Source organism: Coffea arabica, chromosome 11c, assembly GCF_036785885.1.
Source record: "Coffea arabica cultivar ET-39 chromosome 11c, Coffea Arabica ET-39 HiFi, whole genome shotgun sequence".
NCBI lineage: Eukaryota > Viridiplantae > Streptophyta > Magnoliopsida > Gentianales > Rubiaceae > Coffea > Coffea arabica.
The window spans coordinates 38,400,480-38,470,783 of record NC_092330.1 but is presented as its reverse complement, the minus strand read 5'-3'; the positions used below and the strand labels follow the sequence as shown (position 1 = coordinate 38,470,783).

At 35.9% G+C, this 70,304-nt stretch overlaps 7 protein-coding genes across 9 annotated transcripts; 3 read left to right on the top strand and 4 right to left on the bottom strand.

Annotated features, from left to right (window-relative positions):
• Window positions 1–3,175: 3,175 nt before the first annotated feature.
• Window positions 3,176–4,874, bottom strand: LOC113716576 (transcription factor MYB3). Its single transcript, XM_027240965.2, has 3 exons — window positions 4,652–4,874; window positions 4,218–4,347; window positions 3,176–3,898 (listed from the first exon to the last, which is right to left on the bottom strand). Exons 1-3 carry the CDS (start codon window positions 4,779–4,781, stop codon window positions 3,412–3,414), a joined length of 747 nt encoding a protein of 248 aa, XP_027096766.1. The 5' UTR covers window positions 4,782–4,874; the 3' UTR covers window positions 3,176–3,411.
• An 11,717-nt stretch (window positions 4,875–16,591) lies between these two features.
• Window positions 16,592–20,187, top strand: LOC113716843 (U-box domain-containing protein 11). Its single transcript, XM_027241342.2, has 4 exons — window positions 16,592–17,038; window positions 17,980–18,096; window positions 18,172–18,630; window positions 18,785–20,187. Exons 1-4 carry the CDS (start codon window positions 16,715–16,717, stop codon window positions 19,853–19,855), a joined length of 1,971 nt encoding a protein of 656 aa, XP_027097143.1. The 5' UTR covers window positions 16,592–16,714; the 3' UTR covers window positions 19,856–20,187.
• A 2,162-nt stretch (window positions 20,188–22,349) lies between these two features.
• LOC113716517 (uncharacterized protein At1g66480) lies at window positions 22,350–25,572 on the top strand. The gene is made up of 2 exons (XM_027240896.2): window positions 22,350–23,070; window positions 25,247–25,572. Exons 1-2 carry the CDS (start codon window positions 22,465–22,467, stop codon window positions 25,301–25,303), a joined length of 663 nt encoding a protein of 220 aa, XP_027096697.1. The 5' UTR covers window positions 22,350–22,464; the 3' UTR covers window positions 25,304–25,572.
• Window positions 25,573–26,688: 1,116 nt separating this feature from the next.
• Window positions 26,689–35,706, bottom strand: LOC113716578 (putative 1-phosphatidylinositol-3-phosphate 5-kinase FAB1C). Of its 2 annotated transcripts, none has more exons than XM_027240969.2 (11): window positions 33,930–35,706; window positions 32,752–33,522; window positions 32,466–32,619; window positions 32,045–32,389; window positions 30,647–31,369; window positions 30,222–30,553; window positions 29,958–30,081; window positions 29,657–29,821; window positions 28,044–29,534; window positions 27,581–27,847; window positions 26,689–27,206 (listed from the first exon to the last, which is right to left on the bottom strand). In XM_027240969.2, the coding sequence occupies exons 1-11, from the start codon at window positions 34,439–34,441 to the stop codon at window positions 26,952–26,954; spliced, it is 5,139 nt and encodes a 1,712-aa protein (XP_027096770.2). In that variant the 5' UTR covers window positions 34,442–35,706; the 3' UTR covers window positions 26,689–26,951. The 2 variants fall into 2 exon arrangements, with proteins under 2 accessions (XP_027096770.2, XP_071926388.1); XM_072070287.1 differs by having other exon boundaries at window positions 30,740–31,369; window positions 33,930–35,700.
• An 11,555-nt stretch (window positions 35,707–47,261) lies between these two features.
• Window positions 47,262–51,445, bottom strand: LOC113717274 (quinolinate phosphoribosyltransferase [decarboxylating] 1a). Of its 2 annotated transcripts, none has more exons than XM_027242030.2 (10): window positions 51,164–51,445; window positions 50,847–50,989; window positions 49,878–50,011; window positions 49,587–49,650; window positions 49,410–49,492; window positions 48,826–48,909; window positions 48,587–48,739; window positions 48,321–48,497; window positions 47,822–47,889; window positions 47,262–47,558 (listed from the first exon to the last, which is right to left on the bottom strand). In XM_027242030.2, exons 1-10 carry the CDS (start codon window positions 51,220–51,222, stop codon window positions 47,462–47,464), a joined length of 1,062 nt encoding a protein of 353 aa, XP_027097831.1. In that variant the 5' UTR covers window positions 51,223–51,445; the 3' UTR covers window positions 47,262–47,461. The 2 variants fall into 2 exon arrangements, with proteins under 2 accessions (XP_027097831.1, XP_071926909.1); XM_072070808.1 differs by having other exon boundaries at window positions 50,847–50,997; window positions 51,164–51,303.
• Window positions 51,446–52,749: 1,304 nt separating this feature from the next.
• On the top strand, window positions 52,750–57,716 carry LOC113717061 (putative late blight resistance protein homolog R1A-3). The gene is made up of 3 exons (XM_027241709.2): window positions 52,750–56,741; window positions 57,016–57,124; window positions 57,233–57,716. The coding sequence occupies exon 1, from the start codon at window positions 52,893–52,895 to the stop codon at window positions 56,736–56,738; it is 3,846 nt and encodes a 1,281-aa protein (XP_027097510.1). The 5' UTR covers window positions 52,750–52,892; the 3' UTR covers window positions 56,739–56,741; window positions 57,016–57,124; window positions 57,233–57,716.
• Window positions 57,717–59,203: 1,487 nt separating this feature from the next.
• On the bottom strand, window positions 59,204–63,672 carry LOC113715689 (putative late blight resistance protein homolog R1A-3). The gene is made up of 2 exons (XM_027239975.2): window positions 59,763–63,672; window positions 59,204–59,661 (listed from the first exon to the last, which is right to left on the bottom strand). The coding sequence occupies exon 1, from the start codon at window positions 63,606–63,608 to the stop codon at window positions 59,766–59,768; it is 3,843 nt and encodes a 1,280-aa protein (XP_027095776.1). The 5' UTR covers window positions 63,609–63,672; the 3' UTR covers window positions 59,204–59,661; window positions 59,763–59,765.
• Window positions 63,673–70,304: the final 6,632 nt, after the last annotated feature.

Sequence of the window (70,304 nt, the reverse complement as noted above, 5' to 3'; positions counted from 1 at the left end):
AAAAAAACTGCAATCAGGAATTAGTTCTAGTTTGGTTCCTTTACGTGTACCGATATGCGTAACGCCAACATGATTCTTAGGGCTTTGGACTGAGTTTATCATAAATAATCAATTGGTTATTTAATTATTTATTAAAAAAAATACAAGTTCTCACACTTGAAATGATCAAATAGGCTTTTGTTTCATTACTTAAGTCATCTAATGCTTCTCTTCGAAAAATAGATAACATATATACATACCTATCATTTTCTTTAGTAGATTGTTCGGCTATGATCAGAGTATTAGCAGCCAAAAGAAAAGACAACAAACGTATACATTTGCCAGGCCATCTGGAGATTGAATCTGGATAGGCCATCTGGAGATTGAATCTGGATAAGGTCCTGTTGGCATTCTTCTTTTTTTTTCTTTTTCTTTTTCTTTTTCATGAATAAATATTCAACCCATTGCATATTAATCAATCCATTTGATTGAAACTGAAGAATTAATTCTTTGAAGGGGCACTTTCTATTGATAACAAAAGTTCTCATGTTTGGTAAAGCAGTCATAACGGAAGGGTGACAAAGAAAAACCCATCTATTGAGTATATTGAACTTTTAAACTTTTTGATCGCAGAGGTTGAACAGTAATTTTATATTTTTGCTGTTTGCTCATGAATCCTGATGTTTTACCATCTTAGGTAGGAAAAATTTAGATGATACCAATGTCCCTTTAAGCTACAGTTAGAGTAGTTAAAAAGAGACGAGGTTACCTTATCGGCAACTGTTCTTCAACTGACCATGTAAGGTTTGCTTATTGGTAACTGTTCTCCAGGTGACCACATAATTTTCGGGCTGGTCGAAAACCTTAGAAAGCTAGTACTGTGTCCTGTACTAGCACCATTTTCTTCCACTTCCATGTACGGATGGCAATGGGGTGGGGGTGGGACGGGGGATCCTTCCCCCATCCCCCGTCCCATTGTCAAATAATTCCCCCCGTCCCCCACCCCATCCCCCGTCTCTTGCCCCCTATCCCCCGCCTTGCCCCCACCCCGTTTCCCCCGTGGTCTTCCGCGAGGAAAGAAACCAACTTATGAAAAGCAAAACTCTCCTCATTTGTCCAAGCATTTTTGAGAACTAACAGGAGACAGGAAGAATTCTCAAACACTAATAAAAAATACCAAGAACAGTTAAAATCCAGAAATAACAAAAGGCAAAGATCAATGGAAAACATAAAAGAGAAAATCAGTAAAATGAAGGGAAAAACAAACCCATGGTTGTTGGAACTGCTTATAAACGATATCATAGGCCATGGAAAGAATTCTTGTTTCATTAGACTCACATATTTACATTTTCATTAAGGCTTTTAGACAAACATCTTATATATATATATATATATATATATATATATATATATTTATGCGGGGGACGGGGCGGGTGTACGTTGCCCCATCCCCCGCCCCATTTCTACCCTCGCGGGGCGGGCACCCGCCCCCATTGCCATCCCTTCCATGTCGGATGCCAACAGTCTCTTGAGTTGTTGGTAATCATCAAAATTTTAAATCTTGCTCTTAACCTCTCATTATATATTTATCACTTAATTGTGACTGTCACTTTCAGGTGACTTCCTTCTGACGGAATCCTGTTTGTTGGTTTTTTCCTTCTCTTAAATTAGACTAAAGTAAATTATACAAATGTTATCGCTATAATAAAAAAAAAAGTACCATGTCAGATAATGCAAATGATCAGTCATCTATTGTTGAACATAATTCATGCAAAACTTTTCGTCTCAATTAGGGTTTATCTTCTTTTTTTTTTTCTCATCCGTTTGCCTGGATTCCTCCTGCATATGTACCATGCTTTCTATTCCTCGGTTTGGTTTCACATTCTTGACTTCTGCTTGCTGTTGAAAAGACGGGCATGAGGTTCATTTCTTGGTCGGTTCCTGGGATCTGCTTCCCGTGACTTCAGTTGTGGCGTTTACAGACTAGAAATTCATTCTTATCATATCTGGCGAACATAAATACTTGCTCCCAAATAAAAGTATATGGCCAACACGAAAGGAGCCGACTAACCACTCCTTCACCCTCCCGTAAGAATTTTTAAAAAAATTCCATTGATCCCATGCTCCTAAATTTTACCTTATGAACAAGGTTAAAATTTTATCCAAATTATGTTGGTAAATTATTATTTACCCTTTACAATTTTCCACGTTAGCACATGATCTTCTTAAGTTTCAAAGATTATATGTTACTCTCCTATAATTTTATGAAAAGTGACAAATGGACGGAAATTGGTTGACCCAAACACATTTCAAAAAAAATGCTTGCTGAAATTAATTATGATATACACTTGTGATTTTACATATATCTACATAATCTCTTCGTGATTTTAAGTAAAGTAGTTAATTTCGACCTATTTAGTACTTATCTAAGAACAATACTGACATTTTAACGAATAGGTTATAGATGTTTTTCCGTCAATTATTCACTTTACATAAATCTACATGAAGTAGTGTTACTCAATAGTCTAGTAAATGATTGAAACCACAGGACTATGTAGTAATTTAACAAAAAAAAAAATTTAATCTGCTTTAGTTGATGTGCAAAATTTAACTTCTCTTTAAATGCTTTAGAGTCACATATGATCTTCTTAGAATTCTATATATTGCCTCAAAAAAAGAGTTTTCACGAAAATGTAGAATGAACATTTGAAGGTTCACTATTTTGTTTGTGTACTTTCAACTTTCAACTTGGAATGTGTTTGTTTTTTCTAAAATTTGGTAATAAAGCATAGTGTTTCATTTTCTTTCGTTTTCCCCCGCAAGATATTAAGAAAGAGAAGATACAGAAGTGAGTAGCCATTATTGGGTGGATAGTTTCTAAATTATTATGTTTTACTATAATTTTATTAAAATTAATCATCTTGCAATCATAAATGACTCGTTCATACCGAAATCTAGTTTAAAATGTTTTCACGTTAACATGATATTAACTATCAAGAAGGGCTTAAGAAGGATACCAAACTAACTAACTGCAAATCATCATTTTGCAAAATTACGCTAGTAGAATATCATTTCTCAGAATCAATTTTGCACCCCTACCCGAAAATCCCTGGCTCACAATATGCCACTAGTTTTGCTTTGTATGTGGATGTTATTAATTATCTCATGCAATCAAATTATACTAATAACGAAAAAATAGCCAAACTCTTCTCAATTAAACTGACAAACACCAAAACATATATAGGTTTTTACATATACTCAACTAAAAGGGAGCTAAATGAGAATTGCAATTACTGCTTCTTTATTAGGAGATGCCTGTTCCCTAACACAGGGGTTCGGCTTGGTTAGTCTGGGTGGAGATGCTTGCTCCATAATCAGGAGTTCGGCCCTGTAACCAAAAAAGAAAATAGGCAACAATTACTCAGCCAACAATCATCTAAAAAGTGGCAGGGTAGGAGATAAAGGTTGTTCAGGTTGTCTAGATGTTAAATATTGTTCATCCTTGGTTTTCTCGTTAACTGCATCTTCTGATGGAAGAGAAGTCGATGCTTTTTTTTCTTCAGTAGTAGCTCCTGAAGGAAGACAAGAGTCAGATGCTATATCCACGTTCAGATCAGGCAAAATGGTACTTGAATCATCATCATCTACACAACTTCCAGCATCAGAAACTTGGTGCTGATCACTTGCAATTCCTGAAGATTTTATTTGATCATGAGGAGAGGGTTGGTAATTTTTTATGGCTGATGAAGTTTCACCTGCCGTAAAGCCATGGATTCGATGCCTGGCAAGATAATGACTCAGACGAAGGTGCTTTGGATCAATTCCCATGCTTTTTAGCTTTTTTCTCAAATGGGAATTCCAATAGTTTTTCACTTCATTGTCTGTCCGTCCTGGCAATCTCCCAGCAATCAATGACCACCTGATTTAGCAAATTCTCATCTTTCAATATCGTTGAATGATTGCATAAAACAAATATTTTGCAACAGGTCTTATGGTGTCATTTTTGGAAAAGGAGAAAATTGGTATAATGCTACTGTCGTAGAAACTACAATATGCATCTAGCTCAATAGTGTATTAGTGTCTAATTTGAGAACAATCTGTGATCCCAAAAAACTCCTTTTCTTTTGTGTAACCGAAGAAATCTTAAGTACAATTATGAGATTATACTTCAATCTTAAGTGCAATTTTGGAAGCAAAATGTAAAACAAGAAAAAAATATTGGGAAATCATATTTATACCGATTGCCTAGGAGTGCATGAAGCTTGATGATAAGGTCTTCTTCATCTTCAGCGAAGTTGCCTCTTTTAAGGTCTGGCCTTAGATAGTTTATCCATCTCAGCCTACAACTTTTGCCGCAACGAAGCAGGCCTGATCAAAAGAAAGAACAAATATTTGGGGATGAGAAACATAAATAAAAAATGGTTTTCTCATTTTACTCTTTCTGTATTTTGTCTTTTCTATGGTTAAATACAAACATTAAAAAAAACAGTCGAATTGCTAGTATCTTGTTTGCAGCGGTGCTTTCTGGAGTTCAGACAAGACTAACAAAGATGGAGGGATATTTTTTTTTAAAAAAAAAAAGACAGAAGAGATGGAGAAATTGTTCTATTTTGTTCTTCTTGTTATTTGGAGATTGTAACACAAACAGACAAAAATGAGTAATTAAAAACACCTGCAGCTTTGGGGATGTTTCGCCAATGACCTTCACCATGTTTCTTGATATAATCTGTAAGCATCTGATCCTCTTGCTGGGACCAAGCTCCTTTATTCATGTCTTCCTTATCACAGCAAGGCTTCGTCATTGAATTACTATATCTATCTGTTTGGAGAGTGATGGAGTGGATGGATGGGGAAGGGTTGAAATAGAGAGAGCCAATGGTATGATGCCGAATAGATGTTGTACGCCTTTTATGCTGGTAATGGAGGTATTTCTCTCGATATTAGGGTTGTGAAGAAGTTGACTTGGACTGGTGGTTTGGTTTTGCATGTCACAGTATGTTCAGCAAGCTGCACAGGAAATTGTGGCATAAGGCTGTTAGTTTGCTATGGATCGGTATAAGGACCATATCAACAACCCCCACCCCAAAAAAAAAAAAAAAAGAAAAAAAAACATAAACACACATTCCTCAACCAAATCATACAGGCAAAATTCCCATTTTTATTTTTGACTTCATAAAGAAAAAGTCCATAACTCCATTGTAGACCTATCTTTTACAATAGCTTATTGTAATAGCATTTATTCATTCATTTAGCCTTTTTGTGAAACTTGCAATCTCCAATTTTAAAACTTTTTCCCGAGTGAAATATCTTCTCTATCCTATTGGTACTAAACTAGCAGCACAACAAAATGCTATCCCTTTTTTTTTTTTTCTTTTTTGTTAATTTTATTGTCAGAATGGAGATTTCTTATATTTGTTTTCTTAGATATAGAAACTTAAGAAATACATTTTTTTAATGGGTTTGAAATAGTTTTATATTAGATTTGACTGTTCAAGACAAGAGCAGCTTAGAACTACAGTGATTCATCTGATGTTGGAAGATTTTTGGAGTCTCGTAGTATTAGTTTTGTTGATTTTTCAAATGTGATGCACCAATCGATATTGAGATCTTTTTGTATCTATTGTATCTGTTCTATATATGATGTATTTTTTGCCATTAGTGCACATTTACAACAACAAATTTATTTTGTTTATTTCAAAAGAAGTTGCACAAAATTTCTGTCTCCATGTCTTGCAAGCAGACGAGCAAATAGGCTAATTTTCTACCAAATTAACAGCTTACGTGCTATCTTTAAATCTCTACCAGATGGGGATTTGAGTTCAATACAAAGTAGAATTATTGTTACAGAATATCCTATTCCACAACAATCCAGTTAGACATTTAGGAGGTTAACAGTTATAATCAACATCACAACTGGCTCTAACCTGTGCAAAAGCTTGTCTCTCTTGCACACGCAATTTTTAGTGTACGGGCAACCTTATTCATGGTCGACCCTCGCCCCCACAATCCTTTTCTCTATACTATGCTTTTGCATGAACTATGAGTTTCTTTATTTTTGGTGATACTTTGGAAGACTACTGTGCCTAAGATAATCTAGTCAATTCGGTTAAGGACCACATAACCACAAAGAATGCATCCCACAATAACAACACCAAATTCCAAAATCTGCAGAAAACCACCAATTCTATTTAATCAACAAGATTTATGGGATCTGGGATATACTAGTTCAAGAACCGGGATAAGAAAAAGGTAAAAGAAAAAAAAAAGGAAATCATGGGCGTTGACTGACAGTTTAAGATAATATTCATCACACAAACGACAATTAGAGACAACTAACACAGAGTCAATGGAGTAGCTGCTTGGCTTCTTTTTTTGTTCTAATCTTGCAGCAGAGATAAGGTCTTGTATAGTCATTTTCTCTCTATTGTACCGGTTTTCTTCTTTGGCCTTAAAGATGATTGGACGATAAGCCGATAAGCTTTACAATCACTTTACAGGTTCAAATTCTTAGGCTTGAGATAGACTGAATTCCAACGTTGATAATTCAGCACCAATAACTTTTCTTTTTCTATTTTCTTCTTCTGCTGCTATTCTTCCCCAGTCAGCCGTTGATTTTTTCGTGAATTTTCTGAGGTCAAGAAAAATAAACAGATAACAGTAAAAGGGAGGACCAGTTTACTTGATTTGCAGACGATGAGGAGAACCCCATGACATAGGCCATTAGATAACTTGGATGAAAAATGAGAAATAAAATATGGCGCAGATGGAGTTATTTGGTGATAATACTCTCTGTTTAATGTGTATATGTGTAATGGTAAATCACATTTTCATGGCAAAACAAGTTGCTCTTGGTTTAGTTGGTTGAACTATTTTTCTGTTTACCTCTCTTTTCTCTGTCTCTCTCTCTCTCTCTCTCTCTCTCTTCAAAATAGGCAAACACTCTTCGAGTCAGAAAGTTAAGGAAACTTTTGGATGTACAATAATTTGAAGGAAAACGTCCAATCAATCCTATAAACCAAGAATTCAAGTTTATCTAAAGTTAATAAGTAAACAAACAACTGTGTAGGGCTACATATTTTTCTGTTGCACAGGACAGATAAAAGGAAGTAAATATTCATTCAAGAAAAGTAGACATATATACAAACTTTTGGCAACTGACGAAAATGAAAAACTGCAATGCATTCCGTCTAAGTACCATAAGTACATTAAGAAATAATCAAGATGCTCGTCTTTAATGTTAACACTTTGTACTTCAATTTGATAAATTTGCCAAGAAAAAAAGCTTTACTTGCCCCCTTCTTTATGTATATATTTTAAGAATTTTTAGGAGTGGATCTTGACAAGCTGGCTGTACTTGGTGAATCTGAATCTGAATTCTGATAACACTGAATCTGAATTCTGAATTCTGAATTCCGTTTGATAACACTGAATCTGAATTCTGAATACTGAAATAATTAATTTGCTGAATTTTAAGCACTGAAAAGAGATATATGAATGTCTGAATCTTAATGCTGAATCTATTTATACTGTTTGATAAATATTCATAACTTAATACTTAATAAGTTAAATTGTACAATTTTGCCCTTCTATCTTTTAATCCAAAAAGGAAATAGAACCTATGATTTAATTAACTTAAAATTGTTAGGTATGAAAATGACAATGATTGTGAAGAGCAATGCATACAATGACAATGTTTCTTTGTGTGGAAAAAGGGTATGGTTTCATCGTTTTGAGAATGGGAAAACGAGTTTTTAATACTCCAAAAGCACGTTCAATTACATTTCTCAATCTTGCATGTGCTTGGTTAAAGCGTTCTCCTTTTGATCTTGGACGAGAAGCATTTCGAAAATCAGACAACCAATATCTAGTATTTCGATACGGTGTCATGAAACCACGTGTGTGTGGATAAGCTACATCACATAAATAATATTTATCTGCACAAAAAATATATATATCAAAATATAAATGTTTGTGGATGAAAATTACTGCAAAAAAATACTATTGTTAAAAAAAATTTTGAATAGAGAATATCAAGTTGTTTTGTTTAATTAGATAAGGATTTTGAATAGGGAATATTAGGTTGTTTAATTAGATAAGGATTTTGAATGTAATTAACAAACAGGGATATATTTGGTAGATAATATAAAATAGTTGAAATAAATCTCTTGATTCTTATCAAATTAAACATTCAGCTACGATTCTTGTGCTGAAAAAAATACATATAAATTCAACATCACTTAATAAGTTCAGCAGATGAATTTTTATTTATCAAACACCCACAACATCTGAATGTCTGAATGAATTCAGTTTCAGCACTTTTTTATGTTATCAAACGGGCACTTCTTTATGTATATATTTTAAAAATTTTTAGGAGTGGATCTTGACAAGCTGGCTGTACTTGGTGAATCGATGGCTTGCCTCTGATGGTCCCTAAATTAGCCTATTAGGTGGCCACTCGTGTTACCATACGGATTTACTGGTAGTTGAAAGATAAGTTCATTCCTTCCGAGATGCCACATTTTAATTTGGAAATATTCTCTATCGCTTTACTCATTCTGGTTAACTATTTTATTCGACATACTTCCCAGTTTGGATCTGTTTGCCTTGCTGAACCAACTTTTTCTAATAATATAACTCTAGCCCATTTTAATTTCTCAGAGAATACAAAGACAAAAACAATAAAAATCTCTATATATCATTTGTTCAACTTTTCATCCAGATACCCTAGTCTGGATTCTCAACTAAACCCCAGTGTTAATCCATTCTCCATCATCAACCGGATTGTTGGTGGAAGAAACCAATGAATTAAAAGAAATTGTCAATGAAGATTTGATTTGATGAGTAGTTTAACTGTAAGTTGGATGTTATTTGATTAGTATGAAAATGTATACGACACGACACTTTTTTTTTTTTTTTCCGAAAATGGGATTTCCTCAATGTTTAGCTAATTAATCCATTAAGTTATAAAATTGATGTCGTTTTGAATTAGTTTTTAATATTAACTTACAGCAGGTGGCGGATTAGGTTAGGTGATTTATAAAGTGGTAGGGATTCAAAATCTCACACTTATTTTTTTTTTTAAAAAAAAAAATTAACTTGTAGCAAAAGGAAACATGTTAAAATTGTTCGGTACAGAAAGACTTGATCACTCAGGAAGTTATAGACGAAGGATAAGGTTGAGAGACAAGTAGAAGATAGTTCAAAAATCCAATTATAGAGCAGATGGGAGAGCACTTGATCGAGACTCAATTTTCGTAGAGAAAAAACTATTCCTGAACGTGAAAACTGCCATAAACAAAGCAGAATTATTCATAGACAGATAGGAAAGAGCTGCCAGGAACAGGTACATCGACATGGATGGGGAATGGAAAGCTTGACCGAAGAAGAATGGGAAGTGAAGAGTGAATATACAGTTTTAAGGCACCGGTCCCGTTGAATAGTAGCTTATTCACGTTGTTACCTTATCTTTTTTTTTTTTTTTCTTTTATGTGTTAAAAATGCTGTTAATTTCAACTCTTCTTTTTTAATTTTAATTTTTGGAAAACCCCATTTTTTTTTTCCAAGTTTAACGACAACGTGAAACAGCAATCAAACAAATTTTTCTGTCTTTTGTTTTCATCAATTTGCAAGCAAATATAGAAAAAGTCCTGCTATATAGAATCCCACAAACTCCCAGGCATCTAATTTTTGCGTTATATTTTCGTATTATAGTTGACATAAATAAATAAGGTGCCCGCTGGAACTTTTTTGCTAGAGTATTCAGTTGAAGGTTTCTCCTTTTTTTTTTTCCTTTTGCTGCGAAAGTACTTGCACATCAGGGAATGAAATATACAGTCATGCAATAAAAATACAAGCACTGCTCTTAATATATATTTTTATCGTACTAAAGGGTAGGGTAGTCATAAATTAACTGCTACCGCTAAAAATTATGCTCGAGCCCATCTTGCTATCATTGAATTCTTCCTGGATTTCATTAAAATTTCCCAAAGTTAGGTATGACTAAGAAGACCTGCTCTCGGATAAGGGAAAGGTGAAAGCCAGCAGCCTCTTAGGCTATTAGTCACTTTAAATCTTGATAGGGGTAGAAGGTCAAGAGCTCAACCTTTACCTCTCACCATATACTTGCCTTAATTATAGTTGCTACTTTCAAGTGATTTCCTCTGCCGGAATCTCGTTTGGCTCCCCTTCTTCCTAAATTAGGCTAGAGTAAAAAAGAAATGGGGAATTTAAAAAGTAAGGAGAGGCAAAGAGAGAGTTGAATTTAGAACTTCTAATTCTTGAAATTTCAATATTAACCACTAAATCAAAATCTTCCCAACACATGTTTTATTTACATACACACATACATATGTATATGTAAGACATAAAAATTAATTTTTTTACCTTAACAATGTATTTGTTAACTGAAGAGGTGATTTTTGGCGGGTAATCGGTCCAACCGAAATCAGCTCTCTTGTCCGGGTGGTAAGGTGAACTCAATTATCTCACCTCGGGTGGAATGAAGTGAGGTTACACGGTCGAAGTGGAAGGCGGAGCTTCTCCCCTGGGATCACTCCGACGATCAAGTTAGTATGAGAACGAGAATAATAAGAGTATGAGTCATACGCTTACTTGTTGGGAGTGTGTGTGGGATATTTATAGGAGAGTAGAGGACAGGACGGAAGGCTCATGCTAGTGGGACCCACTCTCTGGCATTACGGCTCTGTCTCCTGTCAGGAGGCCTGACTCTGACACTGTAGCAGCCTGGGCAGGGTGACGGAGGATCTTGCTCAGTGGCCATTAAGTGCGTCCAGTGCGCTTTTCAGATAAAGCCCATTTGGTTCTGGGTGGTGTCAGGTGGGTTGACGTCATCAGTGTGCAGCCGAGGTGGAGGTGCCGAAATCACCTATACGGTAGACTAGGGATCCGGCCGAGTTCAGGAGTTATGCCCAAGACGCGGAAGACCTCTGATGAGGGACGAGGTGGGTTCACCTCGGACATGCGGGATGGCCGAGGTGAGCATCCTCATTAACAAAACTACATGCATGAGAACTTACATTCCAAGTTTTATATGTGTCATATATCTAAAGATTCATCCCAAAAAAAAAAGAGATGTTTTAAATCACTTAAATGAAGTATCAGATATGAAAATATGAATAGATAATATCAAAAAAAATTCACAACCATATTTCTCCTTCCTGGCGGTTAGTACTCGTGAACCACATGCTTACCAAGCATTCTTGATTTAGAGATATGCATTGGTCAAAATATTACTCCCTCCGTCCCACTTTGATAGTCCTGTTTTCTTTTTTTGTCTGTCCCAAATTGCAGTCCACTTTCCAATTGAAGAATGTAGTTGTATTTTCATTTTTCTAAAATACCCTTATTCAATATAAGTTGTTGTTGCTATAAACCTACTCCATTTAATGAGAGTTGATTCTTTTTTTATCATCAATTCAAGTTCCCATAAAGTTGTACTCTATTTAATGTGAGGGTATTTTAGGAAAATAGCAATCTAAATTTACTTTTCCAACAAAGTTAACTACTTTTTCTTAAACTGTGTGAAAAAAGAAACAGGACTATCAAAGTGGGACGGAGGGAGTAGTACAAACTACAAACAAATGACATCTTTGCAGTTAAGAGATTTCGGAATTACGAGGAAGGATGAGTTGGGTGGTTCAGTAGGAGGGAGTGTAAGTAATTCGAGTCCTCCTACTTACACATAAAAAAAGTGTAAGAGAGAGAGAGAGAGAGAGAGAGAGAGAGAGAGAGATTTTGGGATTTTGGGATTTTTTTTTTTTGATAAGGAGATTTTGGAATTAAACAATGGTAAAATGATAATAGCATTAATCAATAAGTATTGGATATAATTTCGGGCCGAAAAAGCAAAAGTAGGGCTTTTTGTAGCATAAATGGATAGTCTATTGACCGTTGCATGGAGCCCCGTATGAGTTGGGCAACACCCTTTGTGGGTCAATGAATTCCAACTAAGGCCGTCTATAGAATAGAAAGAATTGAAATTTTTCTGGGCCCAACTGATTAGTTTTTCATGTCTCAAAGCCTAAGCATAGTGTGGTTGGGTAATAGATAATTTTATTTTAAAAAAAACACATTAACGCTTTTTTTTGTGTGATATATTTAGATAACAAAAGTGGTTATAAAATGTGTTGATAATGCAAGTAAATAAAATTTTACAAATAATCTCTATCCAAACAAATCCACACCATAGTCGTTTTTATTTTCATTTTCATTTTATTTTTATATCGTCTATATCTTTATCCAAATGTTCATTTTATTTTTGATTGATCCATATGACACTCGCCAAATTTAAAGAGAGAGAGAGAGAGAGAGATGTCGGTAGTTGACTCGTATTATCTATTTAAAATTGTACAATTAAGCTAACGTATTATATTAAGTGATTAAATTTGAAGTTCTTACCAACCTAATGGTAATAAAATGCTAGTATTTCTTGTCAAACAATATTCAAGAAAGTAAGCAGAATTTTAAATGAGTTGTAATTGGGTAATTGAGTACACCCATACTCACTTATGACTCGCTTATGTTGATCTATTTATTTAATAGATATAAATGAATTGACAGAATTATACTTCTTATCATTTAATTACGACCTGTTCAAATCCCTCCGTTTTGACACCTCAAGTACCAAGTACTCGTGCTTTTCTTCACCGCATGCAATCTCAATTTGGTATACGCTCCAACTCTTAAGTTATGATAAAAACTAAACATATAATTACAAATGGTAACTAAGCAATTTAAAGGAATCGCACATTCTATTGTGTCAGAGTGATGAAAGCCATAACAATCATGCCTCTAGAAGTTAGATGATAAGGTCCAAGTGCAAGTCAAATTTGTTTTCCTTGCTTTGAAACTCTCCAACTGTTTAGTTATAAGCAACTCTATTCCTACCTATAGCTCTCTATGTATATATTATGATGTTGATTTGTGCTTTTGTACTTTGTATTGATGTGAGTTTCATCTTACCATTCAAACCCTCGTGTTTTGTTTCCGCATCTTTAAGTCGGTTACGTTCCCACAAAGTCCTACTAAATACCGACCGACCTTAGAAGATTTGTTATAAGTTGTTGTTTTTTTCCTTTTTATCTAAGATTAGTGGTCAATAAATAATGAAGGACTTATTGATGCGCTAACTCAATGCCTATGTTTAGCTCATTGGGAAACATATGATCCTAGCGAATTTGTGCACATATGATCTTCTTTATTAGGTGCAAAACAAGCTGGTGATTATCCTTTTCACTTCTCCTGTTGGCGAAATTTGTTCCCATGCATCGAGCAATTTAGCATAAATCCTGCAGGATGTATGTCGTATACCGCTCAACTCTCTTTAAAGTATCCCTTGAGTTCTTTTAATACAGTAACATTTTAGCTTGGAGATATTGAACTTTGCCTATTAGTTTACTAGATCGATGTTTGCATCAGTTATTTGGTTGTATATTTCGGAAACCATTTTCTTGTTATAACAACTTGATGGGGGCATTATATTTCCAAGAATGACTACGAACTCTTGTTGAAAAAATAAAAGACAATTCTTGACGACACATTTTCTTATTGGTCATGTTCCCATTTCACTTTCCATTTGTTTGTTGAAATACTGGGAAGATCTGGCGTTGCCCAGATGTACGAAAATTTGTGATACTTTCATCACAAGAAAACAAGTTTGATAGGGAGATACCAAGTAAAAAAAAAAAAATACAGGAAGTGAGGTTTTGTTTTTTAATTTGGTTGATACAAATAATATAGGAGTAAATAAGAATTCCAGTCTTCTTGAACCATTTGTAACCTAAGAGTTGGCAACTAAACGGGGTTTTGACCAAACTGATCTTGGTCTAATGGTGAAAGTTGAGGTTCCAAAATTTTAAAGTTATGGGTTTTAATCCCCCATCCCCCCTCTCACAATAGTTCTTAAATCCCACTCCTTCCTTCTCTGTTATTTTAAAAAAAAAAAAAAAAATCAAATGTTGCTTTGATTTCTTACATGCTCTATGTGTAACCAATGATCAGTTCATATCATTAATAAGTAGTTATTTAAAAAAAAAAAAAAAGAACAAAGAAAAAGAATGCCAATCTCCTTCGAAAAAGGAAGGGTAGAAAACAAAAAAGCCTCCTGTGATAAACCTAATACACAGAAACACACCCCATGATTTTAAAATATACAACACGACCCCTCATGTTTTGAACTAAATTGTAAAGGTGACGGAATCCGTTAAACTTAACGGAAATGAACAAAATGACCAAAATGCCCTGATATAATAAAGCAAAAGACAACTCAGAAAAATCATTTGTTTTATTCTCTAAATAGAGAGAATTGAGGGTTAAGGGGTAGAATAGGTATGTTTGATAAAAATTAGGTATAAAATTTTTTTTAGGTTTCAATAAGTCATTTCTGTTAAATTTAACGGATTCCGTCACATTTACAATTTAGTTCAAAGCATGAGGTGTCGTGTTGTATATTTTGAAACTATAAAGGGCTTTTCTGTGTATTTGACTTACCACAGGGGGCCTTTTTGCTTTTCATCCGAAAAGGAAAAAAAAGAATTGCAAGACTAAAACTATCATATGACAATTGTATGTTTATTTACCAGGAAAAGGGCGAAAGGCAAAAGTATATGTCTAATTCACTGGAATTATTAACTAATCCTTGCAGATAAAGCATTAACAAGCAGGATGATTCAAGTTGAATACCACATCTTCAGCTTCAAATTGTGTTTGCATATACGCAATAGGATTAGGACTCGAGGCTCTTTGCATATTATTAAATGAGCAATTATTTGGATCTCACCCTTTGACAATAACAACAGGAAAATGTTATTTACACTCCTCCTTTTGTTATTTACACTTTTACTATAATTTTTATTTATTAGACTATATAATATAATAAATGGTAAAAATGCAAAGAACAAAATATGGAGCGCAAATAATAATATTTTCCTGACAATGTACAGTTCTTTTTGAGCAGACAAATGTTATTATGAAAAAGTAAGGATCAACTTACATCAAACACAAAGGAGGAACGCACTCTGGCAGTTTGTTTAGAACATTGATCCCACTTACATCTAAGGCCATCATCAAGAAATCCCTTTGTATCCCTTATCTTATCTTATAAATAAAAAAAAGTATATTATCTACCAAGCCGTACACATGGCGGCCATGTTAAGGAAAAACATGGACAATGATTGTCCTTAACTGCTGATGATCTCAATTTCTCCCCATTGGAACAGCATCCTGCCTGCCCAGCCAACAGGAAAAACCAACGACTTTGACGTCCTTTTAACCTTAAAAAATCCAGCAATCATTGACAAAAAGAAAGGAAAGGAAAAATGTGTCTTTACAGCCCAGGAATTCTTCAGGCCTTAACAGCTGCCAATCAAGAAATTCTTCTTCCAACTGTAATCCTTTGTTTTCTTTTCCTACATAAACCGAATTTCCAGCTTTCCTCACTCGGTTCCGAGAATCTCGGCTCTTTTTCCTCCCCTTCACCTTCCAACTTCCTTCACCTACGACTTTCATATTGCACTCTTGAGATATATATATATATATATATATATATATAAATATATATATTTCTCCATCCACTGTGGTTTGGAGAATATTTAAAACTTTCCAAATTTAGAAATTTTGCTAAAACATTTTGAAGTTCTCAACTATTGACATGTTCTCCTGCACATTTCTTGCAATCATGCCCATTGTCTAGTTTTTCTGTATAATTTCTCTATAATGTTGATTAAGTCAACTAATTTGAGCGCCCACAGTTGAGTATGGCTTACAAGTTGTAAATATAATGGATTGTGTTATAGATTCAACGGTGATAGTGTATACAGTGTCACAGTGTGTATATAAGATTTACTCTTATAATTTTTGTGTTCAATAATGTTTGGTCTTTGTAGATAAAAAGTGGACTGTTAATTTTGTGAGACTAAGCTAAATATGGAACTGTTAAATAATGAACTTGTAAGATGTCATAATATATAATCAGTTTAAAATAGTAAAAAAAAAATGTTTAAAATCATATGTGTTTGAACAATTAAACGGAAAATGCCTTTAGTCGACCTTATTGATTTCTCATAGCAATAGTCATCGATAAAAAAAACATAAAAACATTTAGTCAATTTAAAATTTCAAGGTGAAAAACTTTACATTCTAAACAATAAAAGTAAGCGTACTAGAATAAAATTATTTTATAAACATATGTAACCTAAAATATTCACAATTTCGTATAAATCACTTCCAATCTAGATGTTTTCAACAATTTTACATTTTGCAATCAATTTTCTTCATCATTACCAATAAACGCAATCAAAATTAAGACATAAAATCTATTCATATAATAAGTATCACGAAAATTGGCAACAATATTATTTATCCAAGTTAGCAAAAACGATTTTTTTTTTTTTTAAAAGGAGGAGGTTTAATTTACTCATTAATGTTTAGCAATAAAGCTCCGGGATAACCTTGTAAAATAAATAAATAAATAAATGAACAAATAAAACACCGTTTCGAATCTCCCTACATTTTTTAAATAAAAAAAAAATTTAATGCCAGAAGAATTTTATCAAATTATTAAAATAATCCGAAGCTGTCCAAAGTCTATACCAAACGTTTACAAAGATCAGCTGTCCCATTCTCTCTATCAGTTATCACACTTTGTGGTCGACAATACAGCACACACTAAGTGGTGGAGCCAATACAACTTGCATCCCAGGCCCCCACCCACCACCCCATGGCCGGCGGAGACTCCACCACCGCCGTGGCAGGCGACCGCCCTTTACAGGCACCACTTCGGCTGGTTCACGACGTTGTGAGGATCTCTCAGGCCGGCTTCTCAGGTTCTTTTCAGAAAGACTGTACTAATTTGGCGAGGAGAGTCTCGCTCTTGGCTCATTTGCTTGAAGAAATCAAGGAGTTTAAAGGCTATGATGACAATGGTCATGCGGGCTCCTCTTCTTCTTCCTCCAATTCTTCCCTTTTCGATCTCTCTTTGGCACTTGAAGCTGCTAAAAGGTTGCTTCTTGCTGCGAACACTTTTGATCCCGAGATTTCCTCAGTAAGTAGTTGCAAATCATTTCACTTTTACGTTAGTATTTGTATGAGGATTTTCTTTTTTCATTCTGAAATTCGCTTGAGCTTATAATCTTGGGTTGTTTTTATTGCATGAATTTAGTTAGTGCTTCGGAGTCTTAACAAATTGTGAAGTTTGCACATTCTTGCTTTTTGGGTCGGAGTATCGACTGCTGGCTGTTTCTTTATACTGATTGTTTTAGACTTTAACTTTATGCTGATCTGACCCCATGAAAGTTCAATGGTAGGTAGCCTAATTTCTTTGGTCATGAAAATTTGGTGGCTTAATGGGATTACATAGATTGGTATATCTTGAATTATCTGGAAAAGTCTCAGGAGATGAAATCTAATAATCTGTATGTTTGGGTGAAATCAAGATCCTTGGTTGGTTAGTTTAGGTGAGACATTGTTTGAAGTTTTTGTCCAATTCACTTCTTCGCTGAAATGCGGTATGTGTTGACATCGAGTCATAAATTAAGGTATTGGTTTTCCTGAATCCTCCATGGTTAGGATCATTTTGTTTGCTAATTTTTGAAGCTTTTCAGAGTTGAAACTTGTTAAGTTGTGTATATAATGGCACTGACGCATTACAGATTGGTTGTTCAGTTCAAATTCGAGGTGGATTTCCAGTGTTTCTATATAGAATAGATAGTGTAGGTAAAAAGTCACAAACCCCTCATGTCAATGGGGCTTCTGTTGCTCTCTTTCTTTTGACTTGCTCCAAAATTATTACTACTTCCAGGCAATAAAAGTTATGAACTTTGCACCTTTGCAACTCGTCATCACAATGTGGTAATCGTTTTACATAAGTATTGGTTATATTTGAAGTGTATTTTTCCTATGCTTGAAGTTAGTGCTGTATTTTGTTCTATTTGTGATAAAGAATTTGGGATGCCTTCCTCAACTTTAGTTTTTCCTTGATTGAAGGCTGAGTTGGCAAAGAAATTCTCTTTTCAATTCCAATGTGTGACGTGGAAATTGGAAAAAGCTCTAGCAAGCATACCATATGATCATTTTGATATTTCAGAAGAAGTTCAAGAGCAGGTTAGTTACGCTCAGTTTTCTATGCTTTTGTTCATCTCTCCTGGATTTTGTTGTAATATTTGTTTGTTCTGTCAGGTTGAATTGGTTAGGTCGCAGCTGAGAAGAGCCACTGATAGATATGGTGGGCCTTTAAATTCAAATATGTTATCACGGGCATTATCACAACCCTTGAACAGAGATGTTGATCCATTTCATCTAAGGAATAGATTAATTGGAAGCCTTCACATAGCTAATATAGGTAATATTGATCATGTGCGAGAAAAGGTTGGGTCTGTTGCAAACATTAAGGACTCAGAAAGCGATGATGGTTCAGTTCAAATTGTTCAGGAGCAGGGAAGGCGCAAGAGTCTTTCCAGATCATCTAAGATTTGTCAGCCAAAGGATTCCGAGACTAATGGCATTGATGAATCTTGCTGTTCCACCAGGAGCCCAGAAGAGAACAAGAAATCTGATTCTTCTGTAGTTCCGGATGATTTCCTGTGCCCTATATCTCTTGAGTTAATGAGGGATCCTGTTATTGTGGCTACAGGACAGGTACTGTTCAAACTTTGAGACATGCATTTGTATATATCTCTATGTCCATGTGTTGGCCAGAAAAATGGCGAGGAGAATTAATTATGTATGCTACCGTTGTTCATTTTCTGTTTGCAGTTGCTTGTTTTCTACTTATAGTTCTTTCATTTTTCAGACTTATGAGAGATCATACATCCAAAGATGGATAGATTGCGGAAACACAACTTGTCCAAAAACTCAGCAGAAGCTTGAAAATCTCAAACTTACACCAAACTATGCTTTAAGAAGCCTGATAAGTCAATGGTGTACAGAGCACAATGTAGAGCAACCAACAGCGTTAACAAATGGGAGGATCAAAAAGAGTGATGGGTCATTTCGTGATGTTAGTGGGGACATTGCAGCTATTGAAGCACTTGTCCGCAAGCTCTCAAGCAGGTCCATTGAGGAACGCAGGGCTGCTGTAGTAGAGATTCGATCACTTTCTAAAAGAAGCACAGATAATCGGATCTTGATTGCTGATGCTGGAGCTATTCCTGTCCTTGTTAGTCTGTTGGCATGTGAAGATAATCAAACTCAGGAGCATGCTGTCACTTCTATTCTCAACCTCTCCATATTTGAAAATAACAAGGGGCTTATAATGCTTGCGGGTGCTGTTCCTTCTATTGTTCAGATCCTTAGAGCTGGAAGCATGGAAGCAAGAGAGAATGCAGCAGCAACCCTCTTTAGCTTGTCCCTTGCAGATGAGAATAAAATTATAATTGGCGCATCAGGGGCAATACCGGCTTTGGTAGATTTGCTCCAAAATGGGAGCTCCAGAGGAAGGAAAGATGCTGCCACAGCATTGTTTAATCTGTGTATTTATCAAGGAAATAAAGGCAGGGCTGTTAGGGTTGGCATCATTACAGCATTGCTAAAAATGCTGTCTGACACGAGCAGTGGCATGGTTGATGAAGCTCTGACTATTCTTTCAGTTCTTGCTGGCAACCAAGAAGCTAAGGCTGCCATTGTGAAAGCTAGCACAATTCCTGTGTTGATCGATCTGATGAGGACAGGTCTGCCGCGTAACAAGGAAAATGCAGCTGCTATTCTACTTTGCTTGTGCAAAAGGGATCAAGATAATCTTGCTTGTCTAAGCAGACTTGGCGCGGTTATTCCTCTTACAGAGCTTACCAAGAATGGCACAGAGAGGGCTAAGCGGAAGGCTAATTCATTATTGGAGCACCTTCGCAGGTCTAATCATCTGTAACAAGTGCTATAGAGGTGAAGATCCTCCCAATTATTTTTTTTTTCTTTGATTCTTATATTACATAATTTTACATGTTCTCTTTTTGAAGTGTGAAAAGAGAAAGAGCTATTACAGATGAGAAGATGAAGCCATTCTCATCACTTGCATTGTATTTATCTATTGTTTGTGAGTGTATCTCTTTCTTGTATGACGAGCGTGCGAAAGAAATCTCTGGACATTTTTTTTAAAATTCATTTATTGAGACTAATCAGACTGCTGGATTTGAATTCCATTGGAAAATTACATTATCTGCAAAGAAATGTACAATAATAGTTTTTCTTTTCCCTGCATAATGTTTCCTCTCTTCTCTCTTTAATACATGCGAAAGATATCAGGAAGGCCTTCGTGTGGGAAATATAAGTACTCCCTCAATCCCATAAAGAAAGGCTTATTCTCCCCCGGTCCCATGATGAAAAAAGGAGTAATAGAAACTGTTTCATGCGAACCTTATTCATCTGATATTTTTACTAGGTGAAGCTAAGAATCCCAAAGGCCTTTAGTCTTTTGCAAGTTTCCTAGGTCGACCTTTTTCGTCTACACTGATAAATCAAGAGGACAACCCCCCCTTTAAAAAAGAAAAGTACCCCACAAAAGTACGAGAGATTCAAAGGAGTCGGTTAGCCACCCTTAGTTCTTTCTTTAATGGAGTTCCAGCTGTAGGTTTAAATAAGTATCAATCCATCGAGATTGGGCTTAAAAGGAGATAGAGTTCAGCTGTTCAGCTCCCACGTATACTTCTTTAGCTGGCAAAGGTGAACCTTTGGGTTGTTAGATCATCCTTTTCAATCAAAAATAAAATAAAATAAAATAAAGCTGTAATACCAATGGCAGAATGGTCCCATGAAACTCATCTGCCTTGTCTACTGTTTTAATGTTTTATGGTACAGTGTATTAATTATTTTTGACTAAAAACGAAGAGATCCATTTTATAAAGGCTTTGAAGCTACGTGCAAACATGTCACGGGTTTGCTTCTTTTTCATTTCGATAGTCATCCTCAAAGGCAGTAAACGTAGACTTGCGAAGTTGGCTAGTTTCCAAGTGCTCATTTCCTTTCTTTCTGCATTTTTTTTCTTTGTCTGGATGTAGTACTGGTTAGAGAAGAGTTAAATGCAAAACTACGTAAAACTTGAGCATCCATTGATTCATTAATTCTCTTCGATTAAGTATACCACTCAAGAAAGAAAAATTAGTTATTTAAAATAAGTCATTGATTACGTGCAATGAGGGATTGGCTGCGAAAAATATCCACAAGAAGAAAAAATACATTTTTTTTAATTAAAAATCATGTTTATATGCAATTGCATATAGATTTTTTTGATTCAAAGGGAGACTTTGAACCTGACAAAGAATTGCATATAGACTTTCATTTATATATCGAATAGGGAAAGAGAGAGGAGGAAAAAAAAGAAGACGTACACTGTTTGTGATCTACTTCCAAACTCTATCGTTTATAGCTAATTTTTTTTTTTTTTTTGCATGATAGGTCTCAGTAAAAAGAAAGAATTGTGTACCGTACTTGAGAAAATCAAGGTTGTACACGGAAGACTGAGAAGTTTACAAGTCGAAGAGTTGAAAATCAAATTTGGCCTTTAATTTAAGAACAAGTCTATCATGCACGTTCTTGTAGTAATTCCACATTTTACTTTTTCAAGGCAACTAGAAGAATTATAACAATATTCTTCGTGAGAGCAGTTCTTGCATGAAAAAACCATCAGATTTGGTAGTGACTCGTACTTTTCATGGAAAAAAGAGCTTCATCCTCACGAAATATGATGAGAATTTCCAAGTTTTTAAGAGTTAAGTCAAAAGGCCCCCATGATTAATGGAATCCCTCAAAAACTCTTGGATCCACACCGTGATTAACGTAGGTCATTTTCATGGAATAGTTTAGTGATATTTCATCTCTTCCCACGATTGTCACGGCCATTTTGTAACAAAGAATTTTTGGGGATTATTTTGTCCAACTTAAACATGTGAACGTGGTTGTTTCCATGCAGATACATTTTACTTCCAAAATCAATATTTCAATAGCTAAGTAAACAACTGAATAAAGAATAACATTCGAACATGTCGTGATTTTTAATGACTTTTTATGGATAAACTCATCGTAAAACATTAAAAATAAGCTTGTAAATTTTACGTTTGTAAGTCGATGCACATTATTTTTCGAACTCGAATTGAAAAACATGAAGCGCGATCAAATCATAAACGTTAATTGCTCCAAGTTATTCGTGGCTAATTTGTCAAGACTTCAAATCTGAATGACTAATGACTTGTAGCTTGGACTAATCAAATCTCAATTCTCGTGGATTTGTCAAAGGGATCTCCAAATTTCAAAATTTGCGCTCTTTCTTTGACCATAATCCCAAACGACGACGACAACAACAACTACCAATACATATAACAATAATGTCTTCATCTAACAACTGCGTACCATGAGGTCGAGGGTCCCAAACAAGATAGCAACATCCCTACTTTTATGCTTTGTGCTCATTTGAAATAAGTACAATCACGAGAGAACCCCCATACTAAAGAGAGTGAGAAAAGAGAAAACGTATACTCAAGAAAAATGGGCAACAGTTTGGGGGGCAAGAGGGTTGCAAAGGTGATGAAAATCAATGGTGAAACCATCAAGTTGAAGACACCAATCTATGCTGGTGAAGTAGTGAAAGATTATCCAGGCTTTGTTTTACTAGAATCCGAAGCTGTAAAGCATTTTGGTATTCGAGCAAAGCCCTTGGAACCCCAACAAGAGCTGAAACCAAAAGGGCTCTATTTTCTAGTGGAATTGCCCAAGTTTCCTGAAGAGAATACCAAAGGCCCGAGGAGGGTTCGTTCAGGGATTCAAATGAGTGCGAAAGATCGACTCGAAAGCCTGATGTTGGCCAGAAGATCAGTCTCGGATCTCTCACACTTGAAACCAGCCAGCATTGTGCTTGATGAACAGAGTCAGGAAAGCTCTCCCAATGGCGCAATGAGGCTAAAAATGAGGCTTCCCAAGGCTCAAGTGCAGAAAATGATGATGGAGAGCAAGGATGAAGCCGAGGCGGCAGCGAAAATCATGGAATTTTGCATGGCAAACACAGCCACTGCTGCCGGCGGAGCTGCATCTAGCAAGGTGCATCATTGGAAGAATGAACATGGAATTGTTAAACAAGGTCTAAAACCGCGTGAGGTATTTTTCTTTTCTTGCTCCCCTTGACATTGATCCAAATTTTATGCCATGTTTAATGGGTTTTCTTAACACTCTTTACGTTAATTTGCCATACAGAAACTGTGCCTGTACATTACAAAATTGAGCTAAGAAAGATTAGTTATTATTTTAGTTGTACGTAATTGTGATAAGTTGTGATAAGTTATTTGAGGTTAGCTATCATTGAAGCCCTTGAATAATGGAGAAGAAACTGATTAAAAATTTGACTGAGGAATTCATTTTCTAATAGCCATTTGAAGTTGGCTAGAGCTTTCTTGAGATCTACCCGATTCCTCAAAACCTCCACCTCCTTTCACATTCTTAAAAATATGCAATCGTTTTCACGGTAACATTAGAAAAGTCAAACGCATTAGTAGTGAAGGTTGAAGTTGTTGAGATGTTGGATGTTGGATGTTTTCTATGCATCAGATTTAATTCCAATGTCAAAATGCATTTTACTACCTTCTTTTTTTTTTTTTTTGCATTTTTGCTTGGATTAGGCCCTGCATGTAAAGTTACTATTGATATACTCTAGCTAGGAATTAAATTTGTACATTATATCTGCAGAAAGTAAGGAGATGACCAGAATTTCATGTCATTGGAATTGTAAAATACCAAGCCAACACGGACATCCAGATGTGAACCAAGTCTATATATACTAGTAGTATATAGTTGATATTTCAGAATAGGATTATCTCTTAACTCGTTTATTTCATTGACATGGTAAAGGTCAAGAAAATTGATATATAGTTTTAGTGAGTCTAAGAGGTTAAAATATTCTGTATAAGGGAAAGAAGACTAGCAATAGTAAGTTATGAATCCAGGGCATTGTTAGATGTATCAAATACCAACAAACAACTAGGCTAATTAGAACATCATTTTACAGAATAGGAACACAACCGCCATGTAATTTCGGCGCAGACTTTCTTGCTTTTACACTGATCATCGTGCATGACTTCAAACCCCTTTTGCATCTATAAGGTTTTCTGGAAGATTGTGAAATCGCAGCTGCTTCGTCCTTCAATTCTTGAAGAACAAGTAGCAAACTAATCAGTTGACATTTTCCTCATTTGGCTATTTTAATCACCCAACCTCTGAAATCTGCCCAAAAAATAATTTTACATATCTTGAAACCTAAAGAAATGAAAACCTACCCTCCTCCCCCCTCCCCCCCAAACAAAAAAATAAGTGAGTTTATGCATTTGATAACAAGTTTTTATTTGAAAAACAATGGACAAAAGAAGTAGATGGACCCCTGTGCAGTTGGGCTGAATCTATTGGTTATGTTATTTTCTTTCGGTTTTCTGTACTTTTTTCTACTTTGGAAAGGGGCATGGCGGCTTGTCCAATTTGATTCGCCGGGCGGGATTTATTGCTGATTGGGGTGTGTGGGGGTGGGGGGGTTATTGCTGATTCTTCTGCTAATCTTTCTTCAAAAAGGCAAAAGAGAAATTACGTTTCTCCCAAGTTTTATTTTAGGAACTAAAACTTAGCCCTCATCATTTTTTGTTCATGAAAGAATGCAAAAATTAGACATTTAGAAGTTCCAAAACGCCTTTGCAAGAAAAAGAAAATTGGTTTCCTAGGTTCATAAGAAGTAACAACCAAAAGAAGAGAAAAAAAAAAGAAAAAGAAGAAGAAGAAGAAGTTCCCCAAACCCCAAAACAATACAACTATTAAAACAAAGAGGAAAAAAGAGTTGGGGATGAAGTGTTAGAATCAGCATGCAGGTACACCAACCAAACCAAACAGATTGCTTGTCTGGTACCCTGCCAACAAAATTGGGCTGTATAATTTAGCAGCTTCTATTTGATAAGCGAGTATACGATCCATCTGATCTCATACAATATGGGGTTTGAATCCTTCAAGCTTCCATTATTATTACTTCAATAACCAAAACAGTATCAACTTTGGTGCACCTACGGATTCTTTATTCAAAACACCAGTCCTTATCAATCAACCCAACCACAGTCATTATCTTGTTTTTGGGTAGGTGCACTTATTATCTTGTTTATCACAATTTGCTCGGAAATTTTCCACCATTTTTCTAAAGTTCCTCGAATTATGATGCAAATCATCATGTAGAATTTACATCCGTTTTTTTAAGTCATCAATTGGAAAGCCCTACTGAAGCTATTATGTTGTTTGTAATATGCAGAAACGTGTGGGATTCTTGCCATTCACAGAAGGGGAAATCCAATTGGCAGTGTCTTAATTAGCCACCCCAAAAGCAAGCAGATATTGAAGTGCATCCGCAGCCAAATTCTGTCTAAATGTTATCTCCAAATTCCCCAGCAAAGTTCTCAGCAACCAACTACTCAGTCTAGCTAGTTTTGTATATTGTAACTGCTTAGGGGGCTGAGCATACTGGACATTATTTTTGCTTGAGGAGAATAATGAGAGAGGCAGTTTTGCGTTTTGAATTTTTCTTTCAAAACAATCTTCCAAGTTTATCCACCAGTACATAGACTCTTTGTGCTTCAATACTTTCTTCTAATCCAAATATGTCACCGAAGATGTGAGAAACTTTAGGAGAATAAGAGCGCAGAACCATGAATAAAAACTCGTTGGAGGCAGCTCCCAAAAAAAAAAAAAGGGCCATAAGAACAAGCCAGGGAATATGCATTTGAGTGAAGGATATAAGATAGATAACAAGCTGGGAAAGATCGCAAAAAATGCATGGAACAAAATAATATACGAAAGTGTCCTACTTGAGTTGAATTTTTGGCCCCCCACTGGAAAGAAAATGTAAGGCACAACATCATTGATCCAAATTCAAGAGTGGGCACAGGAGAATAACAAATAAAAACGAAATAGGTTTCCTGTGTCCACACAGGCATCTTACCAAGCATTTCACCTAACATTCTAGTGCATGGCCAAAAGGTGTACACAAAAGGATAAGTTTATTACTGACCCCTCTGAACATTTTCTATATACATGTATACATACATACATACAATATCTATATATGTGTGTGTTAAAGAAGTAAAAGTTTGAGATTTAAAAAACGAAGAACGGAAAAAGAGAATTTAAATTTGGAATCTCTAAATCTTTGGTTAAATTTTTCTGCATGGTTGTTTACACGAGTATTCGGTCAAATTTTGTACACAAATTTGGACTATTTAAAGATTAGAAATGGCATCCTGTAATTGAGTGTGAAACAACTTTGAATATTCCCAACTAAAAGCCTAGTCGAAGTTTTCAGGATACGTTTCACACTCTCAGAGCTTACAGATTACCGTCGCTATGAGGCCTCAACTTCCCACAATAAAGCAAGATTTGTGAAAGAAACTGGGAAGAGGATGGGGATATTCTTCACCTTGACGAGAATTACACCCCCTATATATGATAGAATAGCCACTGACAACCATAATCAAGAAGACTGCTCATCTTCGTTGAACAACTATACAACATCCACTTAACATCCGTTGTGTACCATTCTTTTGATTTTTCCTTCACTACGATTACCTGAACCTGCCAGCCAAAAGAGCACACGCCAGAAAAGAAATGGAATTCCTAGACCCCTAAAATTTGTAAGTTGTCATGCAGGTGATGTGCTTCTAAAATCAAAATTAAACCAGCAGAAAAGATGAGACACCCTTGGAGGAGAAAAATTGATTTTATTTGAAGGCCTATGCATGCCGCTTTCTATAAATTTACAAAAGGTAAAAAGCAGCATCAAGAAGAAATTTCTACTGATCCCTGCTTCTGTATGCACATCCTTTTGGGGAGATTTTTCCCCACAAAATTACAAAAGGAAGCAATCACCATCAAGAATCTGTATTTTCTCCATTGCTGTGCAGTTTAATGTCCTTTTGCTTAATGACAGAATTTGCTGTTATTAAGCAAATTTAAACGTTTGATCAGGCTGACCACAGATCAGGTACTGTTAGAAAGTAAGTTGTCATTGCTTTTCTGAATCTTTTCTTGTACTGCTTCGGAGAAATAATTGTCGGAGAAGCATTCCTTGGTCCACCAAGTATGCCTGAGGCCTTTACCCATGTCTCCAAGTGTTTGTCCCAAGTATATTGTCTCATGAAATCGATGATCCCTAAGACCAGTTCTTTGTTCTCATCATCAATCCCAACCAGCAAAGAATAGTCCATCACATCAACAGACTGGTAAGAAGAAGAAATTAACTTGTAATTATTTAAACCAAAAATCAACCTTGATCTTGTTAATTGAAAGCACTACCAGTCCTCAAATAAGTAAATGACTATGAAAATGCTGGCTTCTGTTTCATGCTATATTGTGGTCTTGATGGCCATTGATCTTAAAAAGAACTTAAATTTCATTTCATTGGCAGAGAAGCGCATTTTCTAGAAACAATTAATCTCTAGAACTTTCACCTGTAAATATATGCAGTCTAAATACATGCAGGATAAGCAAGGAAGCTTCGACATTTTTTTGACTTTCAACCAGAATTATTTTAAAAACTGAAAAAATGAAACACAAAGCCGGCTCAATTAGGTAAAAAGTGGAAGCAACTTACCGCTAGAAAAGATGTATCATTCCAAACAGCTCTCTCCAAACTTCTTTTTGCTTTGCTTCCAAGAAATATTGGTTTTGTACGCAGTGTTTCCAAAAGATTCATGTCTAACAACACTTTGTTTGCCCCTGTTGTATCAGCATTATAGCGAGACCGTTTAGAGCCCTTGAGATCATAGACTCGAGATATTTTTCTTCCAAAGAAAAGGTTCTCCATGATCATCAAATCCATTTTTGTCTCCTTGCCTCCTTTTAAGTGTTTGACACCAACCTACAATTCATGAAGAAGATTAAATGTAAGCTACTTTGTTTTGCATTTCTTTTTCATTACTCTTCTCTCCATGGGTATGGTGGAGGAGGGAGTGTAGTAGTAAACCTTTAGGATTTAGTGTAATAAACCCTTCAACCTAATGAGGTCGCAGAAGATAAGAGGGACAATGCATCACAACCAAGAAATGTGGCCTAACCTGGTACATCCCGAGGACTTTAGCAAGACAAGTTGGACTCCCTGAATCTTTCAGATATTTAAAATAATCTGGAGCAAATTCCTCAAAAGATTCGAGCTCTGTCTTTGTAATTTGTTTTATGATAAATCGCTCATCCAAAGACTTGGCAAAGTAAACATTACTTTTTCCACCTTGGGCACTCCATCTCCGACAGCGACTTAATGAACGTATGAAATCCACTTCACTTGGACAGCATTTCTTCCTAAGGGCATCAAACTGCTTTGCAAAGTAACAAGCGACTGAAAACTTTACCTCCCCCCAAACATTTGAAGACTTGTTCTCAAAAGAAATTCTTAAATGAGGGGAAGTCTTGTTATCAGTAAATATAGAACCAACTGCAGTAGAAGCATCTTCAGAGCCATAGCTCCCATAGTGGATATAATCGAAGTCCAGAGAACCAAAAGACTGCCAACCTGATATGTTAGAAGTTGTTGAATGATCGTTATTCAAGTCACCAGCATTCAAGCTTCCTCCAGGTTCAAGTGGCTTACCACTAACCCATTCTTCATGCTCCTTGGAACTCAGAGCATAAGATATTATACTTGTTGGTTCATCATCATAAACAGCAATAACCAGATCATTTTGGCTATTTTGAGGGATCATCATCCTTGCTCCATCAGATAAAAGAGATGTAGAAGAGGTAAAAGTGGGTGAGGCATTCTGTAAAAGGTCACACTTCTGGGCATCACATGGTAACATCTGAGAATACATCCTCTGAACATTGGCGACGGGATCCCTAATCATACTTCTGTAGTCTCCAGAAGCATGGAAAGATTTAAGCATCAACAGATGCGATGAAGATGGTGAAAGTCCTTTACTTATCCTTTCTTGAAGTCTCACAGCAGAATCGAAAGAATAAACTCTAGCTGGTGACATAACTCGTTTAAGAGGAGGGATTTCACCTTGATTTATTTGCTTAAATGGAACATCTTCTGCTCCATCAGGCTGACACATATTATGCAACTGAGCTTTCCCAGAAACCTGACCAGAACCAGTCCATGCAGAATCTATTGTCTCAGAAAGAGCAGTTGCAGCCGTAGACGCACGTTCCAGGGCTGGAGTATTTACTGCATTCTTGCTATCTTTAAGCATTTCCTCCTCTCTCCTAGGTTCATATGAAGCTGAGTCCTCAGATATAGAAAGTCTATGCAGCAACATGTTAGTCTCCTCTTGCTCAGACTTCACGGATTCCATTGGACATTCCTGAAACTTGGAAACTTCAGGCACAACTTCTTCCCAATGCTCAGAACTGCTACGCTTCACAAATGTTTCACTTTTTTGTGGAGCCCTGGAACTAGAACTCCTCGTAAGAAGACAGTTCAATGAAAAAAGCCTACGATCCCATACATGTGAACCAATAAGGAGGGAATGTCTCAAGCGATTAATTTCGAGGATATCTAATGATGCCTCTGCCAGTTCAAGTGTCTCTTTCTCTGCTATTCTAAGCATACTCTGTCAAACAAACGAGAATAAACTGAGAAAGGAAGCTCAAAAAGCACTTCAACATGTTTAATCTCCAAAAACTCGTGCAAGAATTTAGAATCAAAGACGCCATGTGAAATACTGGCACTCACATTGTAGGAATTGTTTTCTTTAATGAGCAGGTCTTTCAACTCAATCACATGGTTGTGCAACTCGCTTACACCAGAGAACTCATGACCAAAAGATAAAAGTTTCTCTTCAATGTTATGAAGAACACCAGACATCTCCGCATACAAGGCTTCTGATTTCCTCAAAAGCTGTCAGGAAAAGGAAGCAATTTCCAAAATAATCAAATTTACGACTGCAGAATCGTAGGGGGGAAATGGAAACTACATTTAGAGGCAATGCAATGAAATAACAGTAAGAGTCTTCCAATTAGATTTGATATAGCACCTCAGAAGCTTCTCGTCTTATCCAGTCCTGTCCTGAAGCATTAAAGTCAAGAATTGAAGGGGGCAAATGCACAGATAGAATTTCAATAGGTGAGTACCGGAAGAATGCAACCACACTCCCATAGCTGTTACAAAAAAACAATAATAAAGCCCAAAAAACCATGTTAGTTACCCCTTCCAAAATACAAAATAATTGCTTAAATTTTTGTTCTTTACGTGAGACATCAAAGAAATCAGAAAACAGTCTTAATTACATATCACGCACCCATAGTACCGCAGGCAGTCCCTTTGGAGAGAATGACCACAGTTTGCAACACGATTAGCAGTTGCATGATTTGAAAAACTGAGTTCCAAGAATTTCCCAAATGATAGACCCCAAGCGGCATCAGACATCACTACCCTGTGAGTTGCTGGTGGGATACCTTCTACAGGTGCACATCTGAGACATCGATGCCACATCCATATCTTCCCGTCAACTTCCCCAGGTAGCTTCACTGAGGGCAGTCTCTTAACATTTATAGTAAGATTCCCCTGCTGGTGACTATAACATATGATATGAGCCTCTGTTGGCTCCTTGCATGATTGACAACAGGTTGTCTGACAAGACAAATAACAAATTGCAACTCATATTTAGTGTCAATTAGTAAAACCAAAACAAGAACAGTAAACTGGTACCCAAGGATAGACCACCTGATCAAACAGATCATCTTGAAGATATCTCCCAAGTGGCTTATCAGAAGCACCATAGAACTTTATCCGAAGGAGTCGAGAACGTTCACATACAGTTTCATTTAATACACAGCGGCTCGAAAAAGAAACCAATATGCTCTGGTTGGTATCAGCAGCCGAATAGAACTCAATTGACTCTTCAGTTTCATCAGCTCTTTGGAGCTTTGCAACTTCAGAAACTTCAACTGCCTGGTTCTCCTCTTGAACTGAATTTGCATCTTCTTGGATATGATTTTGGGTGTCACCAGGAAATAAAGAATGTGTATGGCCAAGCCCTGTGTCAGAGGTTGAGTATACAGTGTGTGCATCAAGAGGAACATTTCTATATCTACATTCCTCTCTTGCAGAAGTAGCATCATAATCAGAATTACAATGCGCAGAAAATGATTGCTGCAAGTCAGGCTCCAAATGAAGACCATCAGATTCCAAAGCAATGTGTGGTGCACTAGCAACCTCGTGGTAATGGCTAGAAACTACAGAATTAGTGACGGTGGCAATAACATTTTCAGTACATATCCTCTCTTGTCCAGCAACAGAGGGTTTAACTCCCATTTTAGGCAAACTAGCACCCTCATCAGCTAGAAAGGAGGTTTCCAAAGACAAATGATAGGCTGCAAAAACAGCATAACGTACAACTTGTTTCAACTTCTTTAACTCTTCACGAGATGATCCCTTCAGCAGGACCTACAGGAAAGGAAAGGGAACAGGTTGTTTTTTTTAAAACTTCCCACCTTAAGCAAGTTCCAAGTGATCACAGATCAGCAAAGAAATTTGATGAATGTATTATCACATATTTATAATGTCACAATGACATAAATGCATGAGTTATCTCAAAAGATTCTTCAAACTTCTAGAACCTTAAAGCCGACTGCTGATATAGAAGCTATGCAGACTAAAAAAGGAAAAAATCTGCATGGCAACAAAAAGATCTACGATGTTATTTGCCATGTGAATCAACAGAAGGTATTGGTGGTAAGTAAAGTAAAACTGGCCAGTTAATAAAATTCATTCAAGATTGTTTTAGTTCTTAACTACTAAACCATAATGGAACATTCCAGAAACATTGTGGAAATTGGGAAAAAAAACAATAAGAACAGCCATGCACTTTGTGTCTCTAGTTCTAGAGAAGCACCATGAAATAGACAAAATTTAATTTTAGAAATCGAAACAGGTGGAGCAAGATGAGCTCATAAACCACAGAACGGCAACCAATATTGCCAAACCAAGTAATCGTACATTCTTTTTTATACCAGGGTTATCAGAACAGCAGAAGACTTCATAAGATTAGGATAGCCACATTGCAATTAACAGACTAGTATGCAAGAAAAAAATTTAAGAGAATTGAGCTGTGGAACCAACCGTGCACCCTAAACGCCATGGACAACCCCCAAAAAACATCAAAGTCTTGGATGGCTTCTTGTTAAAGTGATTGAGAGGCTCATGCTCTTCAGTGACCTTCTCTAAATGAAAGAGTTCACAGTGTCCTAATCGTGCTGTGGATATCTTATCAACAGCTGGAGTAATAACAGCACCAGTGCACCTAGCTATCCGTTCCAAAAGTGGCCTTTTGACATTTAAAACTAGAGAGATATCCTTTGCCAGTAGGTATTCTTGGGCGTACGAAGATACACTTTTTTCAACAAGTAGCACATTTGTTCGAAGAGCCTGTATCTTTGAAACTACCATCTTCAGATGATCCATTTCCTGCCAAAAATGAGGAGTGAACAAACTGACCTTCAAGCATCCAAAGTCATCAAAACTAAACCAAATGAAAAGTGACCTGTTGGCGTAAGATATCAAACGATTCAAGCTGGTTAGTAACTCCTTGGAACTCCAGTGCTCCTCCCAGTAGGAGTAATCTTGGGTTCTTGTATTGTGAATTCATGCGCTTGTGTTTAATATTCTTTGTACAAACCACTCCTTTGATAAACGTACTGCATGAAACATGAGACAACAAACGAATAAAAAAGCAGCTTATCTTCAAAAATGAGGTGCTCATAGAAGTTGAAATAATGCAGAACCTGGAAAAATAACCTTTAGGCATCTGGAAAGAAGGAAGATTTTACCTTTCGCTAGGACTACCAGATGCTACACATTTGACCTTTACATAATCAACAGGATCCATACTGCCTCCCCTACTGGTATCTGGCTTCACAAATTTTGCTACTTGCCAAGCTAGTGCTGTAACTTTGTCAAGCCAATCTTCAGAACCATTTTCTTTTCCCACCTTTATACCTTCTCCTTGGAGTAGCTGCGACACAAGAGCCCTAAAATGCCCTTGTACCACAGCTCTCAGAGGTTCCTTAGGATCCACATCTCTGCTGGAGCAAAAGGTCCCGTTGGTGTCCCCAAGGTCATCATCATCGTCATCATCATCATAGGTGAAGAAATTATTTTCGGTCTCGTCATTTTCTTCGTCTGGTGGAGGGGGAAACCAAATAAGACCATCGTTTTCAAAATCCAATGGCTTCTGTGACTTACCATACTGTTCTTGGAACATTGACAAATTATCAACACAATCATCAGCAGTCTCTGAATCCTCTGTCCCTTTCTCAGGCCCTCCTAAAACAGCCATGCTTTCTTGGTAAAAGGGACAATAATCACTTCGAGACCTGCGAGTTCCTAGCTGCTGTTTCTGTACAAAATGCCCAACTCTATTGGAGGTAATATGAATCCTAGAGGGGCTATCAGAAGGACTTGATCCAACTGATTTGAAACTGTGAAAGCCATGTCTAGTGCTAATATTACTAGTCTCTATATCTGAAGTGTCATGGCAATATTCACTTGATGGACTGAAAAAGTTACTCATGAAATCCTCTCCTTCATCTTCATCGCTTCTGCAATCATTAAAGCAATAATAATAATTGACTTAGCGATGAATCTCAATCCAAGCACTGTAATCGTGTATACAAGAGCTGGATCACAAAACTTATTCGCTTTATCGAGAGAGTAAAACTCATGTCATACGATTTTCAAAAATACGCATGATGTGAGACAGAGAATCTTGCACTAGAAGCTAAAATCTAGACTTCACTGAAAATTAGTGAAGATGGACAATAATTAAAACATATGTATAAAAATTGACAAAACCGACGCATTATGAAGAACAAGACTGAAATGGCTTAGAACCTCTAAAACTGTACTTACTATATTCACAAATTACATAAAATAGTTCAGATTGCTAAAGTACGTAATAGTATGCAAAGAACCCAACATTTTGTATCATGAACTTATATTTTCATACCTGCTAAAAGAGCGATGGACTGATACTGGAGACAAATGACCTGAAAATGATGCAACACTACTTTTGGATGTGGCATGTAGGGAATAACCATCAACTCTATCACCATCACAACTTGGAGATGGCGGTTCTGGACTTTGTCTGGGAGACTCAGCCGGATAAATCTTGTCACTGTACTTTCTTCCAGCTTTTGGCTGCGTACTAAGGTTGGAGCAATATTTGCAAGACTTGAGAGGGACCAGAGACCCCGCTCTACTTTTTGAATGTCCTGATAAAACATCATCCAGAGGGCCATAGTCCTGGACGCATCTCCCACACAAAAACCGAGCACAGGTTTGGCACTGGTACTTGAGAGAAGACTCAGTAAAATCCACCTCACACTCATAACAGAACTTGCAACCATTGCTAGCCATTTGAATTCTACCAGACAAGGACGCTGTATCGCTCGCTCTCAAGGAAATCCAAGACCGAACCTTCTCTATCAAATCTAGTAGTGAACTATCGGGTATTCCCATAGACCAGCAATGACCCCACGAAAGCAAATATCCTACCACTGTCTTCCCCTTCTCCCTAATGTAAGCCTCTCAAATGAACAAATGTTATCGGATTGTTGCTATCGAAAAAGAGAAACTGTATCCGATTAAAAAATTAAAACCACAACACCCACAATTAAAAAGGTGGGGCTCTATTTTCTGTGTGCAAGTTAGGAAACTAAACAGTATTTTTTTATCTTTTCTGGGAAATGAGCAGAATTGATATAGTGGAACAACAAAAAGGAATTAAAGTTTCCCCTGGAATCACAAAATACTTCAAAGGGGGAAAACAGATGGCTACCACTAGTTCCACCCACAATCTCAGTATATTTACAACCAACTGTATTAGTGCTTGAATGACACAACCTTATATATGATCAAAACAACTAGAGTGGACATATTATCATCAGAATCATCACGCAAAGAACCTTAAGCCCCAAAATTAAGCTCAACCAATCCCAGAATCATCAACTTTTGATTCCAAGATCAAGTCTTGCATCAGCAACAACTCAAGATCCAGAGCTCAGCACAGGAAGCCCCCAGATCAGATTTTACTGTTACTTTTCTCAATCCAACAGTTCAACCCTTCGAAAAAAGAGGACCCCACTTCAGAAACACCAATAAAAAGGCTAGAAAAGCTGTTCAAATCAACAATAGAAGTGCAATACAAGTAAATCCCAGATCAGTAAAATCCGAAAAAGGTGTGGGATTGTCTCAAATTATGCAAAACTAGCTGAACAAAGCAAGAAAAATCCAATCATGATATGATAGCACTGTGGTTAAAAGGAAGCGAAGCATCTAAAGAATGATAAGGCTGAGAATGAAAAGGAGGAAAAGGAAGAGTGCTGAGATGTATCCCTTTTTAGTAGTGGAAGAGAAGGCTGAGGAAGAGGAGAAATTAGAAGAATTAGCTTTGGTTATGGTGGCTCGCATCTCCAGAAGCAAATTCCTGAAACCCAAACCCATAGTATTCTTTTGTTGTTGTTGCCGCCTCAGCTGCTTGTTGAACAAGAACAATTGTGGGAGTACTTGAACTAGCATTTTCTTTCCCAACTTTCCCGGCAATGCTTTCACTTTCACTCCTCAACAACATTAAAATATTGCTGCAAATATAAAAAACTACTACATCTACATAGTAAGATAATACATGTATCTATCTCCTTCTCGGCTCTACCTAATGCAATACATATACATGTACTCTCTCTCTCTCTCTCTCTGCCTTCTTTTTCACTGTCCACTTTACCTTTATGCCAAGAAAATGAGGCGCAATACTTAAATAGACGCGTCTCAACCATCACACTTTAGATTGTATTATTCCAATTCTATATCTTGTCTTAATAAGTTATATTCTTCAAAAAGAACGGTCAAGATTCATTAGTTATATTGAATTTGTTTTTTGCTTTTCTTTTTCTAAGTAAGACCCTTTAGGCAATTCCTTAACGGTTTGAAAAATAAATTTGATATTTTATTGTAGCATATTTTATCGTGTACCAACTTCTAAAAAAATATCAATTTTACATAAAAATACAGTTGGTGCCCAGATAAGTTGGCTTAATTAGTAAGAGCGGATCATCCATTTTTTCTGATTAAGAAGTAAGAATCATATCCTAATCCATAATGGCGATTAAAGTTGAATCAATCTAAACTTTTATCATTCAGAAAAACATTGGTTAAGCGGTTGGTGAATATTTCTTTGGGATTTTTATTTTAATGGATTTGAAGTAGGAAATCTAGAAGCTTTTGTACAAACAAGTTTAGTAATAGTGGGCAGCATGAGGGATTGCGTAATTTTAGTGTGGAATTAATTAATGAAGGAATAAAATAGTACTAGTGTGTGTGTGTGTATATATATATATATATTACAGTTATTACTTTATTTTAGTGGGCGGGGGTTGAAGGTTCTGAAATGTGAGCTGCTATTGGTCAGAATCAGCGTCACGGAATTAAATCAGTTTGGCCGCTCATGGTCGCCTCAGCAGCAATATTTTACTCTCTGGATTTTGGAAGATTTTTGAGTTAATCAAGGCTTGAATTGAAAATGTTGACCACTCTCACATTAGCGCGTGAACAGTTGACGGGGCAACTCGAACTCTTTTGCTTAACTTTAATTTTTAAATTTTTCTTTTTACATTTTTTATGTGCGCTTTGCTTCTTGTACAGGTAAAGCACTACTAAAGTCCAAAGTCAATCCAGTAAAAAAAAAAATTCAAATTCTTAATAGGATTTTTTTAATGATATTATATTTGCACGCATAAATTATACTTAATTTATCATGTAAATATACACAATCACAATTATTGTACTTCTGTATTTAAATACCTTTTTTTTTTTAAAAACAACCTAATATTTAAGACTCCTCTCAACGAGAGTGTCTCATTAGCCAAACCGTACTTAAAATTCACCGATTGGCTTAGCTTTTGAATTTGTGGTATTAAAATCTCCACTAAATCCGATGACATAATAAGAAAATTTCTCTATTCCTATATGTTTTTTGAGAGGGGGTATATGTATTTGTGACATTCTTGATGGGGTTGGAGGTCATAAATCAAATGACCTCATTCTTAGAAATTGGAATGGGGTTAAAAAACATCTGCATCCTTACCTAAAAAAGTTAATTTAGAACTAATAGCTAGCTTGTCCGTAAGTACTGTGTATTTGCTTATGTGAATGTGTGTTGTGCGACGCATGCATACAATAATTTATGATAAGACACACTTTCAATCACATCTATTCAGCTTATGGAGAATTTATGAACCTTTCTGCTCCAAAATTAAGAACGATTTGGCGTTTAGTAATTGGATTTTTAGGTAAAAACAAATTAGATAACTGAGTCTCGAACGAGGGTTGTTCTTTAAATGTTTCATATCAGTTTTAATTAAAAGTTTACAACCCCTAAGAAGTTATGTCAATCACAAGAATAAAGTTGCAAATATTCTATTCTTGAAAAAAAAAAAAAAAAAGTTGGATGGCCAATTAGATGTAATCTCTAACAAATTTAACGTGCAGTTTGAATGGAGTATAATCGTTTGTATACGAGTAGGCAAGGCTAACCCTTGTTTGGATGACAAATTATCTCAAACAATATTTCGCTTGCATCATAAACACATTTTCTAACCTATCTTCTTATATTTTCAATTGGGTTATTTAGCTCTTGATTGAAAAGTACAAAATTTGTTCCCATCGGTTATTTCCTACTTGCAGAAATACCTATTTACTTTCTTTTAGAGTTGGATTTGGAGAGGAGAAATCTCATATATTATTAACGCCAAAGACCATGAGTTACCAAGCAAATCCATTCACTTAGTTGATTGTTCCTCTTCATCAGGTTTAGATGATAGGAACAAATTATTGATGATTTTATAAAGATATAGAAATATGGTTCTGAATATTTTGAAGACTTAAATGGAAGACAGCCGATTCTTTGTTTACTACGATGTTTAAATAATCTATCTCAATTGTGCTAAGAATTTAACAAAGGGTAGACAAACTTGTGGTTATGAACTTTATACAACCACCAAATTTTCTATACTTGGATATGATAATCAACAAAGAATTCATCAAGGGAAAGAACAAAATTTATCATAGTATATAATAAGCCATTTGATTATTGCAACATGCATTTGAACGTACATATATATGATGCCAATAGTGTTTGATTCTTGATGGTGTTTATTTTATTGAAGGAGCTGAAAAGGAAAGGAAAGGAAACATGGGGCTGAGGGAGATTTGGTAGCTTTATTTAGGCTTTGGGTTTGGTAAGAAGACAACGTCTGCGTCAAGGTATGTGGATTGTGGTGGCAAGCAGCCAAGTTGGTGCCGAAAGATAGTTTATTTCTTTGCATCTAACAGGTAGTAACAGCCCCTCATATTTAACTTTATTTTCTTGGCTTCTTGTTTAATAAACTAGCTCACTGTATAAAATAAAAATTCCAATATGTGACTAATGTTTTGTTTGACAGAAAATATTTGGAGTTTCTTATTTAGCATTATAGGTGAAGCCCACTACTCTCTTTTTTTTTCCCCCCGACAACGATAACATCTGTATAATCGTTGCCAATATTTGTATAACATAATCTATTCTTTTGCTGTGTAAGGGACGGGGAGCCTAAAGATGCAGGTAAACACATATGCAATAACACCTCTTCTAGATTTTTTACACTGCAGGTGGGGTTCGAACCCCCAACTTATAATTTAAAGAGAGGTTTAGTCCTTTTTTTTTTATGACCAATGAACCAAAGCTTAGTGAAGTCCACCACTCTAAACATCAAAAAGTTACATCAACACATCTGAATAGAGAGTGATAAGCCGCCCCTTAGGTATTTTTCTCCGTCTTCATCATCATTTATGAGTCATGTCCATGTGGGGATAGCGATTTCGCAGAATTGGGGAATCCCATTTCCTTTATTTCATAGGTGACTCTTGGTCCAATTAGAGAAATCAATGGCCCTACAAGTATGTATCTTTCAACTGCCTTCAAAAAGGTAATGCTAAAATCCTATTGAAAGCTCCCCACTATTGAGGTTCGCCTAATCCCTCTCCTTGTTTGTCTCCATTTCGCCTTTTTTTCTTAAACATTTTATGCATAATGGAAAGCAAATCCTTTGAATGTGCAAGGTTTAACCATGTCCATTGGAAGATATTCACTTTTGATGAGTGCAACATGTTACCGTATTGACTTGCTTAGTGCCTAAATAATTAACGATTTGAATTTTATGAAAGAAATGAGAAAATGTATAATAGTAATTAATCTTGTAAAAACCGTTTGCCCGTTCTAATAAAACTAATGATAATTATTAGTCTAGTATTTTTTTTTTTACGTACTTCTTACTTCTAAGAAGTTCTTGAAACTTTTCAGGGAACAAGTGATGCATATCTTCTCTTCCAATAATAATGCCCCATAAGAACTAGGAAGGATTTTACTATGCTTTGTGTTTGATATTTTGTCTAGATGATAAAGTGATAGTCTATAATTTCTCCATGATGTGACAAAGCAAGAAATCTACTATCTCAAGTATCTTGTCTCTTTTACAAATTTTCAACTAATCAGTTCATAAATTTCTCGAGTGTAGTGATTGAATTACCTATATGATCATGCAGATTCCAACGTTGCACCGAAACCTTTAGAATTTCATGTAATCTCTCTATTTAGCATTTGATTAGTGTACATAATGATGACAACTTTGGTGGCAGCTATGGGCGGAAAAGAGCAGATCTTAGCTTTGGTAAAAGCGGTCAAGTCACTTTACAAGAAAAGGTTCTTTCAACTCCAAAATTAACTTTTACACGTCTTCGTAAATCACTGTTCAATGCATAATAAACTAATACAATAATCTGTTTCATTTGGAACTTCTTCTTCATGAAAATTTTTTATCTCAATGTTCTTGTCATATGACTAAGTCCATAATTTGTCATGAACGAAAAGATTTTGTTGACGTTACTTATTACTTGCTCGTGTGTGTATGTTTGTCTAAATATTAAATGTAGATACGGGTATGCATATACTTAATTCCATTCGTATAAATAGTTTCTTTACAACCTTTTTTTGGTGAATTAGGAGTGCAGACGATCCGAGTCGAGTCGAGTTTTGATCTAATTGAGCCGAGCCTCCAGTTAATTTTATGAAGCTCGAGCTCGACAAGTTCAAAATGTCAAGTTCAAGGTTAAAAAAAACTATAACTATTTTATTTTTAAAAATAAATAAATAATAATTTTTTCTTAATAAATAATAAACTATTAAAAATATATATAATTTTACTATTAAAATAAAAAATATATATAATCGAACTCGCGAGCTGATAAAAAATATATATATATATATATATATATAACTGACCTCGCGAGCAGCTCGCAAGTCAACGAGTTTAATGTTTTTAAACCCGAATTTAAGTTCGATATTGATTAAGCTCATATACGAGCGGCTCGATTCGTTTGCAACCTACGATGAATCAAAATCCACCCGTCTCTTGGGATTAAAATGGACTGTTACTAGAGAATGATGCATAGTTGCTCCCACTCAACATGCTACATTTTTTTTTTGTTTTTTTGCATCGTGAAAAACAACATGTGGCCCGTTTCATCACTCAACATGCTACATGTGCCTAGTCCTTGCATTTTTTTTTTTTTGGGTTGTAGGAGCTTTACCCATTGGTGATATAATTGTGCTATAACAATAATGTATGCATACATGATGATCCTATAGGACAGAATTTTCTATTTTTATCCAATTTTTAGATTTCGGTATTTCCAAATTAATCAACAATAGTAGTGGATCAAGAAGTTGAAAATCTTACATCCACCAACACCCATCCAAGAATCTAAAATTTCAACCACAAACGAAACAAAGCTTATAAAAAACCATTTCCATTAAAGAAAATTTCAGCATCAATCCAGTTCCAACTAGAAAGGTAAACTTTTACCATCTGGTCTAACTTTTCCACATTGGATGAGTCAGGTGGGCTGCGTATCTTTTATTCTGTCTAGTACATTTCACCTGTATTTTCTTTTTTCCATAAGAAGTATAAATTCAATGAAGTGAAGTTTCAGCTTTCTTTTTTGTTTTTCTCTTTTTAGAAAATCAAAAAAAAAAAAATTCAAAACTCAGCTTCTGTTCCTTTTGTGATGTGCACTTTTAGGTGATAGTATTGAGAAAAAAGCCGAAGTTTGCTGCTGAAGCAATTTGGTATCGACTTATTTATAGTCTTTTAAAAATGACAAGTCATATTAGCTTTCCAGAAACCTTTCTTTGGAGCAGTAAAGCATCATTGGTCGTGGCATGACAAACGCTTTTGCATTTTGTGGATAAAAAAAAAAAAAGACGTTAATTCAAAGTTAATGGTTTTGGATCACAATAATTAAAAAATAAATGAGTTCTAAATTGCATAGTTATTGATGGATTTTTTAATCCATCCAACGAGGCAAACTCCCAGTAGCATACGACTTTTAATGAAAATTTAGAAAACTCTAATGAAGTCTGTTCCATATTATATCTGTACCTTTGAAATGAAAAAAAAGAGCTAAATAGAAAAAAAAAAAAAACACATACAACAATTGGTATGAGGTGACATATAAGTGACAAAATTAAATGCAATCTTGAAAATAATGAACCAAAATAGTCATTTTGAACAATGCACATGCCATGCATGCGACTAATAACAACATTAGAAATTTCCAAATTTCTGTTATAGATTCTAAATTGTTTTTTTTTTTTAATAAAGCTAAAGGGCTAAATTGGGCATAATGATAGATAAGGGACTAAATTGACTAAAACTCAAAAGATGAGAGACCAAAATGATAATTTTTCCAAAAGAAAATAAAAGGTGCCTGTCTACCTAATGGCAACTGAGAAATGTCAACCATCAGTCACGCATGCACCAAAACCCTACAATAAATGTAATACTAGTGAAAAATGTGAGTCTTTTTTTTTTATGTTGTGCACATTTTAAGTTATATTCAATAAAATGATACATTATACATTATATATATATATATATATATATATGAGTAGTTCTTCTTTTCTCTTTCTGTCTTTTAAATTTCACTCCTCTCTTGTTAATAAAAAATAAAAAACGAATATGAGCAGGTGTTTCATTTTCTTCTATTTTTAGTGGGCACTCTTTTTAAAAAAAAAAATAAAAATACTTCACTTTGTATTACTTCAATCGAGATACATAATTTATCATTTGCATGCTTCGCACAAATTTAACCTCACTTTACACGAAACTAACATCGAAAAGACTAATAGAGCTCATGCCCATTGGGTATCTATCATACAAGTTCTTCCTACAAACATATAATTTTTCTCCGGATCAATGCCCTTTTTTCTCTCAGTTGGCCATTTTATCCCTCCTTGTTGTCGGTAGGGGGTTTGAAATATTCTACTTACATTTTTCGTTAAAATTTTCTAAAATATTATAATTTAATTCTCTTCAAACTTTGAGTAGTTTAGTTTCATCTATCTTCGGCCTTGTTGGGAACCCAAATTTTTTGCCAAGTTTGTTTGCTACAAGTTTTTTAAAAACTTTAATTACAGTAACCTCAAAAAATTTCTCAAAGTTTTTAAACTATACACTTCAAAATATTCAAAAACCTACACATTTCAAAAATTTTTTAAAAAACTTCTATAGTAAACTACAGTAAAATTTTAGACAAACTTCCAAAAAACTCACCTTCCAAACAGGCCCTCTCGATCTCCTTCCTTTCCCCAATATAAGACCGGTTGTGAAAATGTTGTACTAAAAAAAAAAATAAAAAATCACTTTTCTTCTTTAATCTCCTCGTTAAAGTCGTTAACAAACAAAGCAATAATGACAACAATCTAGACTAGGAGCCTTCTAACCAATCAATTTTTGAGGGATAACTATTTGTTTCCCCAATCTATTGTAGGGTGGTGCATAGGTAGGCTCGGGCATCTAGAGAGAGGTCAAAACTAGACATCGACTGAAATTGAAGGTTGGCATGCCACTATTATGGATGGCTTCTGCAAAGAATTCCAGCATAAAAAACAGAAGAAAGAAAACTCGTGGGAATGCATATTTACGATATCACATGTAGCCAAGTAGTAATAAATAAACAGTTTTTTTTTTTTTTGGTACATATTCCCTTGCTTCATCTGAATTTTTAATTTATGGTCCCTAATGCGTGAGTCTCGTGAAGAAATCAGACCCGTTTGATAAATAGAGTGACAAATTTAGTAAGTACATATTATTTTAGCCAAACTATATATAATAAATTGTTTGTCATTAACAAAAAATTTTAAAAGATAGATTTCAATAAAGTCATAGGGCGGCGGCTGAATGGATTTCCGGTGGTAAAGTGGCTGCACCATGCCTAGTTTGAACTTTTCTCCCCCTTTTCTAGTCAATCTATGTGGATCATTAGGATAACAATTGCCTCAAAATCAACACTTAATTCTTTTTCTTTACTTTTTGTTTGTCAAAATGATGGTGATATTTCACTAATTACAGCCGACTCGTCGTTGATTGGTGGTTATCCACTGAGAAAGCCACAATTTATGTGCGGTTAATTCTATTGTTGAGCTTATTGTCTAGGAATAACGAGTGGCAATAATAAAAATTATTAAAAAAAAAGAAGAGATAATTATGAAATTATGACAGAGATTGATTTTTTTTTTTTCATTCTGATTTTGAATGAAACAACAACATTATTCCTGTCAAATCTCTTTCACTTGCGAATCAGACTAGATTTTTTTTTTGTTTTTTTGTGTGTGTGGATGAATTGGAATTTATTTGCTGTCAAATCTACCTTATTGGTGGATTATATTAAGATTGAGCTTTCATTGCTGATTCTTCTTTTCTTTCTTTTTAAACGATGGAGATTTTCTCTTGCCTAACATTTTGTGTGAAAATGATGGCCATCCCAGACCCACTTCTCATTTTGGAAGAAGGAAAAGGATTTGCTGATTGACCCGTGAATTCCACAATTTCCAAATACTTGTATAAAAACCAGTTGAAGTCGTGTAGTTGTCCATCAAAATCAACGGGTAATTTTCAAGGTTAACATTGCGGTTTGAAACTCTTCAAAGTTCAAACCTCTTTTTGTGCAGCGTAGTTTTCAGCAGCAAAACTCTCCAATTAAATATCAAGGGCACAATGCCTAAAGTGAATTACTAGATTCTCCAAAATCTAGTACTGATATGGTGATTATATAGCAATGTTCTAGTGTCCCAGAATATCTAATTTAGCCTCATCCAGGTTTTGTTGGGAATTTTGATTGGTCAAAACCAAGGTGCTTGTGGTAGGATCTAGAATCCAACAAAAGTTCTCATTTAAAAAAAATTAAACACATGCTTTTTATATTAAAAAAAATTTAACAGATGAAGAAGGGTGAGATATGGGAAGGTGAAAAGAGGATTAAAATCAATTTTGGTGTTAATTATCAGTATTATTATTTTTCTCGTCAATTGTACTCATCTTAAGTTAAATTGGCTTACGAAGGTAGTATGAGAAAAAGAAAAAAAAAAAAAGAATTATCACCATCTATATTTTAGATATTCTTTTGGTTCTTTCATTTTGGAATCAAAAGAAAATCGAGTTTTTTTTTTAAATTATGTTTATAGTACGAGGGTAGGGGAAGGGTGTGATTTAAGAAGCAAGGAGGAAGGCGATGGATGAATTAGAATTAACGACATCTAATTTTTGAAACCTCGAAATTCTATGAAAATTTTAGATGCAAGCAGAGTTTCATTTCTATGAAAATTAAATTCCATATTCGACTCATTCGATGACAACAAATTCTACTGTACATATCCAGATGTGGATTGAACACAAAGGATACATGTGTGATTATTCAAAAGGTCAATAGTCCTAGAATCCAGATAATATGTTACTTTAATCTGGTCAAAAAAAAAAAAACCTAGAATTCAACTAAAATTTGTGACAAATGAAGAAAAAGTCGAATCCGAAGTCCCGTCACCCATGCTCCCTGCTTCTCTTTTGTCATACATTTACGTCATTGAAAACTTCACATCAGTCAGAGGTAAATAATTTTCGTATCCTACGGAAGAAGAAGAAACTACTTCTAGGTTCATGAAATTATTCAGCTGTAATTATCAATCTACCGACCAATTTCTCTGTTTTTCTGCGGGAGTAAAACTACCAATTTGCTACCTAATTGACTGCTACCATTAGCTTGAATTCTGGTAGAAGAATACAGTAGAAAACTACATACATGCCTCTCTTAGTTCAAAAGAGGATCCAATCCTTTTGTATCCCGTGAAAAGAAAAAAGTAAAAATTTGTGAACACCTTGACCTTAAAAAAAAAAAAAAAAAATTGCTTTTAGAGGAGGGAGTAGAGGAATTTGTACACATTGACTTAAATCCAAATAACTAAAAATAAAGGTCCTAACTTACAAAAATTAAATATTCTTGTATGCAAGTCAACTATTTTGTCCGGTATAGTCTAAGGTAGCATGCTTTTATCCTCAAATTCCCCACCCTTCTGCCCCCCCAACCCAAAAAAAAAAGAGAGTTAAACTACATCCAAGTTTTTTTTTTTTTGGGTCTTTTTTGGGTTGTTTCTGCAAAATAAGAAGAGAATAGTAATTTATTGGAAATAAATGGGTTTTATTTTTCCAATCATCTTTCAATTTTTTTTAAAGATTAATTAGTCCAAGAAACTTCATATAAATACATCTAATCTGCTTGATATATATATATATATATATATATATATATATATATATATATATATATATATATATTCCAAGACTTTAATGTGGTTGGTTAGGTGCTTGAGTGCATTGCACGAACTCGAAACCTTTCACTACCTTGACCAGAAAGAATACTAGAAAAGTGAAATATGTTGGCAGCACCAACACGTAAAAGTGAGAGGAAACTTAAGGACGACTAAAAAATGGGTAGAGTCCTATTGGCTTTTCACTCGAGAGAGGTGTGCAGAACCAGGTCAAGATTTCCGATTTCCCCACCAACACGAATAGATTCCTCTCCCCATACACAATCTATATGGACTGGTGACCAGAAAATTCATATGGGTTGCTTCCTTTTTGCCCAAAAAGCAAGCTACTTTGAAGGAAAAGGTTGGCAATTTTATATACCAAGTGGATATAGAAAATTTTGGGGCATGTTCCAGCCCAGAAGCATGCCTGAGAATTCTTTCGTTCCTGGTTCCATCTGGAACCAAATTCTTGTGCCCTTTTGATTTTACTGTTGAGAGGATCGAACGAGCAAGAAATTATTCGGCTTGAGGCCTTGAATGTCGAATCCCACCGGCCACTGAGGTCTCATTTAATCGCTTATAAAGGGAGGAGGATGGATCCGGAGTGCTAGAGGTTTTTAAGCAGTGTCAATATTTTGGAAAGCAGGTAAAAACCAGGGAGTCAAAAGATTTGCCAATTGTGTCAAACAGTAGCTTTTAGGTCATAGAGCAGGTAATTTTGGTGGTTGAAGATTTCCCAGCAGAAGCAATATGGATTTATTACTGCAATTGGCTGCTCTGACTTGGGCCTATATAAAGAAGGCTAGAAGCATGCTAATCAAGAAATGAACATAGGCCTGCAACTTGGATGGAAATAAGTTAAACTGACTCCGGTATTAACTTGCATTCATTTCAAAGCTACAAAAATGCAGCTTTTCGTTTCTATGCGGTGTTTTAGGCACCATCTGTTGTACTATTAATTAAACCCCCAGGCCATTTACTACTCGCCTACTCAGAAAAATCCAAATGACCTGGCTTTTACAAAACATGCAAATCAGTACAGTACCTGAGGGAAGTATCTAACTTTTTTGCTCACTTCAGAACTTGCTCAAGCATTCAACATAACATTACCATGCATATACTTACCGATCTTTAATTTATATGGTCCCGGGGTTTTAGATTTTAAAGACTAATCTCACTTTTCGACACCTACTGGCATCTCATTTCTCAAATTGGGCTCATCCATGAGCCTGCTTTGCATGTTCTGATGCATTTACTTTACAGGATTCTTTACAATCTGAGCCATTCTTTACAGAGAACCAGTACAAAGTGCTACTTCGTATTGAGCAGTGATTCCCATGTCCAGGCTTCATTTAGTAAACCATAACCACACCTAATGAGCCAATGAATATGTTGAACTGAGTTGTAGGAATCCTAGTAAGTAAAAAAGAGTGCCAATTTCATGATAATTGACCAACTGATTAGCAGAAACTTGCGATGATCCTTTAAAGGCCTTACTCCTCTTGTGAGTTGCTAGGATTCCCTGATCGCAACACAAGTTTTTCCCTCTCATACTCGTATCAAACTTGCGAGGATGCAAAGCCATTTTTGGTTGCCAAGAATCAAGTATGAGCAAGTGCTGTTAGATTTAACACAGAAGAGTTCACATTGGAACAATTCTACAACAATGTTTTATAATCTAACCTGATGATGTATGTTACGCTACAACAAAATATGACTCACCCTGGGAATATTGCAATCCGTCGTCCCCAGAACTTTAGTTACTGAACTTGTAAACCAAAAAAAAAAAAAAAAAACTGCAAGCATTCTCATCCTCGTTTTGTACGCCGGCTTACTTCTAGCGCAAGCTCTGTATCGATCTTCAGGGAAATGTCGAGTGCTTTCACAGAATGTGTTAGTGCACCACTGCAGATATAAACAAATTACAAGTTATCCATCAGATGTTAAGTTGGTTTATTTAGTAGAGGAAAAAGAAGATCAAAAGATTAAAAGCCTCCAAAGCATTCTACTTTTTTCCACCCCATGAAACAGCTGAGATGAAACCCAAGTACATGTCCATAATGAAGAAATTTGCACAGGTCTGTCTACCGTCCGACGTGTTTTTTGATCCTTTGGCATTCAGCTAACTTTGAAATGAATGAGCTAAACTCTTAAGAGCTCAGAATTACCTAGAAATATACATTACGCCAGTTTGTCCAATCTTGTGTACAGTCTCAAGAGTCACATTCCCAGATGCCTGCCAATCATCAAGCCAATAAACTTTACATGGTTCTTCGCAGCAAAAGATATGACAATAGTGATCGAAAATCCATGGCATAAGTAAAACATAGTCTTCAGGCATCCTAAAAGATACTTGAGAATTCATAACATTTTCCTCCATTATATGATACAAAAGCAAGCCAGAATATTGATTTCAGACAACATAATGAAGGATCACGCTGTACCAACAACTAAAAAGGGTTACCCTCAACAACATGTCAACCCCTTGAAAAATGAAAATTGTATCTCTGCTTCCCTCAAGCAGGAAAGTTTTTATTAGAGGCTTTTCACCAAAGGAAATTGAACTTCTGCAAGTAGATTTTAGCAAATCTAGAGACACACCCACCAAAAAGTAGACTGGACATTGAATAGTCAAAACTAGATAATCAAGTTCAGGGATAAAAGTACCTCAGTCTCAAATCTTCCGCTAATGAGCTCAACAGCCTCTTTGAGCATGGTTACATCTATATCCCCATGAGGTAGAGGGACAACCATGTTATCCAGCATTATCCTAGTCAAGGATGTCTTTGACTGAGAAGCATAATCCAACGCCTCATTCACCTCTTCAAGTGTCCTAGTTTCAACCTTTAAGCAAAAAGCAATCCTTCATTCATTTAGAGCATATGACACAATTTCATTGTCTTATATTTCAATTAAAAGTGAAGGAATATCACCTCAACTCCCATTTGAATATTATTACTTGCCAAGTACTGGTCAACAGATTTTAGAGCATTAGTGACACCACCAGCAATGGATATGTGATTGTCTTTTATCATCACCATGTCAAATAAACCCATTCGGTGATTCTGGCCACCACCTATCAATACCTGTAAAGGTGAGATGGAGGTCAGAAAAAACTCATGCAAAAATGTGATGTATGGCAAAAGCATAGAGGAAGAGAAGTGATCTACACCGCCCATTTATCCACCAAACGTAAACCTGGAGCTGTCTTTCTTGTCTCTAAAATATATGCAGGGTGTGCAGCATCTGCCATGGCCTACAAGGTGTCAGATAATATCAAATCCAATCACCAAAAAAAAAAAAAAGAAAAGAAAAGCACTTCTCATACTGTTACAGCAGCCGCCATCATCAGTTTCAAAATATTCTAAACAAAATTTTCCAACAACAAATGAGCAGCAGCCACTGGCAGCAAAGCTCTTCACTGGAATAACTATGGACTCAGCCTTTCACACTAATTAGCCAGTATGGTTGAACAACTAGAAATACAAAAAGAATTATGTATAACATGTAATCGACACTTAAATTTGAACATATTTGCTCGTATTAACTCCATCTGATAACGCATAATACTTATGTCTTAGAAGATAGTTTTGGCATAGCTCAGAATCATCTAACCCTTAAGGCATTCTTCAGTTATTGGTATGAATCCACATGCATCAAATTTGAATTGACCCAAGAACAACAACAAAAGGCAAAAACTGCTAATTCTTGTCATCAACATTCCAGTATTATTTAAACCACCACAAAGTAAAATACCTTAGTTAGGGTTGCTATTCCACTCATCCTCTGCATAAAATTTAGTACAACCCTTTCAGCTACAACAATGCTGTGAGCCCTCCCTGAAATATGTAGACAAGGGGAAGACAAGAAAAGTTAATTCAAATGGCTAACATAGTTGTTCCACTCAAGGATAGGAACCTCAGATTTCATTACCATGTACTTTGCCAAATTGAAGGCCTTTATGGATTTTGTCACCATCCTTTCTGGACCAATCCACCTAATATCAAAAGGCAAATGAGAACAAAATTTTATACATGAATTAATTTCTCAAACCAAAAATTTCATTTCATAGCAAATATCATAAACCACCATACTTCCATGTATGTAAAGCTGTAGCCTTGTAATAGATTGAGGCTAAACAAAACCTAATGCATATGAACTTCCTGATTTTATCACTTCAACCAGCCAAACCAAGGCAAAACTTAATGTAAAACGTGTCGATACCTTCAGGGTGTGGTCAACCTCATTGAATACCATTTCAGCAAGGGCAATTCCAGCTATAATGCCATCCTCCTTTGCCAGAAAATGAGCTTCTACTTCCATATCCACTGGAATTGTTGCCTTACAAGTCACATCCCCTAAATTTGGAATGACACAACACAGCCTCATGAGTTTAACCATGAAATTTTTTAATGCAACACTTTACAATTAGAATTGCTATGAAATACAAGTAAATGAATATCACCCAGATTATACTCTGAAGAGTAAGGACTATTATGCCCAATAAGAACAATTGAGATGTATTAAATCCTGAGTTGAGGTCATCACAATTATACTGCTTGTTTACCTCCAAACAAATAGCTTTAATGTTCACTTGCTTCCCTCCAAATTCTACGCATCAGCCTAAAACCAATACATTTTCCTTAGTTGAATCTAATTATAAAAGTTATCACTACCAAAACTATTCAGATTGCTACACTGTGTGTGAGCTTCCTGCCTTGCTTTCCTTTCGCTGTTTATTCAAGAGTTTTTATTACTTTCTGCTTGTCATGATAGTTTCAACTTATTCCTTAATTTCTGGATATGACTTTGGAGTCGATAGTTATAGCTTAAAGCCCCAATGCATACTGAAGGCCCGTAAAATTTGCGCATGATTTTCCTTTTTTATCAATCTTCTACAAACTGCTCATGATGATATCCCAGAAATTAATACTGAACAGGCTCTAAAATTAAAAAAAAAAAAATTGAGTTCTTTATGCCATAAAGACTCCAGCTTTTTACCACAATCTCTATGCCAAATCAACTAAAACTTGAGCTACAGAGCATATTGCAGCACTTGATATTATCAAGTCCAAAAGTCTAAAAAAGGGCATAAACATTAAAATCCAACGTTATTTCCATGTGCCTAATCTATACAATTGGACTAAAAGATTGAAAATGAATTAACATAAGAGGTCAATAAAATTAAATCACCTAGGTCACCAGCATCTTCAGATAGGGCAAGTTGGATAACTCCCTTCAAATCATAAGTGGGATGTGCAGGAGGCTTGACTCCTAACGATGCAGCTGCAATTCCTGTATTCTTGGTAGCTATTGCTGACATTTTTACGACATACCTGCAAATCTTTTCATCGCCTATGAGACAATTCTTAACCAAAAGGCAAGCCCACAAAATTTCTATCACAAACAAACAAAACCCACGAATTTAAAATGGAAAACAAAGCCAAAAATTTTTTTAAAAAAAAACTTTCCTTGGGTGGAAGGAATTGAAAGCTAGGGGAAAACGTTACCTTGGAGCTGATACTGATGGAGGGTAAACTAATGAAGGAAAAGGAAAAGCTTTAAGCATTTGAGATTTGGTGTATCTTGGGGGAATTCTTGTTAAGATTCCAGTGAGAAGTGCACAAATTAGTGCACCAAATTAGGAGAGTTTTAACTGTTTATCATTTCAAGAAAGCTCCTTTCGGCATATTCTCAAATTCCTGGCGTAACATGGGTCGGATTATGATATTTGCAAATGTGGGTCAAGTCATACTCTCTAATAAAAGACGATTAATAGGTTATGATTATATAAAAAAAAACGATTTTTGCCTTATAATTGTACATGGGTCGGATTATGATATTTGCAAATGTGGGTCAAGTCATACTCTCTAATAAAAGACGATTAATAGGTTATGATTATATAAAAAAAAAGATTTTTGCCTTATAATTGTACAAAATTATCAAAGAAATCCTCAAGATAAGTGATTGACAATCTCTTTGCAAACAAATCCATTAAGGTTTTAGATTATCTATAAAAGTACTATCAACAGCATCAAACATTAATCTATTATGAGAATTTATTTTCCCTTTTACTCTTTTGATTTTCTAGTCTCATATTTCTTGCTTACATATTCTAGAATATTTGAGGCGTATTCAAGGTACAAAGTTTCATTATTATAGAATTTTCGAATAACTTCCATGAGTTTTCTAAATTATCTAGAATTTCAAAATTTTATTATATTTCTTGTGCAAACTAATGACACAAAAAATTATTAATAGGCTTTTCAACCTTGTAATTCCTAATTAACAAACCATATCAGCTAAGTTTTTAAAAGCCAAGGAATTAATTAGGTTTGCTTATAAAAACAAAATGATTCACAAGAAAAGGATAATATTAGAAATCAAAATGTATTCTCTATCCACAAATAAGTCTTTTAATAATATATTTTACAGTGAGTTGATAATAACGTTATAATAAATAGGTTAAAACTAAAGAAGGCAAGTGATTTTTATAAAATTCAGAGGTGCTAAGTGATACCGTCACAAACTTTTAGGGGGGTTTTTGCAATCATCTCTAAAGAAGGCAAGTGATTTTTATTAACTTCAGAGGTGCTAAGTGATACCGTTACAAACCTTTAGGGAGGTTTTTGAAATAATCTCTAAAGCTAATCAGGAACTCATCTTTAAACTTTAACTAGTAGCACTATTTTTTTGGCTTTTTTTTTTTTTTTTAAGTGGGTGTTCGGACCTTTAGCTCAATTAATTTCATTATGTCCTGACCCCGCTCCTTAAGAGATTCGAGACGATAGAAGAGTCAGAATCGACCACATGACCTGGGTCTGATGAGGTTATCCCATAGCCAGCCAACTTGTGCCCGAGAGGCCCATTTTTTTGGCTTTAAACTCTCATAGTCGTCGTCTTTTGTAACTTTAATAACTAGTAGCACTATATATTTTTGGCCTTAAACTCTCAAAGTTGTCGGCAATTACTTTTTTCTCGTAGCCAAAGTCTTTCTTTACACAACCTTTCCTATCCTATAAACAAGATAAAAAGCTTCAAGCCTTTCAAATCATGAGTCAAGGCGAACCCCAGCAATTATTGGGCATATGGTATATTGAGATGCACGTTATTGCATAACGACTTTCCCATCACCTTATCTGTAGTATTTCCACACAGTCGTCTCTGCATAATTTCTCAACAAAAGTGTAACTATCTGTATTGAAATTTTTGGGACTGAAAGAAGAACAAAAAACAGGAATGGTGGTTCATACTTGTGTTGATTCTGCTATTGAACAGCTCTCAAAGCTGTTGGCTCTATCCCGCTTGACTTCTACTAATATGGAGAATCAAATCAAGGGTCTTCTGCTGGAATTAAAATTTGTTAAAATGTTCTTTTGCTGCTTGGAAACCTTCACGGCCGCTGACGATCAAGAAACCATGAGGGATGGGTCTATTGAGCTGAAAAGAGCTCAAGCTACACTAGAAGCAGCAAGCTCTGAATTATATCAAGCTGGTTTTTTTGCAAGCTTTGGACTAGATATCGAAGACTGGCAAACTTTGGTGTCTAATTTGCTACAAATTGTTAAGGGCTTCAAGCCAGAGGTAAGAAATATTTGTTCTGGTGTTGTAGTTAATCACTCTTGGAACTCAAAATCAAAGCTTAGTTACACAAATGAGGAGATCCTTGAATTCACGGATTCCATCCTTGTGAATTTGGAGAGACTGTTATCAGTTGTCACCGGCGAGAACATTGTCCCTGATGTGAAGAAGCAAATGGAAGCCCTTGCAGCGAAGTTAAAGTTCACTAGAGATTTCCTTGACTTCACCATAAAAAGACGTGGGAGATCATATGACGAACTTGAAGATTTCTTGACAATGTTTCATGCTTGGACTAAAACTGCTGCCTGCTTGTCACTTCTGTATTGGGTGGAGGTGGATTCTACTGATGAAAACATGGCTCATTGGATGAATGCTATGCTTTCTGCTAGAGTACAAGAGATAATGCCGTCCACTCCAAGTGATGTACAGATGTATCTTGGTCTCCTTAAATCTTCAAAGATATCTCGAGGCGATGCCCTTCTAGTGGATGACATCATTGCAAGATTTGTTGGATTTCTACCCCTGGAAAATCTTGTGGATTGTGTCGAGAGGGATGACATTGTAGCCGTTCGTGATGGGCTGATTTTCTTGATTTCATTCCTCATGGATGCACCGAAGGAATCACAGAGCGGAGCAGCCCGGAGAACTGTGTTCTTGAAACCAATTGAAGCAGCCAGGAGAAAGGCGTTCTTGAGAAAAATTGAAGCAGCCATCAGTAAGTTAACAAATCTCATCTTCCTGAGAGACAATTCTTTTATTCCTTGGTTCCTGGAAAAGATTCTCAAGATAATGATTCAGGCCAAAAAGCATCATGTTCGGATGCCAAAGTCATCTGCGTCTAATTGTCCCAAGACTGATGGAAGGGGATTTGTTCATTCCCTCTTGATAAATCTGGAGGAAATGATGAAAAGCAATGCTGCCAATTTTATCCTTTTTGCAAAACACAAAGTTGCGGCAATCCATAGGGAACTTCATTCCCTTTCTCTTATGCTTAAGGATATAATGGATTTGCAGAACGAGCATAAGAGTCAGGAGTTAAATGGTTTTTGGGCACAGACTATTGATGTGGCCTACCGGGCAGAAGGTGTCATCCGCGCGTGTTCAATTGTGGATAGGCCTATTTGGTATCATTTGATATGTCTTTCTGACGTCCTGGAAGGAATCAAAGTTATCAAAACTACAGTTGAAAAAAAGGTTAAAAGAGAGGAGCACACATCAAGCAACAGAAGTTCTACTTCTAGCGCTGAGACAAGCGTCAATCGAATCCCATTATCATCAAGAACTTATAGTTTTGGATCTTATGAAGTTTTGGGCTTCAATGATGAGGCAGATGCAGTTATTAATCTACTCAAAAGAGGATCAAATGAGCTTTCGGTTGTCTCCATAGTCGGCATGCCTGGAGTAGGTAAGACAACACTTGCGAGGATAGCATACAATGATCCTTCGGTTCAATTGCACTTTCATAAACTTGCATGGTGTCCTGTTTCTGAAACATACAGAAGTAGGGACTTGTTGCTTGACATTGTCAACTGCATTACTTCAGTTGAAGATGTAGATCTATATGATATGAGTGATGAAGATTTAACAGATCTAATCAGGAAAAGTTTATTGCGACAGAGATACCTTGTTGTTATAGATGATATCTGGGAGATGGGAGCTTGGGATTCTATTAGACAGTCACTTCCAAGAGATCGAAATGGCAGCAGAATTGTCTTAACAAGTCAAAATCATAATCTAGCTTTGCAAACTGGTCTTGCTTACAATACTCATCTTCTTTCTCCTTTCACTGATGAAAAAAGCTGGAAATATTTGGAAGAAATGCTATTCCACACCCACGGTTGCCCTGACAATCTATTAGATGTTGCAAAGAAAATTGCAAGGAAATGTAAAGGACTACCTCTGGCGATTGTTGCAATTCTGGCTCTCCTTCAAAAGGAAGAGAGGAATCTTGATATTTGGGGACGAATTGAAGAAAACTCAAATCCAGGCATTGCTAGCAAAGGGTACAGGGAAATTCTAGAACGAAGCTACAAGCATTTACCTGACCATTTGAAGCCTTGCTTTCTATATTTTGGTGCCTTTCAAGCTGGTAAGGCAATTAGTGCCCAAAAGTTGACCTTGCTATGGGTTGCAGAAGGATTCATGCGAACAACTGAAATGGGGGGAATGGAGAGCTTAGAAGTTTTGGCAAATGACTACTTGATGGAGCTCATCAATCGTAGCTTGGTAGATGTCACTGAAAGAAGTTCTGATGGTGGGATAAAAGCATGCCGACTTAATGATCTATTGCACGATTTCTGCCTGGAAAAAGCTCAAGAAGACAAGTTCTTGCACATTGATTGGTCTGATATTTCTCATGGCTCCTCAAGTCGAGTAAAGCATTACCCTTACCGGTTAAGCATTCATTCTAAATGGGAAACTTTCGGTAAGCCAAAGCCTGTTGGTCAATATCTCTACTCACTACTGGTCTCCTCTGAAATTAGAAGGAATCAATCCTATTTAAAATCTGTTGCCTTTCAGTATTTTCATAGCTTTAAACTCCTTCACATCTTGAATTTGGAAGGCATCTACTTGGATTTATCTTTTCCTGAAGTAATCATATCAATGGTTCATTTAAGATACTTAGCAATCCAAGGTAGTTTTACGGCAATTCCATCATCAATAGCCAATCTTTGGAATCTAAGAAGCATTGCTGTGAAAGGATTACAACCCTTGATTTGTTTACCAGAAACAATTTGGACGATGAGAAATTTGAAACATGTGCATGCAAGTGAAAATGCTGTTATCTCTCTGGATGATCTTGAGCTTGAGTATTCATCTATGTTAGTGAGTAACATGAAAACCTTTTCCACATTAGCTCTTCATCATGTAGCAGATCCTGAGAAGGTGTTAAGAAGGTTAAGTGGACTTCAGAAGCTCAAATGTATTGTTTCATTATCACAGCTGTGTTGTGATAACGAGAATCAGTTTCCAGCTTTGGCCTACCTAGAAAATCTCCAGGCACTAACATTGTATACTCTCGGTTATGAAGGTCTAGCGTCTTGCAGTTGGATGCAGAATCAATTTCACACATTTGCTTTTCCCTCAACTCTTAAGAAACTGACCGTGTATAAATTGGGACTGCCTTGGAGGGCAATGTCAATAATCAGGCAGCTACCCAAACTCGAGGTTCTCAAATTACGAGAAGAAGCTTTTAGGGGTAAAAGATGGGACATGACACCGGAGGAGGAGGAATTTTGTAACCTCAAATACCTGGAACTGTCAAATTTAAACCTTCGACAATGGTCTGTCGCCTATGATCCCTTCCCATGCCTTGAACAACTTGTTGTGGGAGATTGTTACAGACTCGTGGAGATCCCCCATTGTTTTGAAAGAGTTACAACCCTGCAGATGATTGAGTTGTGTCGATGCAGCGATAGAGTCAAAAGCTCGGCTGAGGTGATCCTCAAAGAACAACGGGACTGGGGCAACTATGAACTTGAACTTCTCATCTCAGATTCATAGGAGGTTATTAATCTCAATTTCAATCTTCATCTCATTATGAGTTTATGACTTTCCTAGCTAACGAGGTGCATAGAACATGCTTGGTTGATAAATAAACTGAATGGTAGTTTATTAAATTTGATTCCTTGACAAAATCATTTCGAACTTGCCACTTGTTTCATCTAATATCATACACGACCATTTACTTGACATCTGAGTGAGCATTCTTAAACTAGTTGTATTAATGGAATTCACGTTCTACTATTCTGTATCATCGATATCTTTCTTTTGCTTTCAGATGCTTGAAATGGAAATTCTCAGCCGAAGGTCCAGTTTGATAAAACAAAACTTGTAAGAAACATTTCTTCTTGTTCCAATTCCAGAGCTGAGTGGCTCTGTTGATTCAGGTATCCCTATTTATCAACTGTCAATTTGCTTGAATGGACATGGAATTCAGGTTATGCACTCAAATATGAACTTCTCTTCTGATAAAATCTGCACCTTGATATTGACAGGCAATGGCAGGTGAGGGGCTGTGAAATGAAACTGAAGTGGCAAATCCAAAAAGTTAGTTTCCTGTTGAACATGTATGGTTCTGTTTTGGGCCTTTCCAATCATGCTTAACTTCTATGAAGAGGCTAATACAGAGCCTAATACCATTCAATTCAAGAACGGTTCCACAAGAATAATATTGAAGACTTACAAAGAGCCCCTAACACCATTGAATTCAATCTTTTATGACAGTTCTTGAATTGAGTGATATTAGCCATTATGGGCTCTCAGTAGTTTTGTAACTTCTGCTGATCTTGATTTGTTTGCTGGAGGTTGTTTTTATCAAGATGTGCTAAAATTAAAGAAAAAAAAAATTATAGCAGGAGATCAACTTTTGGTACCATAATTTCATAACAAGACTTGTTTAGTGACAAGTCTTCTCCATTATTATGTATAGTTATAAAGCTCAAAATTTATGATTGAATGGAGCGAGAGATGTTGTTTGTACATTGTCAGTACAAAGATTAATCCATAGAATTTTATTGGCCAAATTTTAAACCTTACACATCCGAAAATGAAAGTTTTTTCAAGTATAAGATTAATTTCCTTAGAACTATAAATAAGATTAATCAAGTCCAACACTCTTGTATTCAAACTCATGTACTTATTTTTAATAAAATTGAAATTGTAGTTAAACTTGATTTGCTTATTTATTGAGTTGAATTTAGACGAGTTTTTATCTAGTTGAACTCGAGTCGCTTGGATTATATATATATATATATATATATATATATATATATATATATTTCAAGTTTTGTACTAATTGAACCCAGTTCTAATTGATTTTGAAAATTTGTCGTTCACCCTTTAATTTGATTTGTTGGCAAATAAAATTTGAGCAAATTCTTACCAAGTTGACTCAACTCGGGTATCAAGTAGATTAATTCGTCTTTTAAATCTAAATTTACCACCAGTTTATTAGATTTAAGAATTAAGTATCTCTCACATTTTTTCAGAAAAATTCCTTTTCACAGATTCTTAAATATGTAATAGTGAGCATTATGTAATTAATAGATTTCGCCCACCAAAAAGTTTGAATAGCGAACGTAAATACATAGATGGTGAAAATTTTGTTGATTGCCCATCTTCTGTTGTGTTTTGTACATTCTTGTGCTTAACTGGATAAGAGGGGAGAAATGGAATACTTTATCCCAATGGATTTTTTTTTGGTTGGCTTCCTATTCCACTTTTTATTATATTAATCATTTTTTTGTATGCAAACATCCCATTTTAATTATTTTTACTTCTTTAAATTTCAATAACTATTGACGGGATAAACTAAAAAATTTTATAGATAAAAAAAATATATCACAGAAAAATATATCACTTATTTTTTAGTCTATTGCATTCTATATTTTAACCCGTTGGCAGTTATTGGAACGTAAGAAAGCAAAAATGAATTAAAATAAGAATATTTGTGAAAAGCGAAAACAATAATACAGTAAAAGATAGGACATGCCGTGGGAACTAGAACGAAAATGGGACAAAAGATCCAGTCGATGTGTTTATGTAGTATTTTCAAATCATTCCTCTTCTCATACTCAGCGACGGAGTCAGGATTTTATTTATAGGGAGCCAAAATTTTTCTAACAAAATTTTTTTAATATGCTATGTTCAAAATGATTTTCATTCATTTAAATATATGACATTTAAAACATCAAATATTAACTTTAATTATAAAGGCACGTAAAAAATAAGTAAATTTTTTGAAAAAAATTAATTTAAAAGTGGCTAATTCATATATATATATATATAGAAATTATCATAATATAAACTAAAATTATAAAAAAAATTGAGGGATCCAACTTTATTGTGTATATATATATATATATTTACACAATATAAATTAAAATTTTCAAAACTTACGGGGTTACGGCCCCATCAGCCCCCTTGACTCCATCATTGCTCATAGTTGAAAATAGGAAGCAAGAAAATTGCAATATATCAAGGAAACATTTATACATAATTCCACAAAACAGCATACACATCAGAATTCAGAACCAAGCCAAGAAAACACGAGGAGTTGGACATGACTGGAAAGAACCAAAACAGCCTAGTACTTCAAACTGCAAAGGTTTGCTGATTATCATCTATTGGTGCAGATGATTTTGAGAATCCCTTCAGTTTTTCTTTTGCCCTTCACGTGTCATTGCTGTCAAATTAAGGGGCATAGTTCAGCAGAACAGAAGTTTACCTGCAGCAGATAACCTGAATTCTGCGGTCGTCCATTCAAGCAAATGCATGTACTGAATTGACCATTGACATATTAGAAATATAGATGCTTGAAACTGCTGAGTCATTCCAACTGTAACAATGGAACGAGAATGCCTCTGAGGATTTCAGTTTTACCGGTCGCTGACCTTCGGCTCAGAAATTCTTTAATTTCAAGCAACTGAAAATCAAAATGATAATATAAGGGAAAAAAAAAGAAGAAGAAGAAGAAGAGGAAATTACATTAAATTGAGAACAACAAAAGGCCGTAATTTAACTAACCTGCTAAGAGTCTAAGATGAGAAGTTTAAGTTCATTGTTGCCCCAATATCCCACCTGTTCTTCTAGAATATCTTTGGCTAATTTTTTGACACTATCGCTGCATTGACGCAACTCAATCATCTGCAGGGTAGCAGTTCTTCCCAAACAAAGGGGAACCTCCAAAAGCCTGTGACAATCTTTCACAACTAGTCCTTCAAGGCATGGGAAGGGATCAATGTCGCTGCCACGCCATTGTCGGATGTCTAAATTTGACAGTTCTAGGAATTTGAGGTTGCGAAATTCCTCCTTTCCCAGTTTCATGTGCCATCTATTCCCCATAAAAGCTTGTTCGCGTAATTTCAGAACCTCGAGATTCTCGAGCTGCATTATCATTGATATTCCTCTCCAAGGTAGTCCCAATCTATACAAGGTCAGTTTCTTGAGAGTTGAGGGGAAGTTAAATGTCTGAAACTGATTGTGCAACCAACTGCAAGAAACTAGACCTTCATAATCAAGCGTAGACAATGTTAGTGACTGGAGATCTTTTAGGTAGGCAGATGCTGGAAACTGAACTTTGTTATTACTATACAGTTGTGATCCTGAAACAACACATCTGAGCTTCTGAAGTCCAGTTAACTTTCTTAACAGATTCTCAGAATCTGCTACATGATGAAGAGCTAGCGTGGAAAAAGTCTTGATGTAATTAACTTGCAGAGAAGAATCCTCAAGCTCATGGTCACCCAAAGAGATAACAGCCTTTTCACTTATTTTCACATGTTTTAAACTTTTCATCTTCAAAATGACTTCTGGTAAAGAAATCAAGGATCGTACTCCTTTCACAACAAGACTTCTTAGGTTCCAAAGATTGGCTATGGATGATGGGATCCTTGTAAAACTACCTCGGATTGCTAAGTGTCTCAAATGAACTATTGACATGATTTCTTGAGGAAAAGAAATATCCAAGTAGATGCCCTCCAAATTCAAGATGTAAAGAAGTTTAAAGCTATGAAAATGCTCAAAGGCAACAGATCTTAAATAGGATTGATGCCTACTAATTTTGGAACAGGCAAGTAGAGAGTAGAGATGTCTACCAATAGGTTTCGGCTGCATAAAAGTTTCCCATTTAGATCGAATGCACAACCGATAAGGGTAATGCATTGTTCGAGTTGATGAGCCATGAGAAAGATCAGACCGATCTGACCAATCAACGTGCAAAAAGTTTTCTTCTTGAGCCTTTTCCACGCAAAAGCTATGCAAGAGCTCATTAACACGACATGCTTTTATTCCACCATCCGAACTTCTTTTAGTGACATCTACCAGGCTATGATCGATTAGCTCTATCAAGTAGTCCCTTCCCAGAACTTCTAAGCTCCCAATACTCCCAATTGCCGCCTTCTGTATGAATCCTTCTGCAATCCATAATAAAATCAGCTTTTGGGCACTAACTTCTTTACCAGCTTGCAAGGAGCCAAAATAAAGAAAACAAGGTTTCAAATGGTCGGGTAAGCGTTTGTAGCTTAGCTCTAGAATGTCCATGAAACCTTTGCCGGCAATGCCTGGATTTGAACTTTCTTCAATTCGTCCCCATCGATCAAGATTCTGCTCTTCCCTTCGAAGAAGAACTGCACTTGCAGCGAGCGCCAAAGGTAGTCCTTTACAATTACTTGCAATTTTCTGACCGACACCTAATAGATGTGGAGGGCAGCCATGGTTGTGGAATAGCATCTTTTCCAAAAGTTTCCAGCTTCTTTCATCATTGAGTACAGAAAGAGGATAAACATTATGAGGAAGTCCAGTTTGCAAACCCAGGTTGTGATTTTGACTCGTCAGCAGAATTCTACTCCCATTTTTATCGTTTGGAAGTGACAGTTTTATAGCATCCCAAGCTCCAATCTCCCAAATATCATCTAAAACAATGAGGTACCTCTCTTTCAGTAAACTTCTCCTGACTTCAAGAGCTAAATCTTCGTCAGTCTTAGCTTTAACAGGATTAGTGCACTTTAATATATCAAGTAACAAGTCTCCACTTCTTTGTGTACCATCAGAAACAGAGCACCACGCTAGTTTATGAAAGCGCATTTTAACTGAAAGATTGTTGTACGCTGCTTTGGCGAGTGTTGTCTTACCTACTCCAGGCATTCCAACTACTGAGACAATGGAAAGCCCGAGTGATCCTCTCATTAGGAGATTAATAATTGCATCAGCTTCATCAGTTAAGGGAAAAGCAACTTCATCAACATTTGAAGCATTAGTTCGTGATGATAATTGTGTGCAGTTGATACTTGTCTGAGCACAAAAACTTATCTTCTTGGACGTCTGCACCTCTCTTCTAATCTTGCCAACTGCAGTCTTGATGATTTTTATTTCTTCCAGTACGTCTGAAAGACACATCAAATGATACCAAATGGGCCTATCCACAACTGAACGTGATCTGACAACATGTTCTGCTCGGTATGCTACATTGATAGTTTGTGCCAGAAGACTTCTTAGCTTTTTGTATTGATACCCATTTTGCAAATGCGTTATACCCTTTTGCAAAAGCCAAAGGGCATGAAGTTCCCTGTGGATTGCCCCAACTATGTGCTTTGCAAAAAGGAAAAAATTGGTGGCATTGCTTTTCATGATTTCCTCCAAATTTATCAAGATGGAACAAACAAATCCCATTCCGTCAGTCTTGGGACAATTAGAAGCTGATGACTTTGGCATTTGGAAGTGATGCTTTTTGACCTGAGTCATGATCTTGTGCATCTTTTCCAGGCATGTAGGAACAAAAGAATCTCCTCCCATGGAAATTAGAGATGCCACCTTATAAATGGCTGCTTCAATTTGTTTCAAGAACGCATTTCTCCTGGCTACTTCAATTAGTTTCAAGGACTCATTTCTCCTGGCTGCTCCTTTTTGTAACTCCTTTGGTAGATCCATGAGGAATGAAATTAAGAAAATCAGGCCCGTGCGGAAGATTGCAATGTCATCACCCTCCACAGAATCCACAAGATTTTCCAAGGGTAAAAAACTAACAAATCTTGCAAGGATTTCCCCCACTGGAAGGATGTCTTCTCGCGAAGTCTTTGAAGCTTTAAGGAGCCCAAGATACATCTGTATGACCCTTGGAGTGCAACGCATGATCTCTTGTAGGCTATCAGAGAGGACAGTATTCATTTGATGAGCCATGTTTTGGTCCATGATGTCCAGCTCCACCCAATACATAAGTGACAAGAAAGCAGCATTTTTAGTCCAAGCTTGAAATATTGTGAAGAGATCTTCAAGTCTGTCATTTGATCTCCCACATCTTCTTTCGGTGAAGTCAAGGAAATCTCTGGTGAACTTTAGCTTCTCTTCAAGGGCTTCCATCTGCTTCTTCAAATCAGGGACCATGTTGTTGTTGTTGTTGACAATTAACGATAGTCTCTTCAAATTCAGTAGGATGGAATCCACGAAGTCAAGGGTCTCCTCATTCGTGCAAGAGGGCTTCGAGTTTGAGTTCCCAGAGTGATGAACTAAAACATCAAGACAAATCTCTCTGACTTCTGGCTTCAAATGCTCAACAATTTGAAGCAAATCAGACACCAAAGTTTCCCAGTCTTGGATATCTAGTCCAAAGCTTGCAAAGAATCCAGCTTGATACAGTTTACACCCGGCTGCTTCTAGTGTAGCTCGAGCTGTTGTCAGCTCCATAGATGCCACCATCATGGTTTCTTGATCATCAGCGGGCTTGAAGGTTGTCAAGCAGCAAAAGAACATTTTCACAAATCTTAAGTCCAGCAGCAGAGCCTTTACTTGAATCTCCATTGTAGTAGAAGTCAAGCGGGGTAGAGTCAACAGCTTTGAGAGCTGTTCAATGGCAGAATCAACACAAGTGCGATCCATTCCTGTTTCTCTCTCTTCTTTCAGTCCAAAATTTCTATGCAGATCGACACACTTTTGTTGAGAAGCTATGCAGAGACGACACACTAATTTTCGTCCTTAAACTTTTTGATTTAGTTCATAACTTTTATTTTTGGCCAATTTGATATTTGAATTTATTTTATAGTTCTAATTAAAGACCTCTGTAGTGGCGCCACCATTTAAAACCCACCTGATTTCTAATTGATTAACTAAACAGGAGTATTATGGGAAAGTAATTCATGAAGCTATTATAAAACAAGTAAATCGTGTAAAAAATTATCAAATATCTTTTAAATCATGTAAAAAAGCACCAAATAAAACTTTTTTAAAATTTAATCTTGTGATTTTATACACGATTTACTTAATTTATTACAGTTTCACGAGTGATGTGTCTAAAATATCGTTGCTGTTTAGTTGTTCAATAAGGAGCCAAATCGATTTTAGATGGTGATACCATCATGGAAGTCTTTAATTGAAATCACAAAATAAGTTCACGTATCAAATTAGTTAGAAATAAAAATTAAAAATTAAATCGACATGAGTGAATATGTTTAGCGATGAGACTGGCCGTTTACCTGAAAATTAACTAGGGGAAGGTTCAAAATTGTTTGTACTAACGTGATGAACCATTTATCAATATTCAAATACCGCAGTTGGTGGGATTTGTCTGGACTCTTTAGTCCTCGTTTCATGTAGACATTACACTTTATAATAATAAAGGGCACTCTTTAGTCCTCATTTTTTTATATAAGAATTAAATTTGAATACTCTCACGGAGACTATAATGCCCCGCAATCGTGGCATTCTATAGTCTAAAATCGAGGAGGGGCAGGAACGGTAATCGTTCCTGAAGAAGGTTTATGATCAAAATTTGACCAAAAAAAAAAAAAAGTAAGATCTAAATTGTATCTTATACATTATTTTTCATATATATGTGAAATTTATAAAATTTTATTTTATCATTATATAATATTAAAAGTAAATTACACTGTATGTATATAGAATTACACGTTATGCATTTTACACAAAACCCCCTATCCATCTAAAATCTTAAAAGTTGCTACTTTCTATCACCTGAAACTAGGGCTGCAAACGAGCCGAACCGAGTCGAGTTTTGAGCTAATCGAGCCGAGTCTCGACTAAATTTTACCAAGCTCGAGCTCGAGCTCGAGCTCGACGAGCCGGCAAATTTCGAGCTCGAGCTCGAAAAAAAAATAAAAAATAAAAAACAAAATAATATTTTTTTCTTAATAAATAATAAAATATTAAGGACATATACGTAATTTTACTATGAAAATAAAAAATAAAAAAAATATATATAATATACGTAATTTTATTATTAAATAAAAATAAAAATAAAAATAAAAATATATATATATACCCAAGCTCGCGAGCCGGCTCGCGAGCTAACGAGCTTAATAATCTGAGCTCGAGCTCGACTCGAGTTCGATTAACATCGAGCTCGACTCGAGCTTGACTCGAGCCGCTCGCGAGCGGCTCGATTCGTTTGCAGCCCTACCTGAAACCTTAAAGATTGATCAGGGGCCCAGATGTCTAACATTTAGGGGGAAGAAGATAAAATAATAAACTTGGTAGAAATAGCGGTTAAAGTAACTTTCCTTTTTGTCCGAAAAAATACATGAGTGCATCTAATAATTACCCAAGTCAACTTTGAATTAATTCATTAGGAGTAGATTTTAGTTTTTGCAGTCTACCCCACTAAATGAATCACGAAGCCAAGTGATGACCTGTAGTTTGTCGTTAGTGTCCAGCCCAGAGCTACCTTTGATTCTTTAAAGGGGCCGGCCGGGTCTGAACTAAATCAGGGCCTCACAAGTTGCATTTTGTCCTGTTCAAATTTGTTTATATAATTGTTGTAACTTTTAGTGTAAACATCTCCTAACCTTGGGGCCTTAACTCTGCCATTGTTCGAAGGTATTGATTAATAAAGAAATGAAATGCGCAATTAGTATTAATAATTCGTCTCCACATCTCCTCTTCCCTTCTTTTGCGTTTGTATTTGATTTATCATAATTATTTTGACAAAACAAGGCAAAAACTTTTATTAATGCAATTCGTCCAGCACCATTTACTTAACAATAATAATGTCTAGAGGAGAGTTCCAAAGAAACTCAAATTGATTGGCAGATCTAGCATGCATGCATGCTGCGCCTAAGGTAGGCGCTGCCAAGTTGGTTTGTTTGCCTCCACAATATGATGATTTAGAACAGCAATACGAATGTCTTCAATTACATCAGAGAAAATCTCATTAGAGCTACTAATCAGCTTAATGACTGACAAAGCTCTAAGTTATTTGACTCAAATAATTGCCTTCCTTGTTGCCAGTATTTGCCGTGCTTTAGGATAGTGGTTAGACCTATATTTTCCTTGCTTGACTATGCATGTTTCTAGATAATTTTAAACATTAACCTATCAATGTTGTAATTTAATCTTTAAAAAAGACATCAAAACTATAGTTGAATTAAGTAGATAGTTTATTCAAGGTTTATCACACTTAGGGGACGGATGGGTTGGATGGTAAAGTGGGAGGGGATTGTAAAATGAAAAAAGAAAAAGAAAAGGTTAATCACTTTCAGTTTCTTGAATTTCAAAAATATACCTTTTGCCCCCTTAAAAAACTAGTCAAGCCTTACAATTAGTAACACAGTTATAAAAATGAGCAAAATAATAGATCAGCCCTCAAAGTATTGTTGTATGGAAAATTACCTTTTTGGTGCCAAAGAGTGGATTTTTTTTTTTTTTTTTAAAGGGAAAGATGAGATTTGAGAAGCGGGGGAAAGAGGAGAGAGGAAAATTGAACCCATGACCTCTTATTTTTGGGGAAACAAATTTAAAGACTTGTTATATATGATATACAAAGAAATAGTAATAATAAAAAATAAATAAAGTACATATGTTTTAAGCATAAAATTTAGGGCAAAAAAAAACCGAAAACCATCAAATTGGCTTGTCAAAAGTTTGGATTAACTGTTTTTGAACATTTTACTATAACAATGTATGTGAAAAACTTTTACTGTAAATGTTTTTAGTGGTGTTTTTGGGAGTGTTTTTGAAAATATATTTTGGATTTTTTAAGATTTAAAATTTTAATGAGATATTTTTAAAATTGCATAAAAGCTTACCCCCTCCCCTTCCCCACTCCCTCCTCCCTCCTCCCTCCTCCCTCCTCCTCCCTCTTCCGCTCTCCTATTTTTGGTCGTGTTTTTGGAGGTATTTTTGGGGATATTTGGGATGTATTTTGGGGTACTTTTATAATTTAAAATATGTTTGGATACTTTTTAAAAAATTTACACCACTCACCACCACCACCCATCTCTACCACAGCCTCCCTCCTCCTCCCTTTTCCCTCTCTTTCTCCTTCCTCCCCTCGCCCCTCCATTCTCCCTCTCTTTCTCTTTCCTCCATACCTCTCTTCCCCTACCCCCTAGACCTAGCCAAAGATTGCCGCCTTGACCTTCCTGGTCGTGACCAAAAAGGTCATGCTACTGTTGGCGCGACCAAAAGGTTGTAACTGAAGTTGCTGCTGGTTCTTGGGGGAGGAGAAAAGAAGGAGAAGGAGAAGGAGAAGGAGAAGGAGAAGGAGGGGAGAAAAAGCGAAAGGGAGGAGAGAGGAAGGGTGGAGCAATGGTAGAAGAGGGAGGAGGGATTGGTAGACGGTGATAGTGGGTGATGGTGATTGGAGGAAGAAGAAAAGGTGATAAGATTTATTTATATTTTTAAAATTGTATTTGAAATATAAAGAGTGTTTTTTTATGATATTTTTGGAGCGCGTTACTATAGATTTATAGATAAAAAACAAGTATTTCAAAAACCTTCCAATCCAAACGGAGCCACGATTCTTTCTTTTATGTTTATTTCGCTTCAATTGGACTACAATCTATAAAGAGCAAGCCCAGGGTCCAGATCGTGCTAAATTATGGGCTCAATGGGAAATTTTGACATGGTGAAAGTGAAGCAACATCAAAGACACAGGGTTTTTTAATTCTTTTCTTAATAGACCAATTCTTGTATAGCTTTGTTAGTACAATACTAGGATGCATGGAAAAACATATTCTGTGAATTAAGGAGGTTAAGAAAATATGTAGTTGAATTACGAATTTATGATTTCAAATAAAGAACAAATGCAGATGGCTTAATAAAAGGCATCATTTAACCCTTTAATTCAATTATTCTCAATGATGGTTGCAAATCTGCAGACAGGATCCTCTGTCCATTTTTCTTGTCCAATGCAAAACTACGTATTTTCACTTGTTAATACTGCTAATGTGGCACATAATATTAAATGCATATTTATAGGGTCTTTGGTGAATGGGTTTTAAATTCAATTTTAGCATGAACGGCCTACTTTCTGAATCAATATGACTGTACATAACAACAACTCTGACAAACTCAAGGATCTCGTCCTCAAATGCTTCCCTAATCTCATTTAAATCATGCGGTGTGAAATTCCAAAATAGAAGACTATGGGTACAATTAGACATAAACAAACATTATTTATGGATATTATTGAATTTGAAACCCATTTGCCAAATACCCCCTAAATTTGCATTCAATGTTATGTGCCACATCAGCAATATTAGTAGGTGGAACTACATAGTTTTGTATTGGACAGGAAAAATGGACAGAGGATCCCGTCTGTCAAGTCTGGGTACAAATACAATGAGCAAGACACAGAGTATTTAATATCTACAAACACGTTGTACATGGAGAACTGATTCATTCCATTTCTTGTTTTTCAATTCAAGTTCCGCTGTTAAAGAATTACATTTCAGTAAGGAATAAGACGTTTTACTTTCTAATCATGGTTAACCACCAATTCAACTTAGCATTTACCTTAATTTAATTTCTGAGAAAGATGGCATTGTAAATATACCCTAATCCTTGATCCTATTGGATACGTTTTTTCTTCTAGCTTATTCTAAGTCCACCAAAAACCAGTATAAAATCAGCATTAACCCTGTCTTATATCTTATTCCGCTAGCTCCTCTAGATGTCCATAATGATATATATAGCTATCTATCTCCCTGTGCATAATCAAGAAATAGTTTCAGCTCTTTTATGTCCTAATACAGTTGATTTTCAGATTAAATGAACTATTGGCTCGATGACTACAACTACTAGTATATCGATTGGATTCCACTTTATACCAACCGAGGAAGAAATTAATCTCCTCTGGCTAAAGGTTACGGGGCAGCAGCTACCTCCACAACTTAGTTGTGGAAAAAACACAATCTGGACAATTATATATATATATATATATATATATATATATATATATATATATGTATATATATATGCAGAGCCCTGGACAGTTTTCAGTGACGATGATCATTGGGAAAACTATGACGAGAGCGGAAAGAAGTGTACGAAAAGAATGGTTTACGTCTTTACCAATTTGTCGGAGACTAGTGCAATAAAATTGCAAGAACAGCTGGCTCCGGAACATGGAAGGACGCTAACGGGGAAGATGTTTGTAACTGCCGAGGGAAGGTTATCAGTTCAATTGAGATATTGAGCTATGAATTCTAAATTCTGGTTCCGGGGCAGTGAAGGGTGATTGGATAATGCATGAGTATTCACTTGCTGGAATTGGATAGAGATGGATCGATGGGTTGTAGGATTAGAAAGGATGATGAAAAGTGGACCAAGATGAAAGCTCCTGCCACAATCAAAAAAAGGGCTTGGCAGCAGCAGCTGATCAAGAAGAAGAAGTTCAAGAATCCTGGAAATGTCCTGAAGTCTTGAGCAAGAGAACGCCAAGTTCCAACTAGAATATTCACAGCTAAGGAAGAATGTTAGAAGACAGATAACGAATGCTGGTGACCTTTCAGGGGTAAGCCCTGATGGGACACTTGAGTTGCCCGATTGTTTGGCTACTATGAGGGACGCGTCATTAGCCCTCAAGTCATAGGTGAGGCGATTGGTATGAGTGAACAAGCAACATGCACAAATTTGTTGCTTGAGGGTACTCAATCCGCAAGTTTGATACCCTGGAATGGTTATGGTTTTGGATTAGATGCCAAGTGCCAATAATCTGAACAGTCCTCTGATTAGCATGAAGAAGTAGGAGAGACATCAAACTATATACCCCATTCCTGATATGGTATCGTTTGAGATTGAACAAGTCAGATTGATTGTAGTGAACAGGTGATTGCTTGTCGAGGAAGTGAAGAAGAGTTTATGATAATAGGAAGAAAAGCAATTTGGATCCTGTTAACAAATACAGACCAAAACACACTGAAGCTGACGCTTTGGGAAAATTCGAAGCAAACATTTGAAATACAGATACCCTTTGAACAAACAGCGTTAGATTCAGTTGAATTTGGTAACGACATCTGCACGAATGGTGAAGAAATGGTGGCTGATTTCTTCAGGAATGATCTCTGCAATCCTTTGGAGGAGTGGTTCCAAGACGCCCTACAAAACTCTTCCGCTTTACATGCGTAACAGGATTGAAGTGGTTCTGGATTCACAGATGTAAATTTCACCAGCTGCTGAAAAGAACTGCTAAAGTGGAATGGTGAATTTTTTTTTTTTTATTGCTATCAGATATTTACATGATAACAAAAGTTTCCGTGTGACACTAAAATTCCCATGATTTACTTCAAAATATAGGGGTATTAAATATTACCTTCCGTTTAGTAAAATCACCAAGGG

Coding starts and splice junctions, on each gene's coding strand:
- LOC113716517 (XM_027240896.2), top strand. CDS start 22,465: ATGGGCAACAGTTTGGGGGGCAAGAGGGTTGCAAAGGTGATGAAAATC. Junction 23,071..25,246: donor AAGGTCTAAAACCGCGTGAG/GTATTTTTCTTT, acceptor TGTAATATGCAG/AAACGTGTGGGATTCTTGCC.
- LOC113716843 (XM_027241342.2), top strand. CDS start 16,715: ATGGCCGGCGGAGACTCCACCACCGCCGTGGCAGGCGACCGCCCTTTA. Junction 17,039..17,979: donor TTGATCCCGAGATTTCCTCA/GTAAGTAGTTGC, acceptor CCTTGATTGAAG/GCTGAGTTGGCAAAGAAATT. Junction 18,631..18,784: donor TTATTGTGGCTACAGGACAG/GTACTGTTCAAA, acceptor TTCATTTTTCAG/ACTTATGAGAGATCATACAT.
- LOC113716576 (XM_027240965.2), bottom strand. CDS start 4,781: ATGACGAAGCCTTGCTGTGATAAGGAAGACATGAATAAAGGAGCTTGG. Junction 4,348..4,651: donor AAACATCCCCAAAGCTGCAG/GTGTTTTTAATT, acceptor TCTTTTGATCAG/GCCTGCTTCGTTGCGGCAAA. Junction 3,899..4,217: donor CATGCACTCCTAGGCAATCG/GTATAAATATGA, acceptor TTGCTAAATCAG/GTGGTCATTGATTGCTGGGA.
- LOC113716578 (XM_027240969.2), bottom strand. CDS start 34,441: ATGGGAATACCCGATAGTTCACTACTAGATTTGATAGAGAAGGTTCGG. Junction 29,822..29,957: donor TAAGACGAGAAGCTTCTGAG/GTGCTATATCAA, acceptor TTTTCCTGACAG/CTTTTGAGGAAATCAGAAGC. Junction 27,207..27,580: donor ATGATACATCTTTTCTAGCG/GTAAGTTGCTTC, acceptor TCTTCTTACCAG/TCTGTTGATGTGATGGACTA.
- LOC113717274 (XM_027242030.2), bottom strand. CDS start 51,222: ATGCTTAAAGCTTTTCCTTTTCCTTCATTAGTTTACCCTCCATCAGTA. Junction 49,651..49,877: donor AGGTTGACCACACCCTGAAG/GTATCGACACGT, acceptor TTTTGATATTAG/GTGGATTGGTCCAGAAAGGA. Junction 47,559..47,821: donor GGCGTAATGTATATTTCTAG/GTAATTCTGAGC, acceptor TTATATCTGCAG/TGGTGCACTAACACATTCTG.
- LOC113715689 (XM_027239975.2), bottom strand. CDS start 63,608: ATGGATCGCACTTGTGTTGATTCTGCCATTGAACAGCTCTCAAAGCTG.
- LOC113717061 (XM_027241709.2), top strand. CDS start 52,893: ATGGTGGTTCATACTTGTGTTGATTCTGCTATTGAACAGCTCTCAAAG.